This window comes from Saccoglossus kowalevskii, chromosome 18, assembly GCF_978046115.1.
Source record: "Saccoglossus kowalevskii chromosome 18, keSacKowa6.1, whole genome shotgun sequence".
In the NCBI taxonomy this organism is placed as follows: Eukaryota; Metazoa; Hemichordata; class Enteropneusta; family Harrimaniidae; genus Saccoglossus; species Saccoglossus kowalevskii.
The window spans coordinates 13,001,023-13,073,111 of NC_140658.1; the positions used below are offsets into that span (position 1 = coordinate 13,001,023).

General features: G+C 34.7%; 4 protein-coding genes across 4 annotated transcripts; 2 read left to right on the top strand and 2 right to left on the bottom strand.

Annotated features, from left to right (window-relative positions):
* Window positions 1–550: 550 nt before the first annotated feature.
* LOC100375080 (somatostatin receptor type 3-like) lies at window positions 551–2,195 on the top strand. The gene has a single exon (XM_085492934.1). It carries the CDS (start codon window positions 551–553, stop codon window positions 1,517–1,519), a length of 969 nt encoding a protein of 322 aa, XP_085349060.1. The 3' UTR covers window positions 1,520–2,195.
* Window positions 2,196–15,596: 13,401 nt separating this feature from the next.
* Window positions 15,597–17,546, bottom strand: LOC146731581 (uncharacterized). The gene has a single exon (XM_085492935.1). The coding sequence runs from the start codon at window positions 17,544–17,546 to the stop codon at window positions 15,597–15,599; it is 1,950 nt and encodes a 649-aa protein (XP_085349061.1).
* Window positions 17,547–17,578: 32 nt separating this feature from the next.
* LOC146731582 (uncharacterized) lies at window positions 17,579–18,778 on the bottom strand. The gene has a single exon (XM_085492936.1). It carries the CDS (start codon window positions 18,776–18,778, stop codon window positions 17,579–17,581), a length of 1,200 nt encoding a protein of 399 aa, XP_085349062.1.
* Window positions 18,779–68,674: 49,896 nt separating this feature from the next.
* On the top strand, window positions 68,675–69,924 carry LOC100375225 (somatostatin receptor type 2-like). The gene has a single exon (XM_002736184.2). The coding sequence runs from the start codon at window positions 68,675–68,677 to the stop codon at window positions 69,638–69,640; it is 966 nt and encodes a 321-aa protein (XP_002736230.1). The 3' UTR covers window positions 69,641–69,924.
* Window positions 69,925–72,089: the final 2,165 nt, after the last annotated feature.

Consider the following 72,089-nt stretch of genomic DNA (forward strand, 5'->3'; position numbering starts at 1 on the left):
GCACTTACAAATTTATTAATGTCATAACAATATTTATTTGTTTTGTCCAAATAAAAAAAAACACTAAAACACATGTTGCTAGCTGAAATCTGAATTTGAAAAAAACAGCCAAAGGACTAACTTGGACTCGTCACTGATGGATACAAGATTCTTTACACTTTGTGCTTTGTTCCTTGTTGTATATAATGCCCATGGATTATACCACTACAAATTACGATGTGTATACTATATTTTAGGGATAGCCATGCGATTTTTAATGCTTGTCACGTGTAACGCGTAACCGATGACGAGGAGTTTGCATGGGCAGTAGATTTACATATTCAGTGGGCGCCATCATAGTTTGTTTAATCGCGATAAATATGTGGCCGTTGAGGGCGAACTATATATTTGCTATGTGCATGAGTGAATGATATATTTATTCAAACTCAGTCGTTCGTGTTGTACCTCAGATGACAGATGAGAAGGTTGGCATAGCATAGCTCGCTCGCATAGCTGCTATACACATCCGATAGTGTCTCCGCTACGGCTGTTTTTACAGGCGTACTATACAATGGATTTCATCAATACAAGCTATACACATAACAGTACTGGTACGCACATTGCCGACCTACCGCCGTGGTTGTTTCATTTCTTGATCCCGATATTCTTCAGCCTCGTCTGCGTAATAGGTCTGATCGGCAACGGAATTGTGATCTACATTATACTTCGCTACCCAGGAATGACATCGCTGCCCAATTTGTACATCTTAAACCTGGCGTCTGCGGATTTCCTTTTTCTACTCGGATTGCCTTTTATGACCTATTTCAACACAACGAAGCGGTGGATATTTGGTAACGTAATGTGCAAGGTAGTGATGGGAATTGACGGCTTTAATATGTTTTCTGGTATTTTCACTTTAACTGCGATGGCTGTTGACCGATACTTAGCTATCGTTCACATTGTCTGGTCTAAAAACTACCGAACTGCCCTTAAAACTAAAGTGGTGTGCGCTGCAACTTGGTTAGCCGCGTTCGCAGTCACCGTACCGTTGTGGATGTACTCAGCGACACAAACGTTCAATGGGGTGACGGTCTGTAACGTCATTTGCCCGGTGTTAGTCGGGCAGCTGTTCATTATATACACATTCCTCTTTGGTTTTGTTCTACCGTTGATATGTATTATAACTTGCTACTGCAGGATACTAAGATACCTGACAAATGGAAGATCACGTCAACGCCGACGACAGTTTCACGTTGGTAGAGTCGGCGCGATGGTACTGATTGCGGTGATTCTGTTCGTGTTATGCTGGCTCCCTTTTTGGATTATAAGACTACTGTTACTTTCCGGTGATCACAGTCACACGTTAGCGTTACAAGTCTCGTACTACGTCAGTGTATTCCTGAGCTCCATAAATAGCTGTTTAAATCCGCTAGTATACGCGTATTTCAAGCAAGATTTCCAAGACGTGATTAAACACTGCATATGTTATTGCAAGTCGCATAAAGAAACAATGTCCAGGTTACGATGTTCATCAGGTTGATTCATTTGCTAACACATATTGATTTACCGGATGATACGCTCATTGCTGATTTGGTCATTCAGACGACTAAAATAATTTACTATTTCTTCAAAGTTGGGTTTGTTTTGAGAGTGTAATTTACCTCGGAGACCAAAAGCAGGATGCGTAAAATGAACGCTCGTTAAGACGACGTGCCAGTTTGCACTCGTGTTCTTGAGGAAAGTATGAACTCATGTTTGACGTATTGTTTATTCATAATAATATAATCTATAATCTACAATATACTTTACTACTAAAGGGCTGCAGTGATCTCGAGGGCGACAGAACCGTACGATTTGATTTTGATATCGTGAACATAACAATACTTTTTGAATGTCAGTTATTCTTCTTGGTTATTCTGTAATGCGGAAAATAGTTGCACGTGTCGTTACGCTCACGCGCGAAGTGTTTCCGAAGATTGGACGCGATGTTTCGGTACAATGGTAACTAATGGGATGATAGAATATATACGTTTTTGATTGAAAATATACAATTCATTCCGATTATTTCGAAAACCCTGAAAACAGTTATTTGCAAACCAGGCTAAAAAGCCGTATTTTATGTGATTTCAACAGTGAATAAAATGGCTTAAATTGTTCATATGATGATACAACTTTAAATGTCTAATAAACAATACTTAATGTTATTAGTAGAAATACTTTATCTAGTATTTAATATTTGAACATATTCACCGGGTTTTACACACGAATAACGAATAAATAGATTTATTTAGCTATAATAGCGAAACCCATTATATAATTATCGCATTTACTGTAAATAATACTAACCAATTTTTCCTGATAGAGCGAAAGCGAGGTCAACTAATTGCACGTCTGTTATACTATATCAAAACACATACACATAAGAGTCAAAGTTCAACTATGCAATTACGTAATAACAAATGAAATAATTGAATCAATTCCTGAAGCGGCTAATTCAAAGCAAACAACTCTCAACAGTAATACAAAAGTTAAATCATTGCAAGTGGGTGGTTGGAAATCCCCAGTTTTCTATCTTTCTCCTCTGGGATAGGTAATGATATTATGTGAGTTAAGTTTAAACTAGGCTTAAATTTGACCTTCTTCAATTGCCAAATTTAAACAACACCAAGAAGCCATCCGCATCAAGACTGGTCATTGCTGTACTGCCTGCAAGCATCAACTTAATGGAAGTCACACGCCTGAGTAAATTCATCTCGGTTACGATCATTAACTTTGCTTCAGGCTCGCTCAAATCTACAATCGAAGTCAAAACAGCGTGTTATTTAAATTTGCACATGTTTTCATTCTCAAATTTGCCATATACACATGTACCTCCCTCATACTAATTGGTTCGATATGGTAATGTATTTAATTGGTGCATGTATTTTATTTCGTTATTTATTTAACCTTGTACTTTTATGTTGTGGTATTTGGAAAGCCCACAATAAGGTGCATAATGTAAAAAACAAGTTGTTAAAATGAATACTGAAATAAAAAAGAGAACAACAATATATCCTATTTTAATAAGATTGCGACAGTATATATATGTACATTCGAACACGTATTCGAATACCCATTAAAATGAATTAAAAATACAACAAATAATTCTATCTTTAAATTAATAAAGAAAATAATATATAAATTTCACAAACGTAGCGTCGGTCCAATGTTGATACGTCTTTTCCCAGTTTCTGCACTTTTCTGTTAGAGTTGTATTGACGTTTGCAAATAATTTAAAAATAGCTTCAAATTCATATTTATGTACGCGTTGTGAAATAGCGGTAGTAATGATGTAATTTTACTGATAAAACATATTGGTATTACAGACTTAATGCATTTGTATAGCCATAATAAATGTTACCAGCTGTACAAATACATTGTAATTTGTAAAAATTCAGATCATAAAATCACCCGTGCGTTTTTGTCATGTGTGTGGAGTGTTTGTTTACTCTGAATATTGATAAATATGCCCGCTATATATTATATATCAACAATTACTGTTTAATCGTGTATTAGAAACAACACAAATTTGTGTGAGTTTATAGAACCTACCGGAATATATCGGAAACAATGTTACAAGCAAAAAGAAAAAAAAACTTCACTCATTGTTGTACGTCAGGTTTCTCGGAGCTGAGTACGGTAAGCGCATATTTTTATTTTTGTAAACTACTATGTAAAATGTACACCACCAAACACTACACAAGTCGCCTCATTTTATGTAAAAGACAAAGTTTTACCTGAAATTATATCATCACTACACTGACATAAAGGCATTTTTATTCTTCTAAATATACTACTTATAAATGAGTGAAAGCAATATCCATATCAAATATACAACTATCAACACGACTGTTTTGAAACATAATCAAGATGAAAGATCAATATTACGTGCGGTATCGTGACTAGCGATTTTATCAGTATAAATCACACCCCCCGAGACTTTTTGTGTTTAGTAACGACTGGTATTTCACACGTCTGTTCGCCAGCAGACTCAACATAATCAATCATTAGACGGCGATGTTCGTTGAAATTCTGATAGTATCATTTCAATATGAACGTTTCTGTAAAGCTTCTCAAAGCAGAATGTCAGTGATTTATTCGAAAGAACAAACACACTGCTTTGTTAGTGTAGCATAATTAAGAAGAATACAACATATGAATAGAAAACAATACATTTGATACCATCGATAACGATTTCAAATCTTGTATAGTTGTCTAATGGCCTGTGAACGTTACAGTGAGCATCACGGAATATCACACAACTCATTTGTAAATACAAAAACGAGTACAGAAAATGCTTTTATTAACGAGCCAGGGGTATTCAATATCCATTTAATTTGAGGTTTACTTATCTGTAAAATGTAGTAGCAAAATACTAATAGTAGCAAAATGAAATGTGTTTGTCTTTTGATATGGTATTGACTCAATTTAATTTACATTTAGTTATTTGTTACTACTAGTAAATTAATTATTGCATCATGCTACTTGCATTGACAAATTATGTGATATTTTGATACTATGTATATTATGTAGCGAATTACAGAGTTGAAACACACTGTCGATTAAACCAAAGAAACCAGAGAATACAGGAACACGCAAACGCGTGTTTTTCCTCCGTTATGTATGGCAGTTGTATAGCTGGTAGTAGTGTTTATGATAGTTTATATTTTTGTTTTTCATTATCACTCACATGTCAGTAATGACTGGCATAGTTGTTGTTATAAATGAACAGTTTTGTGTAAGGCCAATGGCTATATATAGATTAATTGAACCGAAGAGATCAGTGTTTACCGAGGCGAAGCTAAGGACAAAAGTGCTCTCTGGGGGCCGACAAATCTGTATAACTACCAAGGCTTTGAGTTCAATGTTTGTATCATTATACCGAATAAAACTAACATTGTGTAAGAGGGTGCATTGCAAGAACACTCCTGCCCAAGTTAACAATGACAACATCCAGAATTTTCTACATTCGTATGAATATATATATATATATATATATATATATATATATATATATATATATATATATATTCCATAATTCCAAAAATTGTTCTCACAATTAGTATTTTTATGGGTATCAACTAGCTACGGGCAAATGCTTAATGTAATATAATTTCATTTTCAATAATAATAAAAATATCGTTGTATGGGCTAAATTTTATTAACATCTTTATTAACATAAGCTGGAAGATAACATTTTGTCGAGCCCTCGGGTTATTTCTGCACTATACTATATAAAATCATAAGGAATCCTTTTAAGAGTTTTAGACATTCTCGCTGAATGAATATTTTTTTAATGTGAAAGTGTCTTCCCATGCATAGATGTGGTGACATTAAAGTGCCTTAGCTATTGCCATACCCTGTTAAGTTGCGGTATAATGTTGATTATTTGACAGTATCAATGAATAAAATACAAATTAATCCTACTCGCTAACGAAGTCAGTAGATTAAATATAAGACAACCATATGATATGTTTAGATTTTCTTTCCATGACATTTTAAAATACAAGTGTAGTTCAATTCCATCCAAAATTCGTTACATATGTGATCCGTTTTGTTTAACTTGGCTCTTCAATACGTATTGGTTATGACGAGTTTTGATTGAGATGAAATTGGCAAATTCAATAATATGTTTCAACGGCAGACTGCCTTCCTATAGTAAATATTTTAAGTGATACTTACAATCACTTTTAACGGAGATTGGTCATTTAATGTTATTTGAACCTGATTTACGGAGAAAAATGGGTTTTCAGTTCAACAAGAAGGGGCGTCACGCGAGTCAACTAAGTGATTGCCACTGATTAGTTATAGTTTGAAATACGAATGTGTGAATGGACGCTGTTCGGTAAAGGAAGTTAACGGACTGGGTGAATTGTCCCGCGTGCAATAAATACGTGTGCAAACAATTGTGTTCAAAATTATCATTGCAATTCAAACTACGAAGAAACTGACGTTGGTATACCTGGATGTTTATAGAAAGACACATATAAAGACAACGATTAAGTAGATGCAACAATTTGCTCAGAACGTCGTTGATGATAACCTGTTTCTGGATTGTGCACAGTATGCACAAATATGTCGACTGAAATAAATATTCCCTGGCGAATTCTTTTACAAATTCAGAAACGTTTTATTCACTGTTATATTCATTGTTTACTACTGTACTAAAACGATAAAATGTTTTATCCATTCCTAACGATTAGTTAAATTATTGATAAGCGATGTTGTAGTAGCTCGGTTCCGCTACAATTGCCATAGCAACAAGGCCTTCATCAAATTAATTAAACCACATTGTTTACTGTATCTATCGATAACGACTTCGTTGTCAGGATTTTATTACTTTTCATAATGTCCCGAACTATTGAAAGTAAGTGTCTAGTGAATTAAATCATCCGTGTGTTATTTTCGATTTCTCCCAGAATGTCTATTGTATTAATTTCCGGGTCATGTTTGCACACTCGCATGTTAATTTCCTTTTTTGAATGATGATGTTTATTGCGTTTTTTAATTGAACTGAATTGTTGACGTATGGGTAGGTATTGGGTGATACAAGCCATGCACTATTTGTTGTCCACCAGTCACATAATAGATGTGCTATTCAAAATAATTTGACTTCCTTAAAAGACATCTCATGAATTTTAAGTTTTAGATCAGCAACATAGACATATATACCCTGATTTTATAGAAACTGTTACGATGGTGTTGAAGTGAAAATTACCGCGTGGTTTGTGTGAAATTGTACGCCATGAGTTAGAGTTGGCTAAACGGTATCGTCACGGTATATATATATACGCGACAGTGTAATGTAAATATTTTATGAGCTGGTCGGGTCATCTGACATTGTTCTCCTATAATTAAATTATGTGAATATGGATTAAAGGTCAGACTAATGTGGCAGAAGTTCGTTTAGTGGATATTTACAAGAAACATCAATCATGTGAGTCTTTGCTTGATTAGAACATGTAAAAAGTCTGTGGCAATTTTCGAGCTACTACAACTACGTTATTTTACTTGAATATAAACGGGTTGTTAGTCAACTCATTTGTACTTTTCCAGTTCGTTCATCCTACCACAGTTTTGTGTTTTACTGAATGTTTTGTCCACACAGATACTTACTTGTTTAGTTGTTCGAATTGTAAACTCACTGCTTGATCACATTAATACATATAAACAAACATCACGCTAGAAATGTCCTGTCATGTTGTTCGCTTATTAAAGGTCAATTAGTCTGCTTCAGTATCATGATCGGCAGATCTGAGTAAAGTCTAATTATGGATGAGCGCCAAACAAGATACGTGTGATTTAGACTTCATCTTCATAAGGTCCGCAGCTGCTTGAGTCTGAATTGATCGGAAGATGATCACACAGTGAGGTCAAAGTTGACTATGGTTTATATTGCAGAATGCATTATATGTCAGCAATGACAATTTAGACATAATAATGTCAAGTGAGACAACAGAGACAACAACGTGTTGTAGCTCTGACATTTACACTTACTATAGTATATCAAATCATACACTATATTATGCCATAACGTAAATGACATGAACATCGAATAGATAGTAAACTAACAACCATAAACATATATGTCTTCAATATACCTAGAGTTACAATATTACGTTCGAGTTTATTATCATTGTAAACGCATCTTGTAGAGGTACAAATGAAGCTTACATGTTAAGCACATTTATTTAACTTTTACAAAGTACAGTGAAATGTAGTGATCTCTCTACGTAGCGATTGCACTATGTAAATGATACAATTATGGTGGTTACAATAAGCATAGGACAAGCCAGTGTTGATTTACGAGGATAAACTATCGGCAGGGTCAATTGGTCACGAGGACAAGAGTCGTATAATATTTTAATACTGGGTTAATACATTGTTTTCCAAACAAAGATATGACAATACGTCACTGCTTTTTCCAGGATTACCTAGGCAAATATAATTATTCCACTAGGAGTTCTATCATATTTTTACAAAATTTCCTGGGATAAACACGCAGATAAGAATCAATCTATGTCTGGCAATACATAATGGTTTCCGCATTAGATGTAAACTGTATTCGCTGCAGAATTTGCTACGCTTTTTTCTCAAGTTCTGCTCAAGGGGTAGCCTATGTAACAGCAGTAAATGCGAAGGAAAGTTATAATAAACACAAATACATAAAAACTGAAAAATTGTTGTATGGCGTAGTTGATTAATACTAAATAATTTATAAAAACAAAATGAATAAATTAGTATTTCAATTCTGTTTTAGTAGTGTTTTAATTATTTATGCATTTGATGTTTATTAGTTTATAGGTCGGATTGAAACACAAATTACTCGGATCTTAATGATTCAGTCCGTTTTTACAGTTTTTAAACATTTTTAGATTCTATTTTACAGAATGAAAAGTACATCATATTACAATTGTGGTTATTGTGTACTTAGGTCATCGCTTTATATGCAGTATCATAACATCAATTGTTTGTAGATACTAAATAAATACAGAAAAATATGGCATAATGCTGTTAGTGGCAGTGCAGTGCATTTGTATCACTGTAATTTGGGGGAATTTGAGTTTATATATATATATATGAATGATGGTATTTATGATTGTATCATTTTCGTCGGAGGGTGCATGTTAGTAACACGGCCCATTATATTATTTATAATGTAGATGCTATTATTAATTTACTAGAAATGTACGGAATCAGTTACTCGACCGTAATGATATGTTATAAAATGTTATAACACAGTAGATAATCAGGACAGTATCCTATAATGCAAATGTTTGTTTCCATTACAGTGAATTTCCTTTGAAATGCATCAACAGATGATTTGCAATATAGATAACGATAACGGGTTCCAGAATGTAATCCCGTTTCTCTCGAGTGTTTATTGCAATTGTTGCTTGAAACTGCTTGAGACTTAACGTGGGTAAGCAGGAGAGCTGTAACTTTCTGTTGCTTGTCAATGCTTATATACTGACCTGTACATTTCATGTGTAGTATGTGTGGTAGAGATGAATGTATTACATTCTTACAATGCATATGTACTCCCGCATACACATCCAATCACGGTGTCACATACACATGTTTATAGGCTGGAATAATTTCAAAACGTTGTCAACTTATCTGTTGATTATAACTAACTAAATAACACTTTGATCAACCTTGACATTGTGCTGTTGAAAGTTTTGCTGCTTAGCGGTTAATGCTACTGTACCTATATTAGTTTTAACCTACCTAACCATCGTTTCAACGAGCCTTGTTACATGTTTCATATAGTGCATGGAACAGAAAACCATATTATGAATGATTTGAGTGTTCTCGCTTTCTCGATTTGCATGTAATAGTGTATTCTACTATTTGTCCAAAAAATTACCATTTTCCTCCACAGTCGCAAAACATAAATATTCATATTTATTAATTTCGCGCTCCACTTGTACGTTCTTATCCGTAAGTATATGATTCATTTATCCCTATGAGATATTCACACTCTGTATGTTATCAATAAGAAGTGAACCATGGCTTGAACATGCCCTTCAGATTACTCTCCTTTATAAAATATGTAAAATATGTAGTGAGATATAAAATTACCATCATCTCTGGCTTATCTGAATTATTTATTGTTTTCTAGTCTGACTAGGTCATGAATAACACACACATACACATCATTTTAAAAATTAAACTGCTTATTTCCGATTTTGTTAATATTACAGGTAATTTCTTGAAATCGTGAAATCCGTCTTTTTGTCAATATTTTGTTTGTTTTTTGTTTTTTATTTTGAATATCATATCTCTATAATTTTTATTGAAGGTCCCTGAATAGACATAATTTACGCCAGTTTAAGAACATAATGATTTGTTCATAGTATTACAATATTGTTTTAGTGATGATGATGTTGATCTTTATTGTAGTAAATTCCATATCTTAGTTTTAAGGTACAAATAAGCTGCCATGGATTGTAGTATGTTACTGTCAAACGTCTTCATCAATTCCACAAACTTATTATATGAAGGCAATGTGAATTTGCCGTCATATAATATGTTTGCGGAATTGATATTGATAATATTGTTTTATGTTTAACATCAAGTTTAACATAACGACAAGATATATAATCAAAATATTATTATGACCGCCACGTGATTTTACTGAGCAAATCGCCTTGTATGCGCTTGTTTTTCATATGTATCTATCACGGATTTTATATGGTATTTGTGTGTGTGTTTTGTCACTTGTGTGGTCTTTGAATTGACTAAATATGAATTTGAATTTCGTATGTGCATATTGGTGAAGATGGTCGTCCAATTTAGGTCGTAACAAACGTGTTGAGCATATTATAAGGTATAATGCTTCTTGTAGGTAGAAACTGAAAACAACATTATATTAATTCCAAATATATCTTAATTTGAGAGACTGACTTAGTTTGCTTCAGTTGATTACCCATCCATAATTATTTTAATCTTTATGGTGCACATATTGGCCGCGAAATTATACGTCACACATTTGCAATGTGGAAATGCGACTTAAAATTTCTAATAAAGAAATTATAGTCTAAAAATTGGAGATTGAATTCATTGAATTTTAACTGTGTAGAATATGACATGGGTATGGTTGTAATACTAAACAGTTGAATCATTTGTTCGCGTTGTCTGTTTAGTTGTGACATTTATTTTTTTAACTGTCTATTTTATAGAATTTATTTAGGTTTTAACGGGGCTTTGTTTTTGCGAATAAATCGTGAATGAATGAAATTTAATTTATTTTTTTAATTTTGAAATTGATTGGTTATGCTTATCATAGGTGATTTAGATCAACCCTTGATACATGGCATGATATTCACGGTGTTTCAGATCAATCAATTAAATTCGTCCCTGACAAAAATCCCTATAATTATTGCATTTGCGCAGTCACTTGTACGTCGTCTTAGCATATTATGATATTCGATATTCAATGCACATTCAATGAACTTCAGTTATTAATCAAGAAGTTCAAGAAGATTAAAAAAAATACTACATTATGTAATCATCCTGTATACCCATCTTCTTCTATAATATAATAATCCATTGTCATTACGAGTATAATGCTCAACAGAATCGAGCACACAATATATTTTTATTTATACTTTTTTTTTATTTTGAGACAATGAAAATGCTGACTCGAATACTCATTTCGACTACTATGATGTAATCCATCTGATCTCGTGTAATAAGTGTGCCCTTTGGTTACACTTATATTCGAGTGTCTGCAGATGACATAGTATGAATCCATGTTACAGTGTTGTTAAATTGTTTGCGTCTTTCTTCTTGTTTTCTACAGTATTCATAGTTGGTAATCGATGGGATAATATATTTGCATAATAGACTCCTAAATTCACCAGTTGAATCAAAATATGTTGCTTTTAATAAATTTATTTAATATTATATTTCGAAAGTGTTGTTTTTATCGAAATTTACGAAATACCAACCACATTTATAAATTCAGTTAAATTTCTCACTTAAACTGTCATGAGTAATATGTATGCTGCAGGGATACACTTATATGGTAGTGCCTGCAATCGATATCGGATGAATTCTTATTACAAAATTAAATATTTGTCATCGTATCTTTTCTAAAGTTTTCAGTTGATATTTGATGAGATGATATTTTTGAAAAGTTCCTGAAGACTCCAACATTCAAGTTTCAGATGTCTCTTTTTAATAAAACCTATGAATTACGAACCAAATATTTAGAGGATACCATTTTTATAAAACAACTGTAATTTTCATTGGTTCGGAGCCCTTGGTTCACAAGAGCAAAATTACTCCACGAGTTTAACAAATCTGATATTGTAAGTTCATGAATTTGATATCATCACCATGAGCAATGGCGTTTCAGATTTATCGTAATTGTTCATCATCTGAGAGGAAGCTGACACACGCTCGATCCTGAATTGCATTGACCTTTCCCAAACATATATTTGTGAGATGTGATGGACAGGTACAGACATATTAGTTTTATACAGATAATTTTATCGCAATGCATGTTTGGAAATTAACCAAAATATTTGTAGTTTTGTAACTCTCGAGCACACCACAGAGATGTGCAACATGAACATTTGTCCATTACCATTCAAACTACCATATTTGTACTGATAACTAAGTAAAAAGGGGAATGATCAACTACCAATATTTCAATTCTGTTTACCAATATAATTAATCAAATTTCACACTATGATTTGAAATTCTTTGGTAACTTAATTTTCTAATGTCGTGCTAACTCAGGGCCTACGATATACCATATAATGCTGTACTTCTCTATTAGTATGTGATAAATAATACCTCTCCACCAGAATCGGGCTATAATGTAAGATGACGTCATGATGTCTTCTAGAACGTCCAGCCGGGAAGTGTATGAATCCGCATTAGATCACACATAAAGTAGGCCTATAAAATATTTAACAGACTTTCAAGCAAGTTATACAGATTTAGTAAATGTCGAACAATGAAAACATAGTTGTTTATCCATTAGATAGATATGGCAGGCAGGAACAGATTGAATCATTTAGAATGGTGTATCGCCCAAAAATAAGAACATTGGTTTATAGAAGACTATTACAAACAAATTAGAAATCAACAAAACAGTATATAGAATGCTGCTAAAGCAATAGTATTACTGGTAGGAAATTACATGCATTTTCTTGATGATTATATTGAATATCATTGTAGCATGTACGGAAAGTACGTAATTTTACGTTGTCATAACCAAACCAAATTACTGACCGTATTTTACACCAACGGCCATATATATTAATGTACGCATCATATTGAACTGTATATTCCGTTCAAGTCAAATCTGTATTTGGTACTTTTTGCAACTTGCGTATCGTTTTTTTTTATTTACATTTCATCTTTTACTTACTATAAGAAATACAGCTCTTCTATATACCAGAATTGTGATGCGTTATTGGTTGCTTGAATGCAGAAAATTGGCATATCGCTTTCTATGTTGTCAAGATTGCGATGCGCAATGCAATGACATTTTTCCACAATAACATCATCTTTTTCATGAATTGGTTTAATGATACTTCCAGACTCTAATCACGGATATTGTTCACCTAATTTCATTGCAACCTGGTTCAGTTAGAAATTAACGTTCAGTTCAATAACCAGGGTCGTTAGGCAAATAGAATTACAACAACAAATATGTGGTTGCGCTTCGTGAAAAATACAAATCACATCAAAAGGACATTGCTGTTGGGGTTTTTCACATGAACGGGTCTATGAGTGTGGTAGACACACGTGGAGACAGGGATTCAGTAGCTGCAACGATATACTCATGGGATCATTCTCAAGCGATGTCAGTCCTTTCCACTGCCGTTGGCACAGCAAAACAAATATTTCTTCAAACTAAGCAAATAACACCGAATAAACGGCAAGGTAAAGACTATGTCTAATTATAGTAAATACGTACTGCGTGCGTGACTCGAACCGGCGCTCGCGTACGGCACCTAATCGCCTAGCTTCACGCCACTACACGTCTTCCCCTCGGCCACCGGGCATCCCCAAAAAAGGATGCTTAATAACCGAGCTTATTACGTGCAGAGAACATGAAACCCGTCCACGCGATACGCGCCACACAGCATGGCCAGAATGCGGCAAAGGCCTTCAGATCTGGCTGTAGTAGGATGGTGAAAGTAACGGTACAGCATTTTAACAGTGAATAAGTACTGAGAAATAATTTTTAAACTCATAGTTGCTGTCGACATAGGAAGTAAAGTAAGCAAATAACACCGAATAAACGGCAAGGTAAAGACTATGTCTAATTCGAGTCACGCACGCAGTACGTATTTACTATAATTAGACATAGTCTTTACCTTGCCGTTTATTCGGTGTTATTTGCTTACTTTACTTCCTATGTCGACAGCAACTATGAGTTTAAAAATTATTTCTTCAAACTAGTCTCTCTACCATATATATTGAGATAACACTTGGTAGTTTAGCGCTATATCCCACTACAAGTTTAGCGCAGTAAGACTACAATTCATCAACCAAACTGATTGCACCTCACGAAGTCTTACAAGCCATTTTAATAAATCTAAATGTTGACGTTGAAAAATATGTAAATTACTGAGTTTGTTTAGTGTGGTATTGTGCTGTGTAAAATGTGCATTGTTCTAGCAATTTGCACACCCAAAACTGTCGACAGAGACAAGAGCGTTTAGTAGCGAGAAACAGTGCTAATAGTGCTGTGTTATGACATAATATTGAATCAATTAAAGCCAGTACGAACCACTAGATAGTTGATGGCACTTGTATACTGTATATTGATAAAAATACCAATGTAACTTTATCCAACACCATAGTACATTATCTATCTGTGCTTCAAATCTGACGAAGGAACATCATGGAAAGAAGGAGGAATGACAAACTCGGCTCTGTCATTAGAATTGTTGATGCAAATTGGAGCGTTTCCTGTTTGCCCCGCCAAGGTCGTGTAGCTACGTGGGAGTTTCCTAAACGCAACGATTGTATGACAGATTGTAATGCCCAAGCACCAAAGCTGTTGTATCGTTTGTTGTTTGTATGTAACAGAAGATTGAATACTATATAGTTTATGCCTGTAGGCATCACAAGCTCCCACAGGTATTACAGTCTTACGCCACCAACTAGAAACGCGTACTCTGGTTATATCATATATTTATTCCATATGGTCAATCGTTACGGAATCAAAACGAGTTAGTACATCTCCAGAATATGGTTCTAAAATATACAAAACAAAATAGGGAAACTATAATATTCGAAGTAAATCAAACAATTCTCATCATAAAATGTACAGTAAATTAAATATACATTTCTCTTAATATGTGCAGAAAGTCGAGCGATACAACCAATAAATATACGGCAAATAAAATGTGTAACAATAAGTAACAATGCTAACTGAAATAATTGTCAACCATTTTGACCAGCCAAAGCACACATTGCATACCATGTGCTTTATTAAACGTGCAGCTGACCACATGTACGCAATGTGTTTGGGCACAAAAAATGGGTGGCAAATAGTATAAATAACAAAACAATTTTCAAGAAATAAGTCTTAACGAATACTAACATTTACAGACTTGCAATAATAACCCAAAGTAAGAGTGATAAAATCGAGTTCATACGAGTACTCAAACTTGTAACAAATCACTGCCAATAATTTCATGCTGATGAAGCCAACAATGAAAAGAAAACCTTCCTTACCTCATTTAGTGGCACCTTCCCGGACCGGTGTACAAATGTTAGCAAACCTAGCAAGTTTCAGAAAACCCAATGCGGCAGGGCAATTCAGAGAAGACACAGAGACGTCTTCACTCTTCAGAAGCACATGCTGAACTGAAGACAATAGCCTGCCTAGCCCAGAGTTCACCACAGGTCAAACAGGTGAAACAAAGGAATCTAACTATGTAATCAATAACCAATCAGAGGGGAGGTTTGCACAACTTACACACCGCCCCCGAAAGGCGCACGTCACGAGGAGCCTTTCTAAATTTAAAGTTGCAGAACCGACTACTAAATGAATCATGTACATGAAAAGAAAAAAAATCATTGTTCTGTTCAACAAAGGTTCATTGTTCTATTTTCTTCTTGTGATGTAGTCTTTTACTACGACGTGGCATCGAATGATCACATCCATCTACTTGTTCATGTATTTCCTTGGTGTCTTCTGCACCGATCTCTGCTGCTCTAGTTACTCCATCTTGTCTTTCCATCACAGTCTTGTGATCCATGTTGCCTTCCAATAAACAGAGCTTGCGCACATCTCTCCGTAAACATCCAGTGGAAGTCTTCACAAGAACATGACGAGTTGTACCAAATCGATCAGCAAAGGTCTGTTCGACTTTTCCCAAAGGCCATTCACCTCGAGGAATATTTTCATTGACAACAAGTACCAAATCACCAATGGATAGGTTCCTTTTCGGCCTGCACCATTTCTGCCTTTCTTGTAGAGTTGGCAAGTACTCACGTACCCACCGTTTCCAAAACTCAGTTGCAAGATGTTGAGTTTCGGTTCTTCTTCTGTGATGACCATTTTCTTCTATGATTTCACTCACCGACGTACAAGGATTTAGGCGTAGCAAAAGTAAATGGTTTGGTGTGAGTGGTTCAAGATCATCTGGATCATCAGATAAATGTGTCAGTGGTCGATTATTAAGAATCTTCTCCACTTCTGTTGTGAAAGTGAGTAGCGTTTCATCATCCACTAACCTGTTCCCTAATAAAGATCGAAGAATCTTTCTTATCGAACGAATCATTCGTTCCCAGACTCCACCTGCATGACTTGCTGCTGGTGGATTAAAATGCCATTGAATATTTCTTCTGCTAAGTTTACCGTTAATAGAAGCTTGGTTCCATTTAGCAAGCATCTGTTTCAGCTCAGTCTCGGCTCCCCGGAAATTGGTACCATTATCACTGTAGAGATGTGTAGGTGGTCCACGCCGACTAATAAATCTCCACACAGATTGTATAAAGGAATCTGTGGATAAATCATGGGCCACTTCGATATGAACAGCCCGAATGGCCAGGCAGGTGAACACGCATCCATATCGTTTAATGGTACCTCTTCTGTACTTAATATACAGTGGTCCAAAATAATCTATCCCGACATGGGAGAATGGTGGCTCACCTGGTGTCACTCTAGCTGCAGGAAGTGGAGCCATTTTTTGATTCCCGGGTTGTGCATTCCATCGACGACACTTAATATACCTACCAATCACACGCTTTACAGTAGCTAGTCCATGAACAATCCAGAACTTCTGTCGTATCTCTGACAACACTTGGTTTGGGCCAATATGTCCTTGTTGTTCATGGTAATGTTGAACGATCAACTCAGTCACATGATGATTGTGAGGTAATATAATTGGATGTCTAGCTTGCTGACTAATGGGTGCGTTCACTAGTCGTCCTCCGACGTGTAGGACTCCATTTTCTAATTTAGGGTTTAACTTTCGCAGTGGACTGACATAACCTTCAGCATCAGGTTTCTCACTCAGAATCTTTTGCGGTGAAGCAAACTCTCTTGGAAATGAACTTCGTTGGACAATTCTGCAAATGTCAGTGGTAGCAATGGAAAGTTCATGAACTGTTAACGGGCCTATTTTCAATAAGGCAGATCTTCTCAAGTACATCTTAAACCGGATGAGCCATGCAACACTCACTTGTAATTTATACCAAGAGGAGTATTGATGAAGCAAACGACTCCAAACATCTGTACCCATTGTATTGCACTGGGTAATGGTTGTTGCTTGGACCTTCCTTCTCAGCTCTTTGTCGTCACGATCAATTTCTGGTAGGTCAGTAGGTTGGCCTGGCCATTCTGATTCAGGTTGCCATAGAAATGCTGCACCATGGAACCATGTGGTTATTGCTGCCTCATTAGAACCATTCAATTTTATTCCTCGTGATGCATGGTCTGCTGGATTGAACTCTGAACTGACATGGTACCATTGTGATGGAGATGAAGCATCGTGAATAATCTGGAGGCGGTTAGAGACAAAGGTTTGGAATCGTGTTGCCATGTTGCGAATATATTGGATGACTATTGTTGAATCTATCCAAAATAGGGTTCTCTGGATTGGGAGTTGAATTTCATCTTGAATTTGTCTGCTGACCTTAACTGCAACTGTAGCGGAGCGACCCTGGACTTTCCCATCAGCAAACTGCAATGAATTGTACCATTTGTATCTATCAGCCGCAGGTAAGATGCAACCCCATAACTTCCTAAGGAGGCATCAGAGAAATTATGGAGTTCCACTGTTTGTATTTGACTGAAACCAGTTGGTTTGTAGCATCTAGGTATAGCTAGTGTCATCAAAGTAGGTAGTTTTTTCCTCCATTCTCTCCAATTCGACAGTTGATCTTCTGGTACCTTTTCATCCCATCCATATCCAACACGACATAATTCTTGTAAGATTCGTTTTGCCGGTAAAACAAAGGGGGCAGCGAATCCAAGTGGGTCGTAGACTGAAGCCACGAATGATAACATCTCCCTGCGTGTCTCTTCTTTCAGTCTGTCGCCAATTCTGAAGTTAAAGGCATCCTTTTCAACATCCCATTGGATGCCAAGAGCTCTGTCAATCGGCAAGTTCTCCATATCTAGATTCATCACTGAAGAAGCACGCTCAGCTTCTGGGATCAGTGCTAAGATTTCCCGACAGTTGGATATCCATTTTGTTAGATGAAAACCTCCTTTAGCTAACATTTCAGGCAACAGTTTCACCAGTTCCTTGGCTTCTTCAACACTAGCAACAGACTTCAGACAATCATCGACGTAGAAGTTTCTATAAACAGTATCCACAATATGAGTGTCATAATTACTTCTGTTGTCATCTGCAGTTCTCTTCAGAGCATATGCTGCACAGCTTGGTGAAGATGTGGCACCAAATGGATGCACCAACATTTGATGATCGGCTGGATCTTTAGATAAATCTCCTTCCGGCCACCATAAGAATCTTAGTGCATCGCAGTCCGCCTTCTTCACCTTAACTTGATGGAACATTTGCTTGATGTCAGCGACAATGGCAACTGGCTCTTTTCGAAATTGGAGAAGTACTCCCACAAGGGTATTATTTAGATCAGGACCTTGCAGAAGCTGATCATTAAGAGATGTGCCTTGGTATTTGGCAGCGCAGTCAAAAACAACTCTCACCTTCTCTGGTTTATTCGAGTGGATTACTGGATGATGAGGTAAATACCAAGTAGAACCAGACTTCGTTGTTGATGAATCCACATTTGGGCATTCTTCTTGCATGACCCTGGGAGATGTAACCATCCAATGCGTCTTTATATTTCTTCATAAGTGCAGGATCTTTTAATAGACGCCTCTTCAGTAGCTTCAACCTCTTTAGAGCAGACCATTTGTTGTTGGGTAAGCAGGGATCATCATATCGCCAAGGAAGAGCCAGCTGGTAGTGACCTCAATCAGACAAACTGAACTGTCCATGATCGCCTTTGCTCTTCTATCTTCCAGCGACATACATGCCTTGGTATCAAACAAGGACTCTGAAATCTGCATTGTACATGCGATGAAGCTGAGAAGTTATAGGTTCGAGACACTGAATTGGGGAATCAGAGTCCAAGACTTGGTCAACATTAATAAAATTGATGCTGTTACCTCCACGCTTCTTTCTGCCCATTGGTCCAATGAATGTCCAACCAAGTAGTGTTCGAATACCATATGGTTGCTTCCTTTCACCACGACGCTCCTCAAGAACCCAATGTGCCTCGGGGACATCGTTCCCAATGAGGAGAGTAACGTCTTTAACTTCTATCTCTGGCAATTCTATATCATTCAGGTGAGACCATCCTTTTATATCCAACTTGGTCGGAATACTGTCAGCTGCTATCGGCAATCTATCCGTTGTCCAAACTTTATCCAGTCGCACACCATTGACCAAATTTAGACCTCTTACATCCATCTGTAATTCATGACCATTAATCTGCCTCTCTGCATTCAGTGTGGACAATGTGTAATTGACAGGTTTACCTGTAATGCCTAATTTATCAGCAAGGCTGTAAAGACAGATAGACGAATCAGAACCACTGTCAAGAAATGCATAGGTTTCAATCTCTTGGCCTCCATCTACCCCACTAACACGAACAGGAATCACCTGCAAACTTATGCGTGGTCGATTGGTTTGTGTAGCACTACATTGCGCCTTGCTTCCAATGACATTACTATGTCTCTCATTTTGAGCTGTGGCGGGAGCTTTCAGATTACTATTGCTGAATGTCTTGGGAGTTGCAGATGTTTGATATGCTGAGTTCGATGTTGCAGGATAAAGCAAAGGATGATGTCTTTTACCACAGCCTATGATAGGGCAAATACGACCACCTCTACAATTCCTAGCCAAGTGAGAAGGTCTTGCTTCTTGGCAACAGTCACAGAGCCTGTGTTCCCTGATGAAATCTTTTCTCTCTTGGAACGGTTTGAACGTAAATTTTCGACAATGTTCAAATGCATGGCTACCACTGCAAAACAGACAACCTCTCCTGCCATTAACTTCGATCATGGAAGTATCATCAGCACCAACATCATTGGAGGCAAACTTGGAAGGAAGATTTATGGGAGGCGTGTCAGCTACATGTGTAGCCAATGTAGTAGCTTTACTTGGCTTTTGTCTTGATCTGGCATTTGAATCTTTTTCTCCATCAGGCTTAGATCCTACCAATTAACCAAATCTTGTATTTGCAATTGCTGATCTGTTCTCCAGAAAGTGGGTAAGGTGCAGGAATTCAGGTTCAGTGCCCACACTGATCAACTTGCCAGCTTGCTTGGCCCAATCTGATTGCAAGTATGATGGTAACCGCCTAACCACCTTTTCCAGGGTATCCATTGAATTGATGTCAGCATGGAAATTCATTTGCTCTGAACTGATGTGGCAATTCTTCATATCACGAGCCAATTTCTGCAGCTTATCCACTTCATATGCCTTTATCTGAGGGCCTTTCACCACTTTGTCAATTGTAGCATGCACTATGACGTGTTTCTGACCAAAGCTTGTAGAAAGGATCTTCCGGGCTTCTGTATATCCTCGCTCTGGAGGGAGAATTACACAGCTTCTGATTGCTTCCTTAGCTGCACCAGTGTAGTGTTGGATAAGATATGATAGTTTGACAGTATCATCCTTGACTAATTGTTCTATGTTCACCTCAAAGTTTTTGATAAAGGTTGGATATGCGACCGGGTCACCATCAAAGGTATGAAACTCGTGTTTTGGTAGACTCAAGTTAATGGCTAATGCTTTGGTAGTCTCCAGCTGATTCTGCACAATGCATTCCATTGTCTTCTGTTGACTTTCTAACAGTTTCTGTAATTGGAACGTTTCAGAGAGAGCAGCACCATTACCTGACTTCTTAGTGGTCATCTGCTTCCCTATAGGCCCTCCTCTGTCATCACGATATTGTTCGCTGGTACCATGTGCATTATCAACAAAGCTTGTATGTTGTGGACTTGACGCCCCTGTAGTCCTGAATTGACTATTGGCTGGACTACACGACGGTATATACGATTGGAAATAATTGCTCATCATTTCTTGTTGGGTTTGCCTCTGCAAACTAGGGAGTATATCAGACTTCTGGTCAGATTCAATTTCTTCATCTATAAAGTCTACTTCTACCTTGGCTTGTGTTACCCGATTTTGAGCTTGCATAATTTCCATTTCTGCTTCCTGCTGCTCCCTCTCTTGACGCATCTGAAGCAGACGTTTTTCTGTTTCTTCTCGAAGCTGCAACTCTTTTATGCGTTGCTTTATCTGTTTTTCAACTTTGAGTTGGTCTAACTCACACCGGGCTAAAGCAAGTTTCCTCTTTGCTTCCCTAGACACACGACTTGTCTTTGTATTGGAGTTAGAACCTATTCTACCATCCTCAGTATCCACATCCAAAAATTCTTTCTTTTGCCAGTATCCCATGGATTTGTCTTGTTTTCTTGTGGGAGTTGAGGCCAAGACGAAGTGTGAAAATCTACCGAGGCATTTGGATATGTGGTTAGAGTTGGCATGTGGACTTTCCTTTCCAAGAGAAATCCATGTTCCAATGCGTCTTCCATTTGGTCGTCAATCCTTTCCTTTGGGCCAGGAGACTCCATTGTTTGGAATACCCATTCTCTGTGTCTCTGATCAAAATACTCCTTTCTTTCGAGCTCAACCTCGTATTCACTTTCGACAGCACCTCTTGCCATTGGAGGTAGACACTGCATATATTCACGACAAGTTTTTTTATACGAGTTGAATATTTTCTCAAGAGCACATCTTTTTTTGCTTACTTCTTGGTATGCTGCTTTTGTGGACATCATACTGTCTATCTCAGTGTAGACTCTGGTAAGATGACCGCCATATGAAGCTGTTGATTTCTTCAAACGATGCATCTTATCAAGTTGCATACTGGCTCGGTCCAGGTCGAATAACGTGTCCCTATTTTGCGAATATCTTTGATTCAGACTCATTTCCCAGTCTTGCACGGGTTTATGATCTAGGATATGACATTCACAGCACGATATTCACTTGATTGACAGCAGTATTACCAGTATGTACAAGGTATGAAGGCAACACAAAATTATTATCTTCAGCGAAGGTTAAATGAGAACTATGTAGGCATCACAAGCTCCCACAGGCATTACAGTCTTACGCCACCAACTAGAAACGCGTACTCTGGTTATATCGTATATTTATTCCATATGGTCAATCGTTACGGAATCAAAACAAGTTAGTACATCTCCAGAATATGGTTCTAAAATATACAAAACAAAATAGGGAAACTATAATATTCGAAGTAAATCAAACAATTCTCATCATAAAATGTACAGTAAATTAAATATACATTTCTCTTAATATGTGCAGAAAGTCGTGCGATACAACCAATAAATATACGGCAAATAAAATGTGTAACAATAAGTAACAATGCTAACTGAAATATTTGTCAACCATTTTGACCAGCCAAAGCACACATTGCATACCATGTGCTTTATTAAACGTGCAGCTGACCACATGTACGCAATGTGTTTGGGCACAAAAAATGGGTGGCAAATAGTATAAATAACAAAACAATTTTCAAGAAATAAGTCTTAACGAATACTAACGAATACTAACATTTACAGACTTGCAATAATAACCCAAAGTAAGAGTGATAAAATCGAGTTCATACGAGTACTCAAACTTGTAACAAATCACTGCCAATAATTTCATGCTGATGAAGCCAACAATAAAAAGAAAACCTTCCTTACCTCATTTAGTGGCACCTTCCCGGACCGGTGTACAAATGTTAGCAAACCTAGCAAGTTTCAGAAAACCCAATGCAGCAGGGCAATTCAGAGCAGACACAGAGACGTCTTCGCTCTTCAGAAGCACATGCTGAACTGAAGACAATAGCCTGCCTAGCCCAGAGTTCACCACAGGTCATACAGGTGAAACAAAGGAATCTAACTATGTAATCAATAACCAATCAGAGGGGAGGTTTGCACAACTTACAATGCCGTTAACACAAACGTCATTACATTTGCCACAAACACCGAGATAAAAATGATAAGCATCTAGTCATCCACTATATGTCACTTGAGTAAGAGTCAGACACATAAAAGAAACAATTCATGACAGTTTTTGTCACAAAGATGTTTTTCCTATTTTTTCAAATGTTTTAGCTATTTATTATTATAATTCATTCGGACAGTTTTCTAGCAGTAACGTATTCACTGTCATTTATTCTATGTTTTTCTCTGTTATCTCAACCCCTGCAAATATAAGTATGCATGGAATCATGGAAATAAACGGTGTGCATTGCCGTGTGATAACTGTCATAAAGGTGAGTGCTTGTTTACAACTCTGGAAGAACAATTGGAATCTTCCAGGTGTGCTCATATTTTACATAACAAAAGATGCTTACGATCAACTGAATTGCCCACGTGAGGCTCTGCATGTCATCGTGAGCTGCTAGCAAAACCACATTCTGATTTGCTCCTGTGGAAACCCAGGTTGTGTACCTGAATCTGTACCAGTTATGCCCTAATAATAGGCCAGATTTGAGACAGTTGGAGACCGCCATTTCCATTGAGTATTATGTGTATTGCTGCTACGATATTGTGAGACAAGTGACACAGGCTTCAATTATCATTCTTTGGGATCTTTTTGAACTGCTCTGCGATATCCTGCTATCAGCGATGCCCTCCAGAATAACAGCATTCCTCTACAAGCTAGCCTCGTGTATCTCATCGTTGTTGTGTAGCAAGAAGCCATTGACTGTCATCAACTTCGACATCCCAGAACTGCCAGTTATCACTAATGCACACTTCCCTAGGCAATCCCCTATTTTAGTGAATTTATTCTTTGTATTCTGTTCCTTGTTTCTTATCATAGTTTTCAGATGTATTAAAGCAAGGGGCTTTAACTTGATATATTGGTGTGTGTGTGTGTATTCCATTTCCTTACTATTACCTTGTCTACCCCATTCTAGCAGTGGAAGAACCCCATGTTCAGTGTGAGTTATGTGGGTGGGTGCAATAAGCAGGCCTTACACTATGACATTAATAAATCCATGCGTCCATGTGTAATATAAATGGTATCAAACAGCGAACAATTTCCAGATTTTCCAGAATTTAATTATTTTAAAATTGTGATTATGGCATCGGTTCTATTTGCAGATCGTTTTTTTAGACATAAAAACTAAACAAAATCACAGATTTCAAAATTTACAGCTCTGTTAGTGACAACGTACCTGTACTTTGTACTGCTTAGATTTTAATTCGATGTATTATTTAGAGAAGTCTTTCTTCCTTCTCATCACAACAACCTCGTTTAAAATTTCAATTTTCGATAACAAATTAACGAGAATGTACATTAAATATAAATTATATTTGTATTTTGTAATTTTCATATTGGTACAACTATACCTAACATTAATAGTAGTGTTCACGCTACACGAAGTACGAGCTAGGATTTAAGATAATATCGTATGTTTTTATATCGGATAGCCCCAATTGCATTAATGCACAGTACAAATTTTAACTTTGATTACTAAGTACAGTAACTAGGAAGATGTATATGATAGTTCCAACCGTTAGTTTATTTTTTTCTTAAGAACAATGTCCGTAGATGTACTTGTTTGTCAGGTCGGAAACGGCATGCCTAAAAGGATAGTTATGAATATAATAGTAAGTCGTTCAAATGAACATTTTATACAATGGCGTTTTCGGTGCTAAGTCCGAGCTAAGCGTTCGGGTATACTTCATCTAGACCGAGTCTTAAAAAAGCGTCCGTGCTAAGGAGCTGTGCGTAAACTATTGACTATGGCTAGTTCCCCAAGGCCAACAGCAAAGTAATTACACACGTAAAAACAAAAATTTGACCATAATGGTGTAAGTATGCTATGAAAATGACCCACAGGATATTGTGCAAATGTACGTTTTCTGTGTTTATTTTTGGTTTATTACAGCGTACGTCTGTTGGAATAAAAAAACGATGGCTCGTGTTCCCGACTAATCCCATGGTTTCTGTGTGCTTATTGCTATTCTCGCGTAAATCTTCACGATAAATATTAAATAGACTGTGGATAATCACGTGGTTAGATTGTACAATTTAAACTCGTCGATTTGTATCGTTGTGTATTGTTATGTATTGCGATTGACATCATTTAATTGACATGTACTTTTCAATGCATATGTAGCGTATATGATCTGTAATGGATATATATTGATCTTTGGATATTATCATCAATGTGTTCTTCATGCTTGTGTCTCATCATATCAGAGTTAGCAGAAACATAAATCGCGTCGCCACACACACATTTACGTTCATTACTGTAATACTAGGCAAGACAAAACCTTTGCAGTAAAGGCAGAACGATAAAATCAACAAATGGAGATGTACGGATACTCAGTCATACTCATCAATGGTTTGTCGATATTTTTTTCATGAAAGTTGGACCTATGTGAGCAGGGTGTGTCAATGTTTACGACTGCCGCTCTCTCAACAGAGAGCATAGATATTCACATGGGAGATGAACAGAGGAAATCGTTAAATATGTATTATAGAATAATAGTTTTATTTTAGTGGTCTGTTTCATTTGGATTGAATATAGAGAGCGCGAAGAACGCATCATTTGGTCTACTTCTAATTAAATAATTTAAGACGTTGTCAACGCATCTATATATTAAAACAAAGGCATGGGAATGTTGTCAGAATTGTGTGAGTCACATTTTGATTACCCTTGACATTATATTACACCGTAGGACAATTTACATAACGGTTAATGACACTGAACGTCGTGCAGAAATTAATGTAAGTATACATACTCAGCATTGCTTTTAAATTTTAAACACGATTTGTGTGTTAATTAGTTTTTACAAGCCTTGCTTCATGATTCGGAAAACATTCTTCAGATAACTGTGTGGGATATAGATCGCATAACCGCACTATAAATGTTTGAGTATTGTAACTTCATTGATTTCTGAGAATTGGTGTACTCTAATATTTGAGTTTCAACATAAATACTCATATTGTTTTAACTTTGCGCTTAACTTGTATGTCCTCCTTCAATGTAGTATATGGTTCATTAAGTCTGATAAGTTATTTTTTCTCTATATGATATCAATAACAAATGAAGCGTGGAACTCCCACAAGACTATAGATATAAAACTACCATCATACTAATCATAGCTTTTCTGAATTATTAATAGTCAATTAAATAAATTCTACCATCTGAAACAGACAGTTAGTTAGGTCATATGGGTTAGGACGTATATCAATCTCACTATTACAATTTACGATTATAATTCTCAACTTCTCAACTTTATTTTACATTATCTAAATTGACTATTACTACTGATACTAATTATTATTACTGGCAAACCATAATACAAAACAGGATTTTCACAGTTCATGTGTTTAAGATCAATTGAATACTTTCGTACATCGAAAATTAAGACCTTACAACGAGTGTACATTTTCAGCCACATGCACATGTAGTATATCAATAACATTTTACATACCCAACTTAAATATTTTGAAAGGGATTAAACAATTACCCTATGGAATGATCCTGTATACCGAAGGGATTATCTCTAACCACGAGTATGATGCGCAACACATTTTAAACATAATGTGTTGTTATAGTTTGAGGCAATGAAAATGCTCGCTTTGATACTCATTTCACATTTCGATTACTTTGACGAAATCCATCTGATCACGAGTAATAAATCTGCCCTTTGGTTGCACTTATACTCGAGTATCTGTGTATGACATAAAATGAGTCCGTATTACAGTCTTCAATTTTCATCATTCTCTGTCATTCAATTCTGAGAAGATATAATGCCTGGCAACTCTGAGATTAACTAGTTGAATCTCCGTTTGATTTTAATAAGTTTACTTTTTATTGATATATGAGAACTACGAACCATATAAATGTCTTCAATTAAATTGTCTAATCATTAGTATTAAATGTATCCCTTGGATACAACTGCAGTTGATAAAAGATGAATGTGTATAACATAGTGCCTATAGACTCTAAGATCTACATTCCAAATGAAGCATACAAACTACGAAACACATATATAACATCTTTTGATTATTCCTACAATATATGATTTAATAAACGAGAGTAGTAATGTTAGTTTGTTCATAGTCTTTGCCGAAATATACCTCACGAGTTAAATAAATGTGTTATTATAGAATCAAAAATGTTTTATCATACTACTATATTAAAATGGGTTAGAATTTGTGTTACTTTTTTCTGACTATGTACTCGCTCTGATAGATTATGAATTATTTAAATAAAACGAACATGTATACAAGAGGCATTAATAGCTTTATTATTGACAATACACTTTCTGCTCATACTGTCCAGGGCCTCTCTGTAAACGCTAGTGATTCGTGTGAAATCATCAATTGTGTTAATATATAGTCTTTTATAGTTTTTCTAATGGTCCCTTGACGTTAATATCATTCACGTTTCTGTCGAGGGAAGCGTTCACTAACGAAAAGGTATAATATGTGAACCGGTTTTGTTGTTTAATATCCATCTTTATATAGGTACGGAGTATGGCAAATGAAATGAGAGCAAATCGTGGATTTTGTTTAAATACGATATGCGACGTAGTTACAATAGTAGTGAATATGATGTACATGTTATTTAAGTATCACCACGTTATTTTGTGAAATAGTATTAATAGTATACACCGTCGCATGTACCGGAAATCTGATGTCAAGCCACATAGACTTTGACAGACCATTATTTATCTATATATATATATATATATATATATATATATATATATAAGTTAAACTTGTTACGCATTTAGACTAGACCATTGACAATTTATCATGTATTCACCATGGATAACTACATTTCAATTCATTTTGTTTTTGTTTTTACAAGTACATTTTATTCGTATCTCCATAAAGAATAACTGAAGGTATTAACATTCACAATATAATACATTAAAAATGCCAAATAAGAACAATAATTGAATATAATCTTGTAGTCCGTGTATTGCATCTTACCACTCTGGTGATATATGATGCGTGTCAGTTTGTTTATGTATTCTCAGAGATAATTGCAAGAAGATCTAAATCCGGACATTCTTTCTCTGTAGACATTGTGTGAGCTTACTTATTTTTCCAGTCAATATTTATTTCGCTAATGTATTTAGTAGGAGGTGTCGATATTGAAATAGTACAGCTAACTTTGAAATTTGTGCAATTTGAGTAGTATTGTGGTAAATTATAAGTTATTTGACAGTATCATAATTAAAATTACCGATTAATCGAACTCGCTGACCGAGTCGCTTGGTTAAATATATGATAATCTGAACTGATATGGCTAACATAATTTTCAATCATCTTCTAAAATAAACTCTAAGTATAATTAAAAACATTGATTGATTGAAATGCGGAAGACAGTAATATATTTTCACAAAGATGGTCTCCACATAAATTGGTTGCACTGCTACTTATATATATATTGGTCTCTTAATGTATGTGTACAAAATAGTTCCCAACAATAAGCATTACAACGCAAGAAGATAATGTTGTTGGGATATCTGATGTATTGAACGGGTCAACAGATATGGAGCTAATAATTCAGTAGATGCAACGATATACTCATGGCGCCATTGATGACAATCTGGTATGCCAAATCAAGACATTAAACATCACATTAATATATCCATTAAAATCAGTTCATGAGAATATACAGGCACTTAAATGCATTACATGCCTTTTAGATTAGTCGTAAAAAATATTACCTTAAATATTGCCATTAAGAGAGTGATATGAACGGATTTGGTGTTAATGATATTGCATATTTTGGCAAATATGAAAGCAACGTTAACTAGAAAGTGATTCTAATTTTATTATAGTATATTAACCTTAATGGATTAAGGTAGAACACATGTGTGCGATGTTGATATGAAGTATAGACGAGATAGACATACAAGATTTAAATCTGTAAATATATCTCATATCATCTATCCTAAGGTAATTCATCGGTGTTATCATTCAAGTGATGCCTACAGCAAAAAATAAGGTATACCTATGTGAGCAGAGTGTGTAATGGCACCGTCAGTGCAATACGTATTCGAAAATTACCGACTATAACATTATTGTATCATTTTATGTGCGTCTTCGTATTACCATTCATTCACATTATATTTTTTACGAGTATCGCACTTTTAAAAGAAATCATAAATAGAAAATGTAGAATGGAGATAAACAGGATGACACGTGTATATAATTATACTTCAATTTAAGGTCTTAATGTTCATTACGTTTCGTCAACTGCTGATATACTAAGAACAAAATTTTCAACGCATCTGTTGATTGAATTAAAACAAATGGTCGACAATATTGGTCGTCAACTAACTAAAATCAAAATGAATGCACTGCTGCGATATCTCTATACAATGTATATCTATAGTAATCACTTATAAGATTGAGCGTTTTACGCCATCAATGCCAGTTGCTTCAGCCAAGACACATTTTTGTGTCGCTTTCAAAGTGTAATTGCAGACTACAAATCCTAACTTTACACAATATATATGTCTTTTCCTTACATATTTGCAGTCTGAATCGGGATTATTGTGAATAATAAATCTCTATAATTATTGCTAAAAAAACTCAAAACAATATTATTTACGTCAGGCAAACATTGCAATGCATTGTTCATATCGTTTTTAATATAGTTTTATATATAACAGTAAATTATTCCTAAAGTATAACCAAAGAAGGCAGTTGTTCAATTCAGTCTATAACAAAATTAATGTACAGTGCGTGGTACAGGGTATATTCCTTCTTGCTAAAAATTAAAAACAGAATTTCCTAAAATCTAGTTACATTTGCACTTGCAAACATCATTCTCAGAACAGGCTAAATAGAATAATATGTATCAAAATATATTATAAAGTACATGTTGAGAATTATAATGTATGAGAATCATAACGTTTCGTATCACTAAGATAAACATATCTACAATATAACTGACATTTAAGGTAAAACAAGACAATCTAAGTGACTGAGTGTATATTAATTCCGGAGTGGCATCTCATAAATGCAAATTAAAAATTCGAGAGAACAGGAAACACTAATCAGTGAGTTTTCTCATAATCTAAAATAGTTGAGATTGAATTTAAGTCATTCGAATTTTTGAACTTGTCTGATTAAGAACTGTGTTAACCTGGCGGAATATGACGATTGGTACGATTGTTATACGTCATAGTTGTTGCTCATTAGTGACAGCACTTGTTTATCGTATTTCATGTTCATCACATGACTGCTTCGACATTTTGTACTGTAGATCTGGATTATTGTCCGACATAATCAAGCTAATATAATTCATATTTGAAGGAAATATAGTTTAAACGAATATCATCCAGAATACATTTTCATATAATAGAGAGCATATAGTCTCAACCTATGACCAGTCACACAAGATTCCCTTCCACTCTGCTTCACGGAAGGAAATGCCTGTATACCATTGGTATATTTAAAAAAGGAATGTTTGAGATATGCTAAAACCTATAAGGGTTTCCCAACCCAATATTAAGGATTAAGATTTTTTATTCTGCATAAAGTATGACCCTTAAAAAATCACTGTAATTGAATAGTGTATGAGTTTTGTTTTATTATCAGGCTTTTTACTGTATTGAAATTAAAATTATGGTAGAAGAATGCTATACTGCCGTCTAGTATGCTGCATTCGGTTATTATTTCAAGTCAGTCACATATGACAATTAATGCTAAAGAGGCTTTATATTCACAACACACAATTGATTCACAATTTTAAACTCCACAGAATATGGGTAATGGCTGATACGGTCCTTTTAAGCAATGTAAAATTTATGACAAATGATTTCATCAATTTTAAATTTTGCAAAACTCGTTTCTCCCACGCTTTTGTAATCTAAGCCAGAATTGCTGTGAGGCCTGACAATATGGAAATTGTGAATATGGATTTAATTTGACTATCGTCACGCCGTGACTGACTGCATTTGAGTGTGTTCTGAAAGAGTGCAATTGATGGCGACTCTCATTTCACTTAACCACTTATTTCCTAATGCATTGATTTGAGAGTCACCGTAAAATTAATTAAATATGGTATTATAAACGTCAATCAGAAAATGCAATATCCTTTCATTTTAAATAATATGTTAAAATCACCGTTTTATTATTATGACTCATATATACCTTTTTTGTAAATACCCTTTAAATCTGACACATTCTGTCATCTGGTTGATGGGTGAAAGTTGTACGTTATATTGCTAACTAAAAACATGCAAAAAAACATACAATGTTGTTAATCTGTTCACTTACTTATCTACATTCATGAATTGTTTGCTAATAAAGATTCACGTGACATGGAACGACCAATGAGAAAGTTCTAATATAATATTCGGCAACTCATTTGTTATGAGTAAATGATATACCTAGTATTGGGTTTGATGTTGTTCTCGTCAGGGTGCATCTTAATCAGATTATATTATATGGCTTGACAATACGTATTTGTTACACTATGAAAAGGAGAAGCAATTTCATTATTTTATTTAAAACACAATGACTATCTCATTGATCAATTCATCATTGATGATAAATTTATCATTTCATTGGATTTAACATTTTTAATCTAGATATCTCTAGGCTTGGTCAGAGTGATGCAGTCTGCCGTATCAACAATGAAAACTCATTTAATTATGTTGTTTATTATTGCTGGTTGTATATGTCTTATGTATCAGGATGTAAATATACTTTTAAAAGAACACAATGACGCGTAAAAGGGGAATGATTTTACACTGATAATAATTAACAATCAAGAAACCAAACCTTTTGACGGATAGTAGAGCGTAAATGAATGTATTGATGATCAGAAATTAATAGATTGAATATATTTGAAATAGAGTAAATTATTAATATATCCATTATGTAATAAATATCCGCTCGACTAAGTGGATTGTCTGTTGCAAATTTGTAAAATTGCAAGTGTTTTGTGTGTATGTGGGTGATTGTTTTCCTGTCTTAGAATGCATGAATATATATATATATATATTGCATGATGTGTTTAGTGTTTCGTAACTTTATGTTACATGCATTTATAATCATTTGATATATTCTATAATGTGTAATCGCTGCAAAGTGTGTCGCCCACGTTTTGATAATTAATTGGGATTGAGTGTCTCCTAAAAGCTGTCACATGATTCAATGTGTTTCTTGTTGACTAAATGTACAAAATGAGTGTCTAGTCAACATGTTATTACAAAATATGTGAATTATAGAAACTTTAAGTGTACGTTATCAAGAACACTGCAAGTAATTTCAAAGTGAAGACAAATATATGTCTAGTTTTTCACAGGATCTGACATATGAATGTAACATTATTGAAAGTTAAACATTGAAACTATAATGATTTTTATTCTATTCCTTCAACAGTTATTATTTTTTCATTATTATTTTGAAAGAACAAAAAATATATAAACACTTCTACTGACCACGTATATTTGTGTCCATGTTTCGTTGTCTTGGTTTTAGGATTTATTAAACAAGTTATCAAATGTACGCATTGTCGAAAATGAATACACGATATTTGTTTGATCTCCTGTGTGAGAATATAGTCCAGTGGATTTAGCCTTGAAACAGACCGAACCGGGAAGTAAATAGTACAATAACAAGTCTGGTATCAAAAGATTGGGAATTTTCGTAGATTTACCCAAAAAACCCAAGAACTGACAACATGGACATTTTTTTTACACGGGTAGAAGTAAGGGGTAGTGTTTTTCATACATTTTAGATTTTTCTTATATTTATATTTTGTAATTAATATTACTTACAGCCTATACATTATTTCATATACATATTGCTAGTGTTTTCTATACATTTTATTTAGATAAACTGAAGAAACTATCCGCCAGTTATAGAACAGAAATTTGCTGATGTCGGCATTTTTTTACAAATATTTTAGTCCTGTCAAGTAGTCAATCAATCTTTTGTTTTACCAGAGACCTATCGGTATCACAAAATATATTTCCTTTATTTCTAAGCACCAGTATCTAGGTAACTAAGCACTGTTTGAACTTTTAATGACTCGTTCGTAATTTCCAGGGGTTTTTAAACACCCTGATATTCCCAAAATATAGCTAAATCCTGTTACACAAGGAAGATTGTTATGGTAAGCTTATAAACACTTTGCTATGATTACTTCTCTTTTTCCTTTCTGTATAAATTGCTCTGTTTAGAGTAATCATATTTTAATATAGTTAAAACAAGCCATTTGCAAGTCCTTGCATGACTGTCAATCATAATAAATTGCTCAATTTGTAAAGTCAATGTGACTTTTGATTATCATCACGTGATTTTCTTATATGGCAACCAGCACAAGATTAGGTCCCGATTTTTTTGCTTGAACACGCGTACTAAACGCGTCTTGTTTATGCTTGTGATAAATTTAGATTCAATATCCACAAAGATGAGTGGGTACAGCAGGTACAAGCCAGACTTCACAGCATCAGCAGTTTTACATGATTTCCACTATCATGCAAAGAATGAAGCCCCTGAATCCGAAAAAAATCGACTCATTAAAACGGTTGCACAACTTATTAAAAATGATATAAAATCGTGCAGCACAACTAGTCATTTACACCCAAACTGAGAAAGCCACCTTCCATCCGCCCTGAAAGTTTTACTTCAAGATATGTTTGTTGGAAAAGACACTGATGTTAAGGTGGCATCCGTAGGGCAGGCCATCATGCAGTCAGTTCGCCCACGAGTTACAGTGGTTACACTGCAAATTGGAATTGCTGTTCAAATACATCGCCAGTTTGGCTCATGATTTCCCATTGATTCTCTCCATAGTCATGGGTTTTGTTCATCATATGCAGAGGTACAGAAGTTTGAACGTAGTGCCACTTGTCACCAAGTAACTGACATTCCTGGTTGTTCACAAGCGGACATTTTAAACAACATGTAGCTGATAATGTTGACCATAATGTCCGAACCATTAACGGGCTGAACACGTTTCATGGTATGGTCATAATAACGACCATAACACCAGAGATATTGTGGAACAACACCATACCTAAAGTTCATGTCACATCTGAGGATATGGTTTCTGTTGCAAAAGTCAATATTAGATATTATAAGCAGTTATCAAAGGACATGGCCAAATTAAAGTATGTCCAATTACCCAGTGATAGCAGGTGATGATACATTGAATGTGGATCTTCTGTGGAAAATTGCTTGGTTGTTACAACCATCTAGACCATTTTGGAATAGTTTTATGCAAATGGTACATCAAGGTCCTCATCCTGGGGTCTCATCTATAATGTTCATGCCAATCGATATGAAATCAACTGATGAACCATGTATTTTCTCAACTATGTGCTTCATCAGTGAACAAGCTAAGAAGTATGATTTAACACCAGTGCCCACCTTCGACCAGCCTTTGTGGTGGAAATCACTGGAAATCCAACAGAATGAGCCCAGAAGTAGCAGTGTGAAGAATATTGTTCTTCGACTGGGTGGTCTGCATGTGCAAATGAGTTTTCTGGGTTGCATTGGACATTTAATGAGTGGATCTGGACTTAAGGAACTATTGGAGACTGATGTTGGACATATGTTGAGTAGCAAGGCCATTTCCAGGGCTATCAGGGGTCACATTCTAGTGGAAGCAGCATTATATGCATTGCTTTTGTCAATGATGTATGACCTTCTATTACCAAGAAAAGAATCAAGAAGAAATGAGTTGAAAGAAGCAGGGACCATCCCAGAGACACTGCTTGCAAACGAGACAGAATATAATTGGTTTGTTCAGAGGAAGTACTGACTCTAATCCAGGAAAAAAATCAACCAATTCAAGGAAACACTCGCTTTCCTTAGAACATCAAAGTTATGGTTACAGTACATAGAGATGATTGAAATACTTCAGCAGTTCATTAAGGCTGAAAGAACTGGTAACTGGTCTCTCCATCTAAAAGCTTTTCCAGACATGCTTCCATAATTTGCTGAATCTGGCCATAATCTTTATGCAAAGTCAGTATACATATATTTTCAGATTATGTCAAAACTACCAGAAAGTAGTGCTGATGTATTTCGATCATTTCTGAATGGATACCATGTTGTTAGGCGGACGTACAGGTACTGGGCAGGTATATCGACTGATCTTGCATTTGCTAATGTTGATGAGGAGTGTCAAAACAAGTGGTGGGCTGACAAGAGGTAGAGGTATGTCAGAAATACAACATACCGTTTGGCTACTCTCAACACCTGTATGTGCAGAAGTCAACCATGCAATGCAAGAGTTCACTGGTGTTTCTTACATCACGAGTGAGCAACACAAAGAGAGTACAAAAACCAGGCAAATTAGAGATCATAATGACCTAATGGAGTTGGTACAGTTTTTTTGTGCAACAACTCTACTCTATGTAGTATAGCTACTGGATTTGTTGTTGATGACACAGTAAATGTCGATAATGTTAAGTCTATTGGTGCTGAAATAATAAAGTATATGATTAGAAAAAGCGCGAGTGATTTTTCAATCACTAAAAAAGAACAGGCTAAATAAAAAAAAAATAAGCGTGAAAACATCATTAAAGCTTGATGCAGATGAAGTACAAGTTGATCCCCAGTTGTTATTTCAAAGACTTGTTTTCATTGCAAAGGGAATTGTATCAACAGACGAGTTGTCCAGTCTTTTCACCTATGAGCTGTGTACTCATCCACCAGCAATGTTTGCCTCTGATGGACTGATGTGGGAAGCAAACAAACCAGCTTTAGCCGAAGCAGTCTGGAAACGTGTTGGTCCCATTACTAGTGACATGTCCATTGAGGTTAAGTATGTTATTGATGAAGATTCACTTTTACAGAGAATTCCATGGCTACGAGGACTAACATATAATGGCATCTGCAAACTTTACCTTGACTACATTGACCGCAAATGTGGTAAAGAATCAACAACTCATCTTAGGCGTTCAATAGGGAAAATGTCTACTAGTGTTAACTTTGATTCTGGCATGGTTATGAATATGAAGAAACAACAGTTACTTGAAAATGCAGCAAATAGGCAGCGATTCATTAATAATATCTTGGGAACTGAACTAGAAATGATGGGAATCAATGTTCGACATGCTGAAGAAGATGCAGATGTATAGTGATGACAGCTGTAGACTCTGCTGTCAATGCACCAATGGTAGTTGTAGGTGAGGACACAGACTTGTTAGTATTGTTGATCTACCATGCCAACTTAAATAGTCACAAAATGTATTTAAAACCAGAGGCACGGCGAAATACAAAAAACGAAGTCAAAGTGTGGGACATGCCAAAGACAAACTAGACCACTTGTTTGCCAAAACATATTATTTATACATGTTGTCTTGGGCTGTGACACCACATCCAGCATGTATGTCTTAGGAAAGGGCCTGTCCTTGAAAAAATCAAACCAACAAGCAGAAGCAATGTCATGTTTCAGTGTTTGATGCTCCGAAAGACGACATTGTGGAGTCAAGAGAAAAAGCGTTGGTCCTTTTATATGGGGGCAAGTCCGATGAAACATTGGATTTACTCAGAATGGGAATTTTTTTCAGAGAGTTGCTACAAGCGTTACATCTGCAACTGCAGGTTACCATAGTCAACGTGTATACCACCAGGTTCTGGTGTGGAAATGGCAATCCAGAAGAATGGGGATGGAAAGAGAAGGAGGGAAAATTGCTTGCTATCCAAACTGACAAGACCTCCTGCACCTGACAAATTAATAAAAGTTATCAGATGTAAATGTAAAGCAGACTGTCGAACGACACGTTGCACATGTAGAAAACATGGACTAAAATGCTCGCCCATGTGTGGTGAATGTAGAGGTGTAAGCTGTAGAAATTCACTCAATCTGGATCTTGATGACGATGATGATCAAGTATAATATTATAAACTTAGAATTAGACTGACTTGATTTGATGATTGGCCAACCAACCAACCAACCTATTTTCATACCAATCCTAAACAGAATGAAGTTATGACAAGACACAAGTCTGATCACGGAAAGTTTGTAACTGTCTCATTCTACCACAAACTTTGACATATTTATTGATATAATCGATACATCACAAATCTTGGCAATCACTTTTTTGAAATTACCACATCAAACTTGATATAAGTCCCCTTCATTATGTGATCATTGCCACATTCCACATACCTGTAACTGTGAAATGTCCTTCATATATATTACCATTTTATCACCAATCTTTACATGATACAATCACATATACTTTGATAAACACGATTCATTTGTATGTTTTATGCACATGTACAATTTGTGGGAGGGGCGAGTTAGTGCGACCGACTGCAGAAAAATATCATGTTGATTTGGCGAATGATGAAGACTAAATATGCCCCAAATATTCCAGAAAAATTGTTTTTTAATAATAAAAATGATATATGAACAATAATCGCAAATGTTTCTATATTGTGTAGAATTTATACTGATAAAATGCCAATGAAACAAGACTAATACAAGACCCTGTATATTTCTGAAAATATCACCATTTGGTGGCGCTGTACCTGCATATAGAGGGCGCTATTTGTCTCACCATGCGCAAACAAATGTTTGGCTGACTAAGTACGATAAGTGGTGTAAGTGTGATGAAGTGTGTTATATTGACCATTATTCCATAAACATTTATATATGTACATTTTACTCCATCAATAAAATGGCTTAATATTTCCATTATATGGGCAATATTAATACCTGAAAAAATCAACTTTCTCTTTCTCCGATTTTGATAGACTTTTGATATGTTGTTTATAGATGTCTGCTGTTGCTAAATCTGCAAAGAAACTTTCTTTTGCAATTTTGTCCGGGTTGACCTAATAATCAAATTAGATTGAGCTTTCAAAAGACATCAGCTTCACAAGGTCGACGAACTTCTGACGTCAGCAATGACGTCATCATATATATGACATCATCATGCATGTTGCAGTGATCTGTTACAGATGCAGATTTTTATTTCATTCATTGTTTTTAAAATATTGTTGCTATACAGTAATACATTTCAATGGTATTTAGTGGTTATTGCATGGTCGGATATCTGCGGTAGGGAAAATCAGTGCTAAAAACAATAAATCTTCAACATGCTCTAAAAAAAATTGCCCGATGGTTTAGGTCTTGGGGTTTTTTTTGGTCATTCTCAATGACCTTAGCCAACGTTTGAAACAAAATTCGCTAATGTACTATTTTATTCCGGGTCAAACCCTAAATCCACTGGACTAATACAATGTGAACTAATTTCACATTCACTATTTCCTATCACTGTTCACTTGATCGCACAAGTGGCCGCTGAGGGGGTTTTATTATGGATGCTTTGATGATAAATATCAGGCCCATTCATTCGTATTGCGTTTTTCTTGGCCGACCGGGCTCGTTCTGTTATACGTTCAGTGATTTTAACTTCTAGACACCTATGATGATGTTTTATCTACGTTTGCTTACCAGCCGTGTTCTACAATGGATTTTACCAATGTAAGCGATTATGTTACTATGTTACATTATACTTCGCTACCTAGGAATGACATCGCTGCCCAATTTGTACACCTTACACATGGCGTCTGCGGATTTCCCTTTTTCTACTCAGATTGCCTTTTCTGACGTATTTTTACACAACGAAGCGGTGGATATAATGTGCAAGGTAGTGATGGGAATTGACGGATGTAATATGTTTACTGCTATATCCACTTTGACTGTGATGGCTATTGACCGATACATCGTCCACATTGTCTGGTCTAAAAACTACCGAACTGCCCTTAAAACTAAAGTGGTGTGTGCTGCGACTTGGTTAGCCGCGTTCGCCATCACCGAACAATTGCGGTTGTACTCAGTGACACAAAACGTTCAATGGGGTGACGGTCTGTCACGTCATCTGCCCGATGTTAGTCGGACAGCTTTTTATCATATACGCGTTTCTCTTTGAATTAGCTCTAACGATAATATGCATTATAGTTTACTACTGCTACGCCGTCGACAGTTTCACGTCGGTAGAATCGGCGCGATGGTACCGATTGCGGTGGTTCTGTTCGTTATATGTTGGTTTCCTTTTTGGATTATAAGACTACTGTGGCTCTCCGGTGATCACAGTCACACGTTAGTGTTACAGGTCTCGTACTACGTCAGTGTATTCCTGAGCTCCATAAATAGCTGTTTAAATCCGCTAGTGTACGTCTATTTCAAGCAAGATTTCCAAGACGTGATTAAACACTGCATATGTTATTGCAAGTCACATAAGGAAACAATGTCTAGGTTACGATGTTCATCATGCTGATTCATCTACTGACTCGTATTTATTTTATAAATTTATCCTAGATAGTACGCTCGTTGTTGAGTTTGTAAATCTGACTACGGAATTAATTTAGTATTTCTTTAAAGGCATGTATGTACACAGAGGCAGGGTGTGTAAATTGAACGCTTATTAAAACACGTGCAAGGTTATATTCGTTTTCTTGAGGAAAGTAGGAAATCTTGTTTAGCGTATTTATACCTTACCCCCCAAAGGGTTATTAGTGACAGCCGCGCGTCTTGATTTTGCCCTTCGATTCCTGAATATATAGCGTTTGTGCGTTTATAGTTTTTGTGCACCTGACGTCGACAAACCGAAAAGTCGGACAGATTTCAAACATACAAATTTGGCTATAGCATAATACTTTCATATTTAGGGGATATTGTGATAGTTAATAAACAATATCGCAGTTATATTTATTCAGCAAACACACACCATCGGTTTTCACTTCATTTTTTTCTGAAATAATCATTTTTTTTCAACTGGTAATCCAATTTTCTCAGCTGAATTACATAGTTTGTGTAGCTGTCTCTTTTGTACCTACACATGCTCACTCTGCTACCTGTGTTATATATCCCACTGACTTTTTACGGGGCTGCATGTCTATTGTTCTTATCGAATTGTTATGTTTCTGACAAACCATCGCCCGTTCCCAGGCAGGATACTCATGCGCAAGTAGAGTTACATCGTGTCTGTCTGTTTTTCGAAAATTGGGAAATAATGTTATCAACTAGAACAAATGTCGTGGTTAAAGTATATATTCAAGTACATATTCTGCGTGGCCGTAAAAACATTTTTTTCTGTCTAGTCAGATTTGCAAGTGTTTATTGACATAATTTTAGTATTTTATGTAAAATCGTATGTGCTAAATTATGTGGAACTTATGTAGTAAAATGTGTCACAAATCGAAATCATCGTTGGCACCTGACTGATTATTTTTTATAGCGGCATGAAACGTGATTTTGAATTCTGCTTTCGATCAACCCAGATAATCTACATAGTATAAAATCTCCCAGGTTTAACTCTCATTCATTCATTCGTGCAAAGGCTACTATGAGTCTCATATAACATGTATACAGTTAGCATGAATAACGCAGGAATACCAAAGAGCGGGTGCCAAGCAAATCCTGATGAGAGTTTGTAGTCGAATAAAACAGTTTCCCGACAGTGGTGGTTCGAAGTGAACGCACGGAAGTATTCACATAAGAATAAGCTCTTATCGCTAATGTATTAGCGTATGGGAAGCTATTAAAACTGTTGGATCTGTACAAATATCTCACGATACAATATCAGACATTTTAAAAAAAAGGCAAAGATAATGTGCAGGCGGCAATTGCAAGTTCTAGTTTACAAACAAGTGTCCACCCATGAAACAATGCGTTTTTAGCATTCGTAGTGTTATCGTCGCTTTGGACGCACTCTCCGCGCGTGCGCAGTTGACGACCATTTAGGTTACTCTCCTGGATCATACTCTGAGGCAGAAACAACTGGGAAACCGCCCATGGTTTTTCTTAGGCTCGCGCTATGCCATGGCGACGTTACGCTTTTACACGAAAGGTTTCTGAAGATTGTATGCAGTGAAGTGGTGACTTTTTTGATTGAAAATAATTAGTGATTTTTTTTATTGAAATAATTAATGCGTTTTTACAGTATTAAATAATACTAAACAATTTCCTGTGTCAGAACGGGTACAAGGCGAACTGTTTCTTTAAACTCCACTATGGTATATATTGTCTCAATAGTTGTAATAAAATAAGGCTCAAACAGTTTCCCGTCATTCATACTTCTACTGAGTGTATCTACACGTTATTCACAGTCACAGTCCTGCACACATACCGTGATATAAGTAAATATTTTCACGTAATTCCAGCATATCGTGTGTACTATCATACACTTTAGCAAAGAATAGAATAGGCAATACACATAAGTTATATATAATAATTTATTCACTGTTACTTTATTCAAATTCTCAGTTCCCGAGCTTTCTTCTCTATAGTATATGATATTGTATGCGGATTCAGTTAAACACAACTTAAATTTGGCCTCCTTAACAAGTCTCATCATAGCCGTGCTGTCCGTAACAATCATATTTATGGTTAATCACATATGTTAGAGTAAATTCTCCTTGATTATGATCATTAGGCACGCTTCACGCTTGATCCGATCTACAAATGAAGTCGAAAAGCGTGTTATTAGGCGCATGGCTCATTTTCAGTTTGGTCATATACATGTACACCATGGTTATATACATTTACATTTAATCGGGTCGAAGTGGATATAAGTTTTCAAGGATGAGGCCCATGTTCATGGGCGCTTATATTCAAACCTGTATTTCACACAGAAAATGCTATTGGTTTTCTTTCAAACTAGTGAAGTGTATGCATGTTTCTCTTGAAAATGAGCCTTTTTAGTTTTTTTAACTCAAAACAGACGTTAGGAAAACAAACTGAAGTTTCAGACATATTGCCTATTGTTATAAATTGATTAGAAACCAGACCATGTCCGAGCCCTTGTCAACTTCTCAATTTATGAACGATATTTTTTACTCTACCTAAGAGTTCTATCGTTTTAATAAGTCGATCGAGTAATGTGATACATACAGTTATTGGTATGCAAGATGAGAATCTTCTGTGAAAACATTCAACTGTTATATTGATCCGGCGTCTGTCAGACGTATATTAAAGTATTGCGCGAAGTGCCGAAATGAAACGCTCGAAAACAGAAACTTTGCATAAAAGTAATCGTATCCCTACTCGTGTGGAAACGATTTTTGAAACGATTAGTTTTTCATCGTAATTCGCTTAGATATTACTCGAATCTTTGACATCACATTCGACGAAAATAATCATACTGCGACGGATATTTTTTTGGAAAATGCAACGAAATTTCCGAAACCATCCGGTAATATGGCGCCACTTGTTAACTGAGTAAAAACAGTTTAATCTTGTCAGAAATATAAACGCGTGTAAAGCGTCATGAATACGTTGGATTAATTCATAAACCTTGTTAATCTTGTTACCGTGATAAGAAAAACAGCTAGAGCTTGATTCGGAAGTTCCATCAAATTCTAGAAGTCGTTTTGTACAATATTAATTTTCTTGGACGGCATTGCTGCTTCGTCCAAAGAGTCATCGTGACCAGACACGTACCTATGCACATTTTGCGGGAAACGTGTTAGCGCCTGCTATGTTGTTGATGTTATGACTAAGTGCATGCACAGAACTTATCAACGAGAAGAATGCAGTGTTTCGCATAATCCCCTGTCAATGTTAAGTTTTGCCTGCAAAAAAAAACAGTCACACTCGTAGCTGTTTATTGTCGCATTTTTATCAATATTTAGCACTTTTCTAAGCACAAATTTAACTACTAGTATTTTGTTTTACTACTGTGACGAAGACCTTGCAGCATTTAAAAATATGCAGAAAAATGTCTCATCCTTAATTGATTAATATATTTTATTTTATAATAAAATTTATTTGATAATTCGAAAACCCACAATAAAATACTATTATGAAATAAAAGGGATAAAAATAATAGGCCAAACCCCCTTTTGAAATAAAAACAATACAATGTTGAATGTAGCTACAGCACAATAAAAGGAAGTGGTACATATGGCAAACCAATGTATGAGATAAACAAAGTCAGTAATGAGTGTTTTTTGGGGGTTTTGTTTGTCATGTGTTAAAATATTAATGCTATGTATTTCAGTTTACTAAAACAGAAACTGGAAAATGAACACAAGTATAGAGAATGGGATACGTAGACAATTTCGATAAATATTGAAAAGTTATATATACTTGATATATCCAAGACATTACTTGCTAGTGTATTTATGTTCGCTCGGCCTCTTAATGTTCATTCAAAACTTTTGGATTTTTCTTTGTATGAAGTCGATCGCCCGGGAAAACCCCATCACTTTTAATCTAGCTTACATGCCTTGGTAAGCATTCTTTCTGTTCCTTGGTGAGGAACCCATTTGTCTCAAGATTTAGCTGCCGTTCATTATATCCAATAAGGCTTGTGTCTCTTCGTCGCTTCATTTTTTTTTTGCGAGGGAACAGAACACGGATGCTATTTATGGAGTGGAAGATTTGGAACAAAGTTTTCTTCATGTATGACCACTAGAAATGTATCTAAAAGTACATGCTAAGAATATTAAAAATACCGCAATATTGTGTGGGTTTATAGATAAAAACCTACCGGTTTTGTCAGAGTCGAGTGTATTGCCCGAGGGCGCCACGAAATAGTCCTTGACACCGGAAAAAATGTCGGCAAGATAATATATAATAAGATAAACAGATAATAAATGACAATTTCACTTCATTTTGTATATCGGTTTTCACAAATTTTTCTTATAATTTGTATCATGGAATGTCATTTATGTAAAAAATAAATAAAATTAAATTTTTTACCAAAGTGTAACACTGTTGAATTAGTTTATACCTTAAATTTGCATTCAAAGTGCATTCATATAGAATTCACGCATTTTTTAGGTGCTTCCACGAGTAAAAACACAACCAAAATTCATTCTGTAAACTGTTTATAAGCGACATGACGCAAACAAAGACTAAAAACGTAGTTATTTTTGACTTGGCTTGATTTAATCGTTGTTCATTAAATTTGGTATTTGATATAATTTTTCATTGTGACCCTTAATCCCATTGAATGAGCAATTATTATCGCATGTGATTTCACAATGCAGAAGTAATCAAGAAACAATGCAACGATCCGCATTGGTCTGTTCAACATAATGGAATATTGTATTTTCCGTGGCGTTATTAATGCGTAAATGATCCCATTTCTATGTAACCATGTTATTTGCATGACAATTATGTTATTTGACCAAATAATTGATACTAGTCCCTTCTTCCAGCAGATAATAAACACTGTGTCAAGATATGAAAGGTTTAATAGAATTTCTAATTTGTTCAGAAGACCATTCAGCTGCACTTCGGATAATTTGCGTTACGATATGGGAACTATTCTTATATTACTATGTTTAACATGCTTCTGACTATATATACGCCTTTTGTGAATATTAACTTTTAAACGTGAATAGTTATCCTTATATTTGCTACCTTGGCACTGCATAAATGTTGTCTATTTTAATATTAATGACTTATACACATTTCAGTTTATTTTGTCAAGGCATTCTGATTATTTGAAAGAACAAGTTCCATGCTTTGTTAATGTAACATAATAAAGAAGTAGATGTTATTTATATAAAAGAAATACTAATTGCTCTTAATAATAATGTTCGTTTATAGTTACTCTAATGGGTTGTAAACGTTTCTAAGAATATCACACAGTTCATTGTTAAAGGCAATAATGAATACAGCAAATGCTTTTATTCTTATTAACGAGCCTGAGGTATAGATATTAGTACAGCATTAGTGTTTTTAGTCATGTTCACGTTGCCGCACAGCGACAAATAGTAACAAGCAAAATGAAATGTGTTTGTTTCTCTGATATGTCATTGACTCATTAAATGTCATGTTGAAATCACATTTAATGCCATCATGATACTTGCATTGGCAAATTATGTGGTGTCGATACTGTCAGTCAGGTAGCGAATTACAGACACCAGGTAATACAAAGACAGGCAAATCCGTTTTGTTTTCTTTGATATGAATGTTCGTGTGATTCGAACGGGGTTTCGAAGTTCACGCCCAAATTCCTAACAAAAACTATAATTACGTTTTCATATATATTTTATATTAATTTTTAATTATATTCCATAGATAGTGGACATGTACCCAGATGCTTAAGCAATTGAATTAAACAAGATAAATCACATTAAACACCCGTCCATGGCCTCTGATTTTTTTGCCGCAGTTGGTCATTCTCAGTATTATATGGTGCAGTTATACAGTTGGTAGTACGTGAGCGAGGTAGTTTGTATTTTGTATTTATAGATCGCTTACATGTCAATCATATAAAACTGGCATAGTAATTCACGCTTAATGTAAATATAATATCACTACTAATCAAAATATCGTTGCATGGGCTGAATTTATTTAAGATATTTCAACATATTCTGTACAATAACATTTTGATTCGAGGTTCTAGCTGTATCATCATTTGATGTAAAAATGTTTCCCCATACTGATACACACGAATATATGTGGCGATATTGAAGTGCCTTACCTGTTGCCAAAACCCATGAAACTGTGGTATAATATTGATTATTTGACAGTATCAATTAATAAAATACAAATTAATCCTACTCGCTAACCAAGTCAGCATATTAAATATATGAGAACTATCAACTGATATGTATAATGTCTTTTCCCATCACATTCTAAAATAAAAGTAAAATTAAATTGCAAATTGTAATATACCTTAATCACACGTTTTTTTTATCTAATTCCAATTAAAATTGTTTAAGAGTTGATTTCTTATGCTCAATGCAATAATATGTTTTCACGTCAGATTACCTCCTACATGAAATAGATTTAGCAATACTTACAATCACTTGTCACGGCGATTGGTCATTCACTGTACTTTCAACATGGTTTAACAAGCAGCGACGTAGCACGAGTTAGTTCATAGACTGTCACTAATTATTTATCGTTTGAAACAAGAATCTGCAAAAAAACAGGTTTGAAAGAAGAAAGAAAGAAGTGATCGAACAGGACAATAAATAGATAGGTTTGCACAAAATTGTTTTCAAAATTAGCATTACAATATACTACAAGAAAACCGCTGTATTTATAGCTGGTTGTATACATGTAATGAACGAGGCTTTGAATGTAATGGGCACGTATTGATAACGTAGATATACTCAGAACATTATTAAAGATAATCTACAACTAATCACAGTATGCACAAACATGTCGACTGAAATAAGTGGTCTTTCACAAATTCATAGGCGTTTTATTCACTGTTATCTTCATTGTTTACAAATGTAGGTACACCGTCAAGTGTTTTATTCACATTAATTTAGGCGAAGTTGTCGGTTGCTTTCACTTCCGTTGTCATAGCAACACAGCCATTAACAAATCAATTCAGTCCAGTAAGCCTGCCATTCATCAACCCTAATAATTATACCAATGTATTGCGCACGTTTTTTATTTCTTTTCATAAAATGAATAACTGAATAATTTCACCCAGAATGTGTATTTTGTTAATTTCGCACACTCAATCAGTTAATTGCTATAATTTGCATGATTTTTTTTAAAATTATTTCTGATCACGCTGTTCATGTATGGTTAATTGTACGTGGGTAATACTCACTTGCTCGTAGTGTTATCCACTAGTGGTCACATGATACATGTTTAACTCAAAATAGCTGGATTTTCAAATAAAATTCGCATAATGTTTGATAGCGACAACAAGCAGATATTTACCATACCTTTATTGAAACTGATACAATGGTGTTGACTTAAACAGAAGTGAAATATGTGCTTCTGTATGGTACTGTCTTGCCAATCATAGACGACGATGTAATTGCTTTTTGACAACTGAATTGAAGTGACAGTAATGCATTTAAATGCATGATGTTATTGGTATCATATACTTTTAATGTCCTGAACCGCGTAACGCTATTTTAATCATACATAAAAATAGAGGTTATAGATTAATGGGAAGTTCAGACTTTCATTGTATGTTGCGAAGTGATTTCCTAGAAGTAACACAGAGATAAAACTATGACAGGCAATAATACTGGATGTAGCATAAGGTGTGAACTGCATTCACTGTAGAATTGCTCATTCGTTCTGCTCTGAAAACAAATATTGAATGCAACCGCAGTAAATGCGAACAATAATTTGTGTGAAACACAACATATATTATAGTAGCTTATTGACGCTAAATAATTTATAAAAGCAAAATTAAAAATCTGTATTTTATTGTATTTCAGTAGTGTTTTCATTATTTATTTATTTATGCATTTGTTGGATCCGAGTTCTGGAAACAAGCTGAACACACAGATTACTCGAGTCACAAAATATCAGTTCGTTTGTATTGTTTTAGGCCATTTACTATCATAATTGATTTGAGTTATTTTGGGTGTTTTGTGGGAGTGATGTGTTAATCATTTGAAGCGGGGGAGTCGTCACCTGCGCATGCGTCAGATGGCCATATCGTATCATTTGTTAAAAACAAGCGTCTACCCGGGAGCCGTTGCGTGTTGTTATTGTCGCTTGGGACTCAATTCCCGCTCGTACGCAGGTGAGGACCCTCACGCTTAAATATTATAAATGCAGTCTAAAAGTATCATAACGTATTGCTCTGTTGCACTTCCTACTGATTCACATTGTACACATATTATATACTTCCTATAATTCATCACATCAACCACTTTCAAAATTTAAATTTTCGATCAGAATATAAACATGCAAAGACATTTTTTTTATATATGAATAAAGGTATATGGGATTGTACTATTTTCGTTGAAGGTGTGGTGCGTATTGGTAAAACCGCCCCCAATATTATTGAATATAGCTCACCCCTCAAGGTCAATAGCGAAATAAGTGTAGGTGTTATTATTAATTTACTAGAGCGCACGGAATCAATTACTCGACCGTAATGATGTAGGTATGTTATGAAAATAACATGCGTTTAACGTATTGCTCTGTTGCACTTCCTACTGATTCACCCTGTATTTATTATAGTCTACTTACTATATTTCATCACATCAACCATCTCAAAATGTAAATTTTCGATTAAAATATAAACATGCAAAAAAAAAATGTTATATATGAATAATAGTATTTGTGATTATACTTTTTTTGTCGGAAGGTGCGTGTTGTTAAAATTGCCCCTAACATTATTGATTACGACTCGCCCCTCAAGGTCAATAGCGAAATAAGTGTAGGTGATATTATTAATTTACTAGAGCGTATGGAATCAACTACTCGACCTTAATGGGGAAAGTATGTAATGAAAATGTCTCTAGTGGATAATAAAAGCAGTATTAAGCGTTTATTTATTTTGAAATGCATCAACAGGTGATTTATAATACAAACTCCAATATCGATAACGGCGTTCGATTCTAATCCCATGTTTCTTGTTTGTTTATTAAAATTTTCACTTAAGACTGAATGAATAATCTAATGACTCCAGATAAGAAACCACCCACGCAGTAAACGAAGACGATAGACTCAAAAGGTGGTGGAGGACACTTACTTAGTTATGAAAATCTCAATCGGCCCTGAAATGTAAACATATGTAAGCAAATTTTATTACCGCTTTTATACGTGTCCTTGTATTGCTAGTTGTGATTTTAAAATTTCAAATGACAGCGTATATACAAACTGAAAATTAATAAATTGTGCAAGTCACATTTTGATCAGCCTTGACATTGCACTGTGGAATATGTTGCTTATTAACAGTTAATAGCGCTTTACCAAGAACGGACATCAGTCAAAACTAAATTGAATAACAATGTCAGTGTTAATTCACGAGCCTTGTTTCGAGTTTCAAAATAAATTATTCAAAAATAGAAAAAGTCGAAGTTGTAAAATGATGTGCGAGAAGGAGCTACAGTTCTCCTTTCACATACTCATCTTTTATATTGATAAATTATGTAGATACGTAATTATTATAATCTTAGGTTATTAGAATACTCTCACTTGCGACAGTTAGTCTAGCTAATCTAGTTATAAAACACACCATAATACGTATTTCCAATGTCATTGATATACAGGTTAATTGGTTTCTTACAAGATTAATTAAAAACAATTATTTTTGGATATTTTGAATATCAAATATCTATAATAACTAATTAAAATCGGCAGAATCGGCATCATTTACGCTAGTCAAATAACATAGTGTGGTTTATATTCAGATGTGCGGAATGAATCTCATATGGTAATGTTGTGTGTGCCTTGACACGTGTCATTTTGTTGTTAGTTAAATTTAATAAGAATTTGGATTTCGTTTGTGCATCTAAGCATTTATTATGGTCTTGTGTCTTCAAATACTTGAATGAAGATGCTTATCCAATTTACTTCATAACAAACGTGCTGAACATATAAGACACATCACTTTTTGGTTAAGAATTAAAGCAGCATTTTATATTTATATTGCTTTCAAAATTCGAAGACAAACAACACACTTTGCAAACTTTATGTAATTGATTTTCAATGGTTTTACTGCATTAATTAGACTCTTTAAAAAAGGCTTAACATGGTAATTCGTGATATTCACTGTTCGTGTGTTTTTTAAATAAATCATTCACGTTGATTTCTAAACAAAGAACAATCACATAATGACTGTATTTCTTCAGTCAAATTCACTTTCATTTAGTACACACCAAATCTTCTTCAAAAAGATTGACTACACCATAAAAAAAATCCTGTAATCTTCTTCGATACTTGAAATATATCATTGTTCCCTGTAACGACGGTTATAATGCGCAACGGGCTGTGTTATTATCTTATAGATTGAGGCAACAACAAAATTTACTAGAATAGTAATTTTATATTTAAATTACTCTGATGAAATCCATCTGCGCCCTTTGGTTAAATTTATAGCAGAGTGTCTGCAGTTAACATGAAACGAATCTGTATTACATTATGTTCTACATTTTTTAGTTGACATTGAACTATGCGTTGCATTCAACCACCATTACCTACTCAATTCATTCAGTATACAAGGCATCTACACAGATAAATAAAATAGTAAACGGATAATGTTTAAGACAAGAAAAATCGTGCGTTCTTAGTCAATACGAAGGTAAACGGAATGTTAATACAATGGAGTTGGGCCAAAAATAGTATTGTTGTAATTAATATGTTCCTGACTATATGTTCGCCCTAATATGAAAAAGTTCAGATAATTTCTTCCTGCTTGAATACTTAATCGTAAATAAGCAATGATACACATATTATTTTGAATCTACTTTAGAGAAAATAGGCGCTTAAATTCAAACATATATTTCATAGTGAAGATGGAATTTGACTACGTAATATATTTTTTAGTTAGATTTGTGTGTGAATTGTGTGAAAATGTTTTTTTTTTCTAAAACCTGTGAAGTGTATGTGTGTTTTCTCGAATTTGTGGCCGTTGTCCCGTGTTATGGACTGTTCAGCAAACTGGGAATCAGCCACTGTTTCCTTGAAATGAGAGTCGAAAGTGAAAGCTTCTGAATTGAAGATTCGGTCTCTGTCAACGGTCAAAATCAAACGCTCGAAAGCAGCAAATTTGCATAAAAGTTATTCCTTTTCAAGGTAAATCGCTTGAATAATACTCGTCTCGTATGACCAACGAAAATAATGATAATGTAATGGATACTCCATAGTTTAATATAAGACTGACCATAATAAGATAAAGAAGTAAATGAACAGTGCTGCTGTTTCCAAACAGGTACAAACACTAAGTTCAAAACCAGTTTTAAAGACTGTTGCCAATTACACTATATGACCGTCTAAATGTGACTGATCAATTCACAGTGTCATTTCATCAAATGTGCAGAGTATGGCTGTAGGGATAATTTCATTTACGTAAAAATACATTTGACGACCAATTAGCCAGAAGCTTCCACTTCCAGAAGTAAGTTCAGAGAAACGACTGGTGCTTCAGATAAAAAAAAATGTTATATATGTAGGGGAAAATTGTGGTAAAAGATAAACAATGGCATCACTGCTAAGACACAAGTAGCAGAAACGGGAGAATTGTCTGGCATATGATGCAAAACGGCATAGGTCATATTTTAACAATAGGACAATAGGCAATAGAACGAAAAAAAAAAACATTACCAGTCTTTGCAAATAAATGTAAACCAAAATGTTATGGATAGCAAACATGTCACTATATTGTCAATATCTGAAAACAGGATTGTATCATAATTTGGTCTGCCAGTTTTTGCCATAAATTATTCTTGTTTATGCAATTCGAACAAAAAAAAGATTCTTCTAAACCCCATATGATGTAATCAATTACCTAACAAGGTTGATCCATTGAGAAAAGACAGTAGCAAGATTGATTGAATTATGCCACTGTGTATATTGTACTCAATACATCAGACTTGTCTTCTGTCTGATGTTCTTTGATGACTGTTCAATGCCAAAACTACAAAAGCGGATATGTCAAGGAACAGTGAGGCAAATTTTGATAAAATGATTCCCTATTCCACTATTCTCTATACAAGACATTGCATTACTTTTCCCAAAGCTATCCACGTGTGTGATATGGTCACACAGATATTCTGGTTGTACCCGTTACTATACAAGCAGAAGATACATGGATACATCGTTTGTCTGAATGTATGTATGTACGTCATTGGTATATTTAAATTTGACCCAATACTGACAAATAGGGAGGGGTGTGTGCAAATGCTTACTCGGCACACATGCACTGTTTAGGTGTATATTCATAATTGACCCCAAAAAAAAGAAAAGAACATAAACAACCTCTCGTGGAATACAACAGGGATAATTGACAGGCTTTAAGAATGATTGTCATGGTAACGAGCATAAACCATGGATTGTAATATTTAATTTGTGTTTCCACAACATCTATCTTCTGAGTAATTATAATCACAGCTTCAAACAAATGTTTACGTACCTGATTCCACTTCCGGTAGGAGTACCTCCTCAAAATACCAGTCTTGATGGGAGTAACTGTCAATATATCATGTCAAAATAAAGAAGAATGTCAACTGCACCTTTATTGAGAACCAACTAAATGATATTGAAATACAAATTACAGAAAATGTCAACAGTTTCCTATTAAAAATGTAATCGCTATAGAAAAAAGGAGAAATCATTCTGACTATTCTAGGTCTTGTAGTTTTTCATACAACAATGTACCCGGTACTAAATGACGGTCCTGTAGATCCCGGAAACTCTTGCTTCCCCTTGAAATTTGCCTTTGTATCCAGTTACCGTTATCAATTCCACAGACCAACACTTTGAGGATTATATTTATCTTTCATGTTAAACTAGTAAACTATCCAGGTTTAACATAATACTCCAATATCTGAGCAAACCAAGTATATACAAGTTACACTTGTCAGAAAAACTTGTCAGGCCATTGTATATTGCTGACAATAGGGTGAATCAGATACCAGTTACAACCAAATCAGATGGTTTTGTAATACCAGGTCTAGTTTCGTGCTAACTCAGGACGTAAATTATACCACATAGATGCGGCACTTCTTATTTAGTGAGTGATAAATAGTACACCTCCACCCGGATCGGATCACAAGATAACGTCATGTTGTATTCTATAACATTCAGCAAAAATTATATTAATACGGCTTGGATCACGTTTAGATAGTACAGCAACGAAAAAAAGCTGATATTACTGTAAGACGAGAGTTAAATAACAGATTTATACAATATCGAAATATAAAACATAGTTGGGCAAAATTTGTGTTGTATCCATACAACAGACGTCATATACAATGACAGATTGAATTATCCTGAAAGATGTTACTCCCGACAACAAGAACATTAGTTTATCACAGAATTTTATATATATATATATATATATATATATATATATATATATATATATATATATATATATATATATATATATATATATATATATATATATATATATATATATATTTAAATATTGGTCTTGCTGAAGTTGTGAAGATTGCACTAGAATGTCCCAAAATATGACTCAACTTTCGAAATTGCCGTACTGAGTAACTAGAGCATACCGACAATAGTTAGAATGGCTTACCGTTTAAAATATAAATTTGTTTAAAATATAAAATGTGTGCGCTGTTCGGGTAAGATGATGGGAAAAAAACAATATGTGAATTGTGCAGCATGAAAGATACAATAAGTCATTACAGAAAATAGTTTTACATAATTAGAATTACAATTCACTCAAAGAAGACATTGATATTGGGATATCTGGTTTCCAGATGTAATGGACGGGTTTCTGAGTGTAGTAGACATGCATTTTAATAGGAATTTTGTAGATGTGCCGATATACTCTATATAGGGCATTGATGATAATCCGGTATGCACAAACACGTTAACAAAAATAGGCTTTCCCCAGCGAGTTCCTAACGAGATTTTATTCGACGTTATCGTCATTGTTTACTGCAGTACATAAACCAACAAGTGTTTTATACAAACATCATGATTCGAGCGTTCACTACCGTTGGCATAGCAACACTAATAATTCTTGAAACATGTCTACTCGTGTATGACCTGATGACGACTTGGTAGTTCAGCGCTATTCTCAACACAAGTTTAGTTAAGTATGACTGCAATTCATCAACTATATCAACTAGTATCCGTTTTAATAATGCATACATGTTTTCTTTCTTTATTATTATTATTTTCTATAATGTCCAAAGCTATTGAGAGTAATTGAGTATTAAAATAATCTTTGACTTATTTACTATTCCCCACTCAGAATGTACATTTTCTTAATGTACGTGTTGTTGTTTGATGTGTGCCTAATAAAGGTGCGTGGGAAATGTGACACACGATGTCACATAGAGGAAATAAACTAATTATCGTTATAGTTTTCCGACCAATAACTGCAGACTTCGATAATCTAAATGTTAACAGAAGTGGAAATACATTTCAGTTGAATATATCCGTAATGTTTTGTTCAAACTTACAGTGTCACATCTAGCTCACCAACTTTTCTCCAGTGCGTTGTGTATTCAACTCAATATAATTGTCTCAGATAATTGGAGCTTAAACTATGCATACAACACCCGTTCATGGTATTCGTATTATGTGTTATATATAATGTGCTTGCGTATGTCATTATCTTGGCCATCATAGACGACGACGTAATCAGTTTTTGACGACCAAGCTAAAGTGTTTGTAATGCATTTGGGTGTTTGTGTATTCTCATGAAATGATGGTAATTGAGAATACACATTATCTAAATGGGAAATGCACAATATGTTTTTCCATACATTTTGTTGGTAGAATTAACGATCGTGTTGAATTATGCATCGACGTGATTATGCATATACTTAATTGAAGAACAAATCATGGTCACTTTATTACACATATTATAATACATACTTTCCAGAGCTTTTCTGACTTTTGCAATGTATCAACCCGAAAATCATTCTAAACAGAGTTACAGTTAGCACAAATTAGAGTAGATATATACTATTGTAAACTCCACAGTCATCATTTTGGGGTTCTGCAATTGAGGCTTGTAAAATATGCACATTTATGTAGGTAACACAAGCCCAGCTCACAAGTTACAAGTGACTTCTCTCTGTATAAGAATACAAATGTAATGAATAAACGATGTTTATAAACACAACCCTGGCGGTTAAGATCTGCGTAAGACAAGGTTGTTGATTCGTAGGAAAAAATAACGACCAGAACAATTGGTTACGTGTTGTGTAATATTCTAATACACGGTTAATAATTTCCCCAATACGTGAAGATTTGTCGTTGTATTTGTCACAAACCCCGATATAAAAAAAACGATACTCTTTTAGCTCGGCATTTTTCTTTATGCCACAAAGGGGATTTCATGGGAGTAAGACACAGATGAGACTCATAACAGGCAATATATAGTGAGTTAGGCAATAGATGTGAACAATATTTGATGCAGAATCGTCATATTTTCCTTCCCAGTTATGCTTTAAATATCGTATATAAAATGTAAAACTAAAAAATAGCATTATTTTGTTTAACAATAATTATAGTAGTTATATTATTAATGCTAACTAATTCATAAAATTATAATTTATATATAATGTTGTCTTTCATTCATATTTTATATAGTGTTTTCTTTATTTGATTATGAGTGAATGGATTCAAGTGGTGGATCTACAGGTGACCTTAGTCACACAAATTAGTAGAATTATTTTAGGTTTTAGTCATATATTATAATAATTCATTTTAGAGTACATTTCATTGAGGTGTTTCATAGTAGTGACGTGATCATTGGTTAATTTACTGTTGGAATAAATAAATTAACAGATTGGATTTAAATCACCCTCTGTATGTCAATCCTCTTCGTCGGTGAAGTCTTCCTTCGTCTCAGCACACCAACCTGCTTTAAAATTTGAATTTTTTAATTAAACTAAATATACACTTCATATACAGATGATGGTATTTGTGATTGTGTCATTTCAATGGGAAATGCGTATTGATAAAACCGTTCCTAACGTTATTCACTGAATAGTGCTCGACCCTCAATCTGCACGGCGAATTAATTGCACATAATGGTGGTATTATCAATTTACTTGACGCGTGGAATCAATTATTTTTAAGCAAATGACCTCCCATATAACAATCGGAGCGTTTCCTATATTATGAATGTATTTCTTCATTACGGCGTATGTTGTTTGAAAAGCACTAACAGGTCATTTATAACAAACACCAATGCCGATGGTTTGTGTCTGCATCTAATTCCATGGTTTTTGTGTGCTTAATGCCATTCTTGCAAACCACTAAACGATATGTATGGACTAATACCTTGGTTAAGCTATACAGTTTAGCCTCTAATCTCGCTAAGCTGTATCGTTGTGTTATTTAGCATGTTTTGTGATTGAAATACGTTCATTGACCTGTACTTTTCATTGACATATCTGGTGCACAAGCACCTTTAGATAATATCATGTGTTTTTCATTTATGTGTCGGCGTAGAAAATACATCAATCACGCCGCCGCAAACACTTGTTTAGATAAGCATACAGTCATTAATCTATTACGACTAGGCAAAAAAACACCTTTGCAGTAAACGCACAACGAGAAAATCAAATGATGGCGATGTTGGGATACTTAGATATGGCATGATGGATGACTCACAGACGTCATGAGTCATGCATATCTCGTGTTATTGCAGCCAAGGCCTAAAAGAAATGTAATGATTCGACAAAATGCCACCGTCAGTGACATATGTTTTTGGGAAATAAGCACCAATCTATTATTTTGATATTTCGTATGTGATAGTGTAATTTTACAGTTAATTCACTCATATGTAGGTCGAAATTTTCTTTCATCAAAGTGAGATCCATTTAGACAGGGTTTGATAATGTTTACGACATTCGCACTCTCAAAGGAAGCGTAGGTACAAACTGTAAATCAAATTGAATATTTAAAGAAAGAAGTGTTTACTCAACTGCTAAATTCAAGGGCATGTTGACTTGTGGAAGTCAAATTTTGATCAATCTTGACATTGTACTGTAGAATAATTTACTTTTTAACGGTTAATGGCACTGTACTACGTAGGACAATCAGTTTACACATACATACGTCATTTTGTAAATTGTAAATTGTATCAAAGAATGTCAAGAAAGGGAACTACGATAAACGTTTATTTATTTTATTTACTGTTTATGCTGTAAATTTTCACAAATCTAATTGCTCACAGGTTGTAGCGGGCATCGCAATTGCGACTAAATTATTAGTAATTACTGAACAACATACAGGACAGGTTTTGACCTATTTAAAACCACTCAGCATAAATTTAAAGAAAAATCAATTATTGGCAATTTAGGTAAACCGTAATACAAGATATCAATGTTCATGTGTTTAAGATCAATTGATTACGTTCGTTCGTGGAAAAACAAGACCTCATGACGACTGTATATGTTCAACCACATGTAAATGCAGTAAGTTTCAACAACATTTTACAGACCAAATCAACTTCAGAACAAAACATTTTCAGTGAGATTAAACAGCTTTCCCATGAAATGGTCCTCTATACCGATCTTCTTCAATATTGAATCGATACTATTATCTCCTGTAACAACAATTACCATGCTCGAAACGAGGCGATGAAATTGTCATTTCATATTTCCACTACTTTGATGAAATCCAGTTGGTCTCGAGTAATAAGTATGCCCTTTAGATACACTTATACTTGAGTGTCTGCAGATGACATAAGATGAATCAGTATTATTACAGTATTCTATCTTTATCATCGGCATTTTACAGTTCTGAGCTGATAAGTGATGAGAAGATCTACATGCATAGTGATAGGAACTCACCAGTTGAATCTCCGTGTATTTCAATAAGTTACAGTTTAAGTGCCATTTTTTAAGTGCAACTACGAACCACATACATATCTTTATTTAAATGGCGAATAATACGCATGTCCCTAAGATATATATCAGTGTGCCTGCAGTTGATATAAGATGAATATGTATTATCATCGTCTTTTCCTAAATTTGTTTTAATATTTGATGACATATTTGTTTGCATAGTGACCATAGACACTAATGTTTACATTTGCATAGTCTTTTTTGGCGAAACCTGTAAACTACGAATCACATATATATCGTTTGATTGTTCCTACAATATCTAGTTTATTAAACTGGTGAAGAAATTTATTACCTTTAATTTACTTTATTATAATTGTAAAACTATTTTTGGAGATGTAATTAGATCATAGTTGCTAATTCAAAGTCTAAGAAAATTCTAACCGTTTCACAATCCGTGAAAATTGCGACTACGTGAAACATATTTCTGTACACAGTGAAGTTGATGACCTGTATAAATCGCACTATATACATGTATGTATGACAGTGAAATTGAAGTTATATTTAAGCAATGTATGTATCAACGCAGTCAGTTCGAAAACAGGGTACAGCTCATAAATATCCAATGTTTAAACAGTGCGTGGAAAGTAGCGCTTTTCTCGTAAATAATGACGGCTACTGATTGGAACAATAAGAAAGTTTTTTTTCGTAGTGAATGCTGAACAAAAACCAAGAGCTGCCGAAGGTTAGTAAATTGTTATTGCAAATAGGAGCGCGCCAAATGTAGTGTACTGTGTTATGTTGTTACTGTATACACTCCCAGATGGAGTATAAACTATTTTAAATAGTTTCTTAGTGCGCGAAAAAGTATGTGGTATGCAATAATACATATATCATGGACAATACACTTCATGATAATGCTGTTCAGGGGCTTTGTAAACGCTAGTGATTCGTTTAAAATAACAATCGTCAAGCTGTGTTAATGTAATATAATATATAGTCTTTTATAGTTTTTTTAATAGGTCATGAACGTTTCTATGAATAGAATACAATATCACACAATTCACGTTTTTGTTGGTTCATTGTTAAATATGAAAACGAGGGCAGCAAATGTTTTCAATAACGAAAAAAAGAAAATATAATATTTAAACTGCTTTGTAACCCTAGGTTGTTCAATGTCCATCTTGTTTTATGTATTTTTTTAGTAATTTGCCAAGGCTTTGGTAAAACCAGCCACTAAATAGTGTTGTCTGGGGTCCCTCTTTCTATATAACTAACGCTACTTTTGAAAAGCTATAGAACAAATTCGGACAAATTGTTAGCACGTTTCAGCGTATTCCAATCGGATTAAATATCCCAAGCTGAGACGCATCAAGTATTTTTGAAGACAGGTGCACATGATCTGAAAGAGTGATTGCTATTATTGAGGACATTTTACTGATAAAACTCAAAAAAATGTCTCTATATAAAATTATTTTTCAACAGATGAAATCACATGTTATAAATGCTTAAAACGGTCAAGTTGCCTGGTCATAAAAGAGAAAAAATACTGTGGCTGAAAATAGTCAATAGAAATAATAACCCAAATGACGAATCACACACACTTTAGTCAACAATTCTGTCCAACATCATTGAGAGTTTCAAACTCACTGCTGCATTGCGACATGTTAACTTGGGCTAGTAATTAGAGTATGTCCTGCCTTTGAACTGTTTTATATCAGAATCTATAGTCATGAGAATCAAGCACACATCAATTAAACCACATTTTGTTATATTTAAATCGTCCTTTACAAAAATAAATAAACAACCAAAATCCCGTCTGCCGCTTTAAACATTACGAAACAAACTTGAAAAAACACATTTAGAAACACATTAAAGATGATTTATGACAAAATTTATTCAATATAAACACCGATAATAATTTTCATAATTACCGATTACGCGTGAATATATTAAAGATATAAGTTAATTTATTATACTCTCGAATTGTTAGCATTTCATTTGACTTGATTTATGACTGAAAGCAGCTAAATCGCATTAAAAACAATATGTAGCATATCAGGCCAGTTGTATACCATTGCCATGGAAACCTTGTTACATAAAAATCAGAACACGCAGTCAAATTACAGGTGTTAAAATAGGCTCCTCTGACAATCACGTGAATCTCACAGCTTATGCAGATGATGTAAGTTTTTTCAGACAGAGAAAACTCAGTGAGTTATGAGAAAGCAAAGAACTCCCGAATTATTCCTAGGGGCGGGCAGTTGGAAATCACGTATTGATAAACCACTAGGCATTGGTTGGCACAGTGATGGATTAAAACTATTGGTATGTATATTGGCACTTTAAAAGTACTGCTAACGTGAGGAGAAAATATACACGGACAGTACTGATATATTTTGTATTCGTCTCAATACGAGCATTGTACGCAAAATTGACACGTCATTCTGTTCACTGTTGTACATACAAAGTTAGACTTCACACAGCTTAGGTGTAGCTTATTTTGAGCTGTAAGAAATACTTGAATGGTGACACCAACGAATCACCTTAGAACATCTCAAGGGACAGTGTGATCTGAGTTAGAACCTTATCTTTACATATAGAGTTGTTACAAGGTTACAACGTCTATACTTTATATTAACCTCGCACACATGTGTTCCACAAAAATCCATTGACTGGTGCGAAGCACGTTACTAATGCATGTACTATAATAAATTTAGAATTTATGTTACAGGGAATGAACGCAATTTTCTCTCAAATTCAACACCTTCATTCTATTCTAGTTAACTGTTGGTTTCGTGACTCTGTATTTGTCAGCAAATGCAACATTATTCAAACAACACATTTTCATATCATTCTGATGATCTGTTATCTTGAGTGTTATCTAAATCTGATGTATATATGTCACTCTTTTAATGACAGTCATATGCAGTGACGTAATATTTTTTTACGAATAATCTGCCTGTAATGCATGTTTATACTCATTAACTGATTTTTATGGAATACTAATGTTTTTTATCTCGTCCCTCGTAACTCGTACCATAAATGAAACAGTATATCAGGTATATGGAAAGTACAAACTATGGATAAGATCAAACTGTTGTCATAAGATTGGTTTCTCACAGTCTTCTGTTAGTCGAATTTAAAACCGTGTTAAAGTATGCATTGATGTGTTTTCTGTGCAAACCTAGTCAATTATAGAAGATATTGAACGAATGACGATTACATTATTATTCATACTACAACTCATGTCCACTAATTAAGTAAATACTTTTCCCCCTGCCATATATTTGGCAACATAATTTTAGTGTTCATGTACAGTTATGGAATACGTTTACTAAAAGTTTGAACCCTAATCACCTAAAAAACGTTGACCAAAGTAAAGGTATATACAGAGACAGTTTACAAATCGCGTACAGTTAAATCTAGTGCCTGCTCTCTGTATATGGATACAGATGTAACAATTACAGGCTGTAAAAATATACATACATACGTAGATGAGAACATTTGATCAGGCGATAAGGCGTTGAATAATACTTAAATTTATGGCCCGTATCGATATATGAGAAAAAGTATTTTTATTTTTTACCCTGGCATTTTTCACGCATTTACAAGGGCAGTAAAAACATGTTTTAATGAGAGTAATACACAGATAAGACGCAATCTGCGGCAGGTAATATATAAATATATATCATAAATATATATCAGGGGTTAGGCATGGGAGTTAAACTTATTCGCTACACTTCTTTCTCAAGTTAACAGTAATGGTATATTTTTGTTGGTTGTTAATGTTGTAAAAGTCCTTTGACAGCCGACGGTTTCTATTCAGCCTTCACTGAGAAAACAATCTTTCTTAGTTTCGAATAGTGCCCGTTTACGAGTTTCTTTGCTCTGAAGAATGCTCATTTAGTGGGGAGGTATTTTTTCTAGGTTTTAAAAAATACTCGTTTACATGTTTCTGTGTTTTCAACAATAACTATTTACCAGGAAATGACTATTTTTCATAGTTGTAAAACAAAGAATACAATATATCCGTAACAATTTTAAAATGATACGTATTTTCCAGCAGCTACACTATGGTTTACGACCAACGATTTTCTCTGTTCGAGGAGCTGAATGTGTGCATGATCACTCCACAAGATGAGATAAGCAGGTACAGTTGCAATGAAAAGAAATATCTCGTTTAATATGAACCTCGACCCCCGCACCTGGTACGCAATTACCGAGAGATTTTTCAACATCCCCATACACTTTCTTGAGCACTTGATTAATGAGGTATCAAAAAACCGGACGCGGTATGTCTTTGATGTGAAGCCACAATTCCATTGATTTGTAAAATCATTGCTGTATTGGGAGAAATATAATATGAACAAAACACTGGGAATAATATTAACCGGAAATGATAAATGTAAATTCCGTTGATTGGGATCGGGGTTTGTTTTCATTGAGCCTTTATTAATAATATTAGCGTTGTGAGTGTCGCGTTCTACATTACTCATTGCGAGTTTACAAAAACACTCATCGCCAAGTCAATCTTTCCCTGTTTTCAGTCGACGTCTTTCGCTTCTCATGCCGTAACGTATCCGATGCGAAGGAAATATACGCCTTGTCATAGTAGCAATAATTGTATAGTATACGAGTAGTTAAAACTCAGGAACTGCATTCAAAATTAAACTGTTCCCAATAGGGTATTTTAGGTAATTCCATTATATGTTCGGAAAGTTTTTTTAATTAATTGTGTCAACCAGGGTTATTATTTTCGTGAAACCTTCAAAATATAATTAATTAAATGAACGAGCATTCTTATGAATGAAATAATAAAGTGCCAGACAACAAAAACGCATAAAAACATTGTTTGACTGAATTCTCATAAGTTGTAATAGTGAAACCCCGATTCGTTTTTTTTTTTGATTAACGTAGGCGGGTATGTAACTGTACACAATGGTCACTGGAGTATTGGGGTGTTGCAAAGTCCCTCAGTAATTGCCTACCAATTGCGGGAGTTAGGTATATGCAAATATCTTGCACGCGCTGTTAAGGCAAAATATTGTATGTATGTATGTATGTATATTGTGTTTGACAATTACTTTTACTAGTATTTATTCAAACATGCTTTGGATGTCCATGAGTCCATTATTCATATTATTGGCCGATTAAATCAATATAGATTCGTATATATTTCTCGTCCACGTGTCAATTCTAACAGTGAACAATTTCCAGATTTTATTCTTCAAACACATTGGTGCTTCGTGTTATGATTACTGTGGACATATGGTATCGGTTCATATGTCATTGAATTACATCAAATAGTAAAAAAATACATTCATTATACATTGTATAGTTTTGTTGTGAGCGTTTAAACTTGAATAAATTCAATCCATACGCTAGCCAAATTTTAAATGTGAAGTGTTTGTCAAAATAACCAAGCAAATTAATTCAACAATATTAATGATTAGTTTTATTATGTATGTAAGTGAATGCTTATCGTAAAATTGTACGTGACATTGGCGAATTCATTGCAGATGCTGATGGTTTTATTAAATTACTGGACACGCGCATTTACAAGAAACCAATTACCCGGTCGTAACGATGAGGGTATGTAATAAAAATGACCCGGTTGATAATCGAGGCAGTATATAAAAATATTGTAACAAGAGTTAATTTACAATACAAGTACTTATGTCTGCGACGTATGTCTGTATGTATTCCGGTTTCTGTTTGCTTATTTCATTTCCCGGAACAGTCGCAATGATGAATACATTTGTGATAATAATGTGGTTAAGCTGAATAGTTCTATCTTCTAAAAAAACAAAAAGCAAGAGTGGAACTGTATTGCTGTGTTATTTGGGTATTATAATATTATGTGATACAAATCCGTTCATTGATTTGTATTCTTTCAAGGCATGTATTACTATATATACAATTTTAGTAATATAGTCACATTATACAATATAATTAATATGTTCTACTTGTGTCCTGCAAACGCACTTCCGATAGTATGCACATAAATCTAGCCGCTGCATACACATGGTTAGAAAAACGTACAGCCAATACCATCTGATACGAAACAACCTCTCAATAAACGAACAACGTCATACCGAAAGATGGCGATATATAACACATCCAGTTAAGACAATGAACGTATATATGTATACACACATCATCACTCGTGTATGTCACTTGTTATTGAGAACCTTGGCACAAAGGAGATTATATCCAAATAAATCGACGTAATGCCACCATCAAAGCCTTACAAATTCGGGAATTTCTCATTATACAATTATGATATTATTTTATATGTGTTCACGTATTACCATGTGTGTCGACATTTTATCATAAAGGTAGTATCTATATGAGTAGGGGATGATAGTGTTTACGACTCTCAAAAAATGTTAATCAAATGATGATATGAGGTTCAAATGGGATTTCAACTGCTGTATTTTAAAATTATTCTTTTATTTGAGTTGGTCTTGATGTTCATTTAAATTGATTTGCAAACATCTGAAGAACGTTTATTCAACTGGCGATCTTTTTATTAAAACAATTGTTAATACGGCTGTGAATTGAACTATAAGATACGAATGGAAAAGTTGACCAAATTGTATAATACACGAGTTGATCAAGCTAGTGCTGACAGACCATTTATACCTTATCAGTGAATAGCACTGTATCTAGCACGGAAGTATGTTTAAACCTATCTACTCGTAGTTGTAATTACATTGTGACAGTTTCGCATCTATAAATATAGATACACTAAAAAATTATCAAGTGATATTGTATATGTTTTAGCAATGACATTCGTCCTAACAGGTAAAACATTTAAAGTGTTTATAAGCTTTTCCCCAATTTTAAAACACTTTTATAATTACAAAAGGTGTTTATAGTGAAATCACTTGTAAGTCAATGTTTTCGATTGCAACATTTTGTGAATTTTTGTATACAACACATTATGTAAAATGCTTCCACCTGAAATATTTATTGAAAAGTATTCATTATCACTTTTAAAAGACATTTTACTGAAGATACATTTTAAAAGATGTTTTCACCAGGAACACGTATTAAAAATATTCAATAAAACAACACATTTTTAAAAGTGCTTTCACTAGAAACATGTGTTGAAAAGTATTCATTATCACAACAATTTTAAAAGTGCTTTCACTATAAACACATATGTTGAAAAGTGTTTTCACCAAAAACATGTATTGCAAAGGTTTATCATCGCAATGCTTTGAAAAATGCTTTCACGCAAAACACAATTTAAATATTGAAAAGTACTTGTATCAGCGACACATTTTAAAATTAATTCCTAATATTAGCAAAATCATCTCGTCCGCTCTTAACAAGAATTCATTTTTTCTCTCCAGTGTGAAAAAAATACAATATCATCAAAATATTTTAAGTAATGTTGAACTTAATTATCTCATTATTGTTTCGAGGAATGTGATATTTGAATCAGAAATACTACTGTTGTTATAAAGTATGCAGAAACGAAAATATGACTACACACCAGTAAAACGAATTGAATTTTCCTGTTGAATTCTGTTCTATAATTTTATTTGGTAACATATATCATGACTCGGAGGAATGTCGACAATGAATTTATGCAGGATGTAATTTCCTGATGCTGTAAATCTAGTACCGTACAAACTCGCACATAATTAAATGATTGGAGACCGCTACAAATGACTATGCAGTACACGGCTGCATATGTTGGCTCTATCAATTACTTTGTTTACACGTTTTATAATGGAGTAACAAAACCACTATACCTTAAATGTTATTTAGGATGTCTCCTGGTTCCTTTTTTTCTCAGTAAATCTAAAGGCAATCATTCCAAATCTTCTGGATCCTTTCTTTCTCAGTAAATCTAAAAAGCGATAGGTTCAAATCGTTGTTGCTTCTTCAAAGAAAATGACACCTGTCATACTCCTAATTACAATTGTTTAATGAGCATGCTCACGACACAAGTTACCAGTTACTTGAACACGCAAACACTTTACAAAAGTGTGTCTCACAAACAAGTGAAAACCTAAATTATTGTTCAATATTAGTTTTCATATAGTATCGTATATATGAAATTTCTAAATGAAAGTGAAATAAATATGTTTATATTATTAACGACTTAAAGGGGCTCATTTAGATCATGCGCAAATTCGCGCATTCGGGTAGCAATCACCATTATATGGTTTTCAACATTGGGGCTCCGCCAATAGAAAATTAATTTATTGGACCATAGAAAGTTAACGCCTGTCCAGCGCTGCGTCATTTACTAACACGTTTGCTGACTTGAGGTTTGAAAACAGCTCCGTGTATGTTCAGTCTGCTGCTGAACACTGCATGGTAGACATAGGAGCGCATTATGCATAGTCGGGTGTTTAGGGTTGAAACATTGCATGTACATTTGTTTTCTGGAGTATTTCAAAAACAACAGTTTGGAAAAAATTTCTCTTATACATTAGCACTTTCTGAAACAGTTATGGTCTGGTATTGTGGGTTGAAACGTCGTTGGCGATTGTGCTTTCAAAAGTCCTTCAAATTGAACTGATTTCGAGAAAAATGTATGAATGTTCCGATGTGATTCGAACCACCGCCACCGCTCACCAAGTGTAGAATATCAAAGTCCATTAGGTAACAAAGAACTGCACCAGGTGTTTTGATTTCCAGTTGAATTATTTAAATTTAATAAAGTAGTGACATCCTATTACATAAAAAAAACACAAAAGTGCTCCGAAGATAGTAAGCTAGTAACAGCTAGTAAGATCTAAATCTACTATCTATCTTATCTGAATTATTAATAGTTTCCTAATTAAATTCTCCCACGTGAGACGCTTGATATGGATAGGTCATGAATGCCACACATAGTAATTTAAAAATGTAATGAGGGATTTCCGATTTCCTGATATACAGGTTAATTGATTTCGTGGAGGATTATAGAAAAACATACAAGTTTCAAAACGCGAATCTCATGTTGCACGTAACACCAATGTGTCTTTGTGTGGGAGGGGAATATTGTTAACATCAAATATCCATAAATATCGATTAAATCCCTTCAAAACAATGTCGTATACGTCACGCAAACATCGTAATGTTTTTTTTCTCATTTCAAAATAGTTTTATGTGTAAACAATCATTAAGTTTGATCATGCACCCTCAAAGAAAAACTCCCAGTTCAGTTTATGCGGAATGTGTTATGCTTTCTGTTTAGAAATCGAAAACAGAATTTCTGACTTGGATTGGTCTGTAACGTGTATCGAATAGTGCATGGCAACAATGTTCTTGGAGTAAATTATTTCAAGCTGCATTAACACACTAACATTATTGTCAGAATAGCTAACAAAATTTGTATAGCTAATGATATTACAGTGTACATATCCTGCCCTGACCATTCAATACATGCCATTTTGAGGGTCCTGTCACTTAAACTCGATTTTTATACCGTATTGAAATTATAATGTTGGCAAGTGGATACTATACTATCTCCTAGTATGCCACGCTCAGTTATTATTTTCAGCCAGACACATATGACAATTAACGCCATATCCATAAGCAAGTCGTAAATGCAATTTTCACAAAATATAATCGATATAGGCCATCCACTATGACATATGACATATGAATTCATCATCAACTAATCTTGCAAAACTCGTTCTCTCATCTACTCGTATTACTTTGAGGCCTTCATATATGGGAATGGTGATTATGCTATACACTGTCAGAAAATCAATATTGCTCTCAATTTGAGTATCATCACGCTGTTACTGACTGCGTCTACTATATTCGAGCGTGTTCATTTCACATAACCACGTATTTCCTGGCGTATTCATTTGAATGTTACCATGAAATGAATTTGATGGTATTACAATTTCCAATTGGAAAATACAGTACTTTTTTATTTTAAATGTTCATATCATTTCACGTTTTGATTATTGGATCACATTCTGATTCGAATTGTTTTGAACCAGTAACAAATGTGAGTATATAGGAGATGATGGTTAATATTTTAGTTTCATACTATGTGTATCACCAACAGTTTTCAGCTGAAAATTGCTTGAATTGCTTGAATTGAATTGAATTGAATTGTTTTTTTCAAGTATATGTGAACATTGAATATAATTTGTTAACATACAACGTTGTTAATATGTACGAATACTTACCTCATTCATGCAGGTTATCATCTTCTAACAGGAATTTACGTGACATTGGTCGACGAATGAGAACATGATAGTTTAATATTCGGCATCTAATTTGTTATAAATAGGTAATATGTATTGGTCATGTTTCGAATATGTTCTCTTCAATATGTGTTCTAAACGAATTATTTTATATGGCTAGATATACATGCGCATTGGAGACTTGTCACACAGGGAAGCACTTTTATGGTTTCGAATAAAACACACTGTTTATCGCATTGACTGTTCAATACGGATGATAAATTAAACTTAAAATTTGTATTTTTATACTGTCAGAGAAAATTAAAGGCTTGGTCAGAGAGAAGCAGTCTGCCTGGCTAATATTGAATTTATTTAATTCTGTTGTTGTTGAATATTGCTGCTTTTATACTTCTAAATTGCCAGGAATAGATATAGATATATATTTAAAAGAACAAAATGCCGCATATTAGAGGTATTTTACACTGGGGGAATAAACAATCAAACCATTAAACGGATACTAGGGTGAAACTGTATGAAAGAATAGAATAGTTGGAGGGGTGAGTACATGAAATTATTAGAGACAGTATTCCAGAAAAAAATACAACCAAATACATTCATCGATAGTAGTATCAAGACAGGACAAGTAATTGAAGAATTTTTTTGTATCAAAGAAGAAAGATTTTACAAAAGGTCTGAACACACATGGAGAGTTGCACGTAAATCAAATATATTTTTAGTTTCAAATAAATACAATGTTTAATTTTTTTGAAAAATTGAAATCGTACTTTATCAATGTAAGAGTTTTATAATGAATATTATCTTGACTATACAGTTGTAAAATTGCAACTGTGTGTTTATGTTTCTTTCCTAAAAAAATAAAAATATGCAGACGTGAATACATTACACAATGTGTGTTTTGTGTATATTTTGCTTGTTTCACTGTCTTTCTTTTTGTTTGTTAAACATTATATTAAATACACGACTGGTTATTTACTACCGCAAGAGACTCTGACACAAAATTGATATTTTCAGAAATAAATACACGATATTTGTTGGATTGCCTGTATGTGAAGACAATGTGAATTACTTTTACAGTACGTACGTGCCATCACTGTTCCTTTGATTGTAAAACACATGTGGCCGTTGAGGGAGTTTCATTATATCTGAATCGATAATAAATTTCAAGCCCAGTCACTCGTATTGCGCCTTAGTTGACAGATGTGGAGTTCGTCAATAACGGAACTCGTTTTGCTACACGCGTAGTGTTGACGACTGCTTGACACATACAATGGTGTCTTAGCTACGTACGTTTACCGGCCGTATTCCGCAATGGATTTCACCAATTTAAGCGATTATAACAGAACTGAAACATACAGACCCGACCTACCGCCGTGGTTGTTTAATTTCGTGATCCCTATATTCTTCAGCCTCGTCTGCGTAATAGGATTGATCGGCAACGGAATTGTGATCTACATTATACTTCGCTACCCAGGAATGACATCGCTGCCCAATTTGTACATCTTAAACCTGGCGTCTGCGGATTTCCTTTTTCTACTCGGGTTGCCTTTTATGACGTATTTCAACACAACGAAGCGGTGGATATTTGGTAACGTAATGTGCAAGGTAGTGATGGGAATCGATGGTTCTAATATGTTTACTGGTATTTTCACTTTGACTGCGATGGCTATTGATCGATACTTAGCTATCGTTCACATCGTTTGGTCTAAAAACTATAGGACAGTCCGCAAAACTAAAGTGGTGTGTGCCGCGACTTGGATCGGCGCGTTTACTGTCACGGTTCCGTTGTGGATGTACTCAGCGACACAAACGTTCGATGGAGTAACGGTCTGTAACGTCATCTGCCCGGTGTTAGTCGGACAGCTGTTCATTATATACACGTTTCTCTTTGGTTTCGTTCTACCGTTGATATGTATTATAACTTGTTACTGCAGGATACTAAGATACCTGACAAATGGAAGATCGCGTCAACGCCGACGACAGTTTCACGTCGGTAGAGTCGGTGCGATGGTGCTGTTTTCAGTGATTCTATTCGTTATATGTTGGCTCCCTTTTTGGATTATAAGACTGCTGTTACTCTCTGATGATCACAGTCTAACGTTTGCATTACAGGTCTCGTACTACGTCAGTGTATTCCTGAGCTCCATAAATAGCTGTTTAAATCCGCTAGTATACGCGTATTTCAAGCAAGATTTCCAAGACGTGATTAAACACTGCATATGTGATTGCAAGTCACACGACGAAACGATACCCAGGTTTCGCTGTTCATCATACTGAACTAAATTCAACAATAATAACAATGTGAATTGACCTGATAAATTAATGCTCCGTGCTTAACTTTGGCAACGTACCTACAACATCAATACTATTTCTTCAACTAACATACTGGCGGGCTTGTAATATTTCCCAAATGTCAGACCCACGTGCTAACTTGACTGAGTGTCTTGGGGGAATCGACAAGATTATTAAGTATTATTACCTGTTTCTATGTACACTATATACTATGTCTAAAAGCATAATCGTGGTTTTCTGATTATAACATTTAGAGGTATACTAAACAATGTTTCATTTCATGAATGGGTATATTTGATTGAATCATCTGATATAGTTGTGGGTCTTTTATTACTAACGAACAATCAAAAATCAATTTCCCTTATCAGCGAAAATAGCAACAAATTTTTGTGACTATTTAATGCAGATTTCGTTGATAGAGAATGAGCGAGACAGACTTGCAGTTAGTAGGCAATTCGAAATTATTTAGACTCTGGTGAGATCTACACTTAATGTAAACATGTACTCGAATAATATCAGTTGTTTAATGCCGTACTTGTGAAGTTATGCTTCCATTGCGTGCTTTATCTGATTCACGGTCACAGAGAAGTAAAATACAATGTCAAACAGATATTTCTTACCTTCGACATATACTTTAGATAAGCATGACCGGAAACAGATAAGTCCGCAGGAAAAAAATGCTATATAGTGATAGATTGGGAAATTAATTATACAGGGGAATGTCTGCACTTAGTCGTATCACGGGACATGCACCGGAATATGTTGGAAAACGTATGCACAGGTCAGGTAGTTAGAAAGTACACAAATCTGATTATTGTTTTTATTTTTTTGCATTTTTATTTTTATATATGTTGGTTTGTGTATTTTTTGTTTGTTTGTTTATTCATACATTTTTAGCGCAAAAAACTTATGCTGAGATAATGAATAGCTAATTGAACTAATTAAAATATGAAAATTAAAATCATAGATTGTAATCAGATTGACAATACACTTTATTCTGCAAAGTTAAATTATGTCACATGTTATTGTAAAGAGTTTATTCAACCATTAAAAAGATTATCCAATATTCCAATAAAATGATGAACGTTAAATAACATTAATAATATTTCCTGCAACAACCAAAGTACTGATTAAAACTCGGTTATAATTACCAGTCACGATTAATACTGTCCTGATCTACAACGGTGGTTGGAATAGCGTGACAGTTTTAAACTGTAGAATGTACCGCATGCAGTAATTCACATGGAATGGAGCGCAGCTACCGAAAAGAAACATGATGTTGAATAACATAGTATTGATAACCTATATAGTACACGTATCTGTTGGTTGTTTTACATGCATTATTTACTACACGTTGGTTTCTGCAGAGCACTTATTTTCTAATTGGGCATAATTACAAAACATTTTTAATATTCCGCGACAATCATGGTTATTTGAACATGTTCTAATTGAGGTTTATGGTAATATGTCCAATGTCACAGTGTAAGGCCTGATTATTGATATTGAGAGAAACACCCACAGAACTGACACTGGACAGGAAGAACTTTCACTGCTAGAATGTGGTAGACAAGATCGGGATATCAAAAAATATCAAGTTAAGGCTCCTGGCTTTAGTAATTCTCATAATAATGATAAGATACAAAACACAGAATAATACAATGAATAAATTCACTAAAATAGGAGGAGGTGTGCAGTTCCAGAATGTGGAAATTGATGACAGTGTATGGCTTCTTGCAACACAACAACAAAGAGATACAGGAGTCTTGCTTGCAGAGAAACGCTGTTATTCTGGAGGGCACTGTTGATAGATGAATATCGAAGAGCAGTTCATACAAGTCTCAAAGAATGATGATTGAAGCCTGTATTACTTGTCTCACAATTTAGTAGCAGCAACACACACTTAATTGAAAAAGTGAAAAACAACTGTCCTCAATCTTGCCTTTTTATAGAGCACAAATGGTCCAGTTTCAGGTATACCATCTGGGTTCCCACTGGAGCCAATCGGAATTTAGTCTTACTAGGAGCTGTCTCACGATGACATGCAAGCCCTCATGTAGGCAAGTCGTAAACATTCTTTGTTATGTAAATCACAAACACACCTGGTAGTTTCCAATTGACCTTCCAGAGTTGTAAACAAGTATGATCTGTATGAGAGTTATCACACGAACAAAGAACACCGGTTTTTTTTTACATGTTACCATTTTATTTATTAAAATCTTGTTTTAATTATTATATTAATAAACTGCTACACGGTCAGTTTCATATTCACTTTATTAATATCTACATTTCTATTGACCTGCAGTTGCCGTCTGATAACTCATCCTTCATTTACATACTTTTTTTCTTTCAATTACATTTAAACATTCGCCATGATTTACATGTAATTTGTTTATTTAATTTTGTTTAATTTAATAACCGTGTTTTGATATAACAC

What these genes read in the sequence shown, in the direction of transcription:
- LOC100375080 (XM_085492934.1), top strand. Translation starts at nt 551, where the DNA reads ATGGATTTCATCAATACAAGCTATACACATAACAGTACTGGTACGCAC.
- LOC146731581 (XM_085492935.1), bottom strand. Translation starts at nt 17,546, where the DNA reads ATGGCAACACGATTCCAAACCTTTGTCTCTAACCGCCTCCAGATTATT.
- LOC146731582 (XM_085492936.1), bottom strand. Translation starts at nt 18,778, where the DNA reads ATGCAAGAAGAATGCCCAAATGTGGATTCATCAACAACGAAGTCTGGT.
- LOC100375225 (XM_002736184.2), top strand. Translation starts at nt 68,675, where the DNA reads ATGGATTTCACCAATTTAAGCGATTATAACAGAACTGAAACATACAGA.